Source organism: Magallana gigas, chromosome 10 (genome assembly GCF_963853765.1).
Source record: "Magallana gigas chromosome 10, xbMagGiga1.1, whole genome shotgun sequence".
NCBI lineage: Eukaryota > Metazoa > Mollusca > Bivalvia > Ostreida > Ostreidae > Magallana > Magallana gigas.
The window spans coordinates 27,731,736-27,803,824 of NC_088862.1; the positions used below are offsets into that span (position 1 = coordinate 27,731,736).

General features: G+C 32.1%; 2 protein-coding genes and 1 long non-coding RNA gene across 8 annotated transcripts; all 3 read left to right on the plus strand.

Moving 5' to 3' along the window:
* The first annotated feature begins 22,487 nt into the window (after positions 1–22,487).
* Positions 22,488–23,169, plus strand: LOC117683580 (uncharacterized). Its single transcript, XR_010709930.1, has 3 exons — positions 22,488–22,612; positions 22,703–22,764; positions 22,861–23,169. It is a non-coding gene; the product is annotated as an uncharacterized lncRNA (long non-coding RNA).
* Positions 23,170–28,339: 5,170 nt separating this feature from the next.
* Positions 28,340–34,139, plus strand: LOC105325105 (uncharacterized). 6 transcript variants are annotated; one of them, XR_004599899.2, is made up of 3 exons: positions 28,340–29,075; positions 31,742–31,767; positions 32,419–34,139. XR_004599899.2 is itself a non-coding variant. In XM_034462650.2 (3 exons), exons 1-3 carry the CDS (start codon positions 28,727–28,729, stop codon positions 32,450–32,452), a joined length of 843 nt encoding a protein of 280 aa, XP_034318541.2. In that variant the 5' UTR covers positions 28,341–28,726; the 3' UTR covers positions 32,453–34,139. The 6 variants fall into 6 exon arrangements, 5 of the variants coding, with proteins under 5 accessions (XP_034318541.2, XP_034318540.2, XP_065929457.1 ...); XM_034462650.2 differs by having other exon boundaries at positions 28,341–29,075; positions 31,308–31,767; XM_066073385.1 differs by lacking the exon at positions 32,419–34,139 and having other exon boundaries at positions 28,343–28,533; positions 28,724–29,075; positions 31,308–32,389.
* A 5,165-nt stretch (positions 34,140–39,304) lies between these two features.
* Positions 39,305–42,305, plus strand: LOC105345672 (multiple epidermal growth factor-like domains protein 10). Its single transcript, XM_034453105.2, has 7 exons — positions 39,305–39,476; positions 39,567–39,628; positions 39,727–39,889; positions 39,981–40,042; positions 40,272–40,409; positions 40,757–40,834; positions 41,965–42,305. Exons 1-7 carry the CDS (start codon positions 39,394–39,396, stop codon positions 42,174–42,176), a joined length of 798 nt encoding a protein of 265 aa, XP_034308996.1. The 5' UTR covers positions 39,305–39,393; the 3' UTR covers positions 42,177–42,305.
* The last annotated feature ends 29,784 nt before the right edge of the window (positions 42,306–72,089 follow it).

Sequence of the window (72,089 nt, forward strand, 5' to 3'; positions counted from 1 at the left end):
ATTAAAAAAATTAAATCACATTGATATTCATTAAAAATATTGTCACACTCAACAACTACATTTTGAAATACAATATGGAACGTACTAGTGAAAGGATATAAGCGCCACTCATTAATTGTTATACATTGTGCATAACCAATTCAGTTCAATGCAAGTTAGTCTGATAACATGTTGATGCATGCGATTTAACACACCATTACAGTTTCTCATGAGCATATGGAAAACCAGGAAGCATTTCTCTTGATCTTGACAGTGATAAAACAGACGATTGCGATAATTCAGCCGTAATCGAAGATAATAATCAAGAAGTGCTTATCTATATACCCAAAATGCATACAACATGATCTAATAAAACAAAAAACGTTATAATATTATCAGAAACAGCTGCAGGTTGATTTATGTGTATGAAAATAGAATTCATTAATTTTTGTGTTTTATGAAACATTTGGAGAAAAGACTGTTTTATAGTATATGGGGATTAGAATAGATGTTTGCAGCAGTTACTACACGTACTGCACGGTAAGCAATATGTAATCATGTTATTTTTCTTTCTTTCTTCGAAACAGAAACGAATATTTCATTTCCTTAGATTAATCAGAACCCAGATCATCTGATTTTTAACACAATTACTGTACCGAAAGAGCTCACATGCCATCCACTACTCTGCGCGTTTGGGGATGTCATATATCGTACTCCATAATTTCCGTTGCCTCTTCCTAATTAAAGCGTTGTTTACAGGATAAACGTTAAATTAAAATTAAAATTGTTCCGTACATTACTATTTTACCCAAGGATTTTTTTTCAAATTAATCAAAATTTTGCTCAAAATCTGAACACAAATATTATTTGAAAAGAAAAAATAGACTAGACAATGTTGTTGTTAATATAAATGGAAAATAAATAATTGTTCTACTTATACATAATATATCCCATTTTCCCTGTTTGGATCATTGATTTCGGTATATACTATTCAATTTAAAAGAGAGGGCGGAAATATTAATTTATCATTAAATAAAAACTTATTTTTTTCTAACAGCAAAGAGAGAGAGACTACAGCTTTTGAATAATGTAGAATAATTACATGTTCAGATGAATGTTACAGTTATTTTGATAACAGTATGTTTTATAAGTTTTCTGATAGTCCATATGAATGAGACGAACATGTGTGGAGGGTAAGTATTTTAACTTTATTTTTTTTAATAAACTCTTTTTAAAGATTTATCAATCTGACGAAAACAGTTGATAACGAAATAAAATTAAACTGTTGATATTCTAAAACACAAATTTAATATGTTTATACTTGGAATTGTTACAAGAAAAAATATCATTAATCATTAAATCTAACAAATAAAAACCAAAAAGATCTACTGTGTATCTAATGAAGAAAAAGAAACACTTTATCTTAAATTACTAAAAATTATTTACACAGATGAATTATTGAATTATAGTGATTTTATAACTACTGAATACCGATCTGGAATAAAGGTAAACAGAATAGACGATGCAACCATTTTAAATACCCCCACCCCTATTTTTGAAACATATCATACCTTCATTCATTTTTTTTTCACAGATAATAAACCTTTAGTTAGTACGTGTTGTACAATTGAAAAGGAAGAAGGAAACACTCGAGCATTGTGATTGTGTAACACCTCAAATAAAAGAATCTGTTTCAGTATGATATGTTAGAGTGACATGAGCAAATACAATAAACCTCGTAAAATGAATAAATCGTTAATTCTGTTAACGATTTTCTTCCTGAACGTTCAGATAGGCCAGGCTTCTGTCATAGGGATTTGTGGATGGTAAAATTTTACCTTGTCTTAATTATCATTGAGTACTAAAAGATATACAAAGATGACGTTTTTGATTATGTATCAATTAATTGATGCCATGGGTAAGTACTTGTAATCATGCATTTTAACAATTGATAAAAAAACCGATGGTAACTTATAATAATTGTATTAACACTTTAGAATTAACAGAACTTAATGTTGCCCAGGGCACAGATGGGATGTTTCTCAAAACAATTGTATACGTAAGTATAAGATATTTTAAGGGATAAAAGTAAAACAAATAATTAAAAAATCTTTAGTTTAGAGAATCTTTTTTAATTATAGAATATTGACTATTCAATTAAACATCGAAGTAAAGATTTTGTTGTTTTTGACCGTTTATTTCAAAATAAATAAAACATAACTAGCAAATACATCTATAGAATGATAGTGAAAGTTTCTTCCATCAGATATGTAATATAAGCGTCCTTTCTAATGTCAATTGTTACAGTAGGATTCTAAGACATTTGTTTGAAGCAAACCGTGTCAATTATGTTCATCATTTTAAAAAAAAATCTGTTGATATAATTTACACAGCGGATAGTTGGTTTTTTTTCAAATCGCAGATATGATAAGATTAAAGACAATTTATTTTTTTCTTATCTATATTAATTTCCTTCTTGATAACTCACTTGATTTGTTTTATCTTATTTTATTTATTTATTTATTTTTTTTTTTAATTGATATAAACCTTTTCTAGCTGTGAGCAAGGATACAACGGGACAAACTGTGATGTGAATTGTCCCTACCTTACATATGGTCAGAATTGTCAATCAAAATGCAACTGTATTTTCAAAGACTGTGATCATAGAAACGGTTGCTATCGTACAAAAGGAGGTGAATACTAATATAAATTGTTACGGTAAAATTATAAGACATTTGTTTGAAGCAAACCGCATCATTTATGTTCATCAATCTTAACAAATTCTTTTGATATAATTTTCACAGCAGATATGTAAGCCCTCTGTCTTACGGATCCAATTTAGGGTCAGCTCAAACTTAATGATGAAGTCCAGTATTTCTTTCTCAAGTGGTTTTATTAAGCGTGATCGTATAGTTACAATTACATCAGCTAATAGCAGCCCAAATCAAGAGTCTCAATAAGCGGAATCTCTCTCTATCTAAATCTCTTCAACATCATTTTACATGGGTATATATAACATTTTACTTATGATGGACAGTTCTGACTAGTTCGGCCCATTTACGACGATCATGAGTGAACATTTAGTGTTCAAAATTAAGAATAATATTTTATTTCTAAATAAAGTAACAAAACCGTCAAAACTGCCAATCAAAGAGTCTGGATGCAGGATTTGAGTCTCCGAGTCCTGGGTCTCGGAGTCCCCCACCTAGTATGAGGCATCACTTACTCATAGTACGTTCATTCATACATAGCATAAAAGGTTACAAAGGTTAATATATAGAATACACAATACAGGAGTCAATATAGAGTACTAGAGCTATCGTTGCAGACACAGAATCGCCAAATATGACACTTGTTTTTAAACTCTCAATTTGGATATTATTATGCCCGTATTATTCGCCTGGTTTTATAACATCATTTAGGAATACTACGCAGTGCTACAAGATTCACAGAGTTCATTCTATTAATTATCCTTAGCACCATTCAGTGCACAGCACATAGGTACACTCAAATATCATAGTGACCGTTATTTAATACTAGCAAATTAAGGTCATAGCATGGCTATCTGTTTACATACGTCCCCCAAACAAAAGAAATATCCCGAAGGGAGATTTCTCATGCCTGGCGCCCGGAATAGGAAAGCGTCCTTGATCTACCCTTGATCAGACGAGCTTCCTAGTGACATACCAGTCAGAACATCTATGTTAAGAGATAGTATCAAATGACATGTTTCCACCTCCGGCTTGGAACATCATACATCTCCAAAAACAAATCTATAACCAGGATGTATACACGTATATAAACTCATATGGCTTGATTATATCGCATTACAATCATGAAAACAATAATGAATAAAGTATGATAATAATGACCAAGATGAAATAACCATAGTTGAATATAATCGTAATTCATCATCAAAGTAAATAAATACTAAGTATGGTTAAGCTTGATGTCACATATATATACAAAGTCAGTGCATGCTTATAAGTTCACAAAAATATCTCTTCCTTCCTAGGGGCGAGGTTAGCGTCATAAGTTCGGAGTCCATCGGTTTCTTCCTGAAGTTCTCCAGAGTGAATCACCAAATACAAGATTTATATTAGCACAAGATAACGCACATTTCTACTTTAACACATTTCACATTTTTTTAATTTTCGCTAAATTTCACAATCCTTTCATAAGGAATACACAACTTCTTTGCGGCTGTAGCTTAATTATTCATCCATCATCGGCACCCGTGGATAGAGGGTCGGCGCGGATGGCGAGGCGACTTCTCGCGGAGCGTCTCCTGCGTTCCTCTGTTGCGTAGACATCGCGGCCTTCTCTTCCAGGTATTTACGTGCCAGGTCTGGGTCCGGTCGAAAGTATTTGGTCCATGGATAGTCTTCATGTTCCTCCTCTCCAAGAACTTTTTGTGCTAGTTCAGTCGAAATTGTCCCCGTGTTACTGGTCAATTTGCGAGTTGCGATTCTTCCGCTTCGTCGGGGTTTCTCTTGGATCCTAGTGACTTTCGGAATTGGTTCAAGTTCAATAATGTCGCTAGAGGTCCTTTTCTCTGGATTCTCACAACAAAATACAGTGTCTTTGGAAGTACCTTTCTTATCTCCGTCACTACCCCTTTTTCGACAACCTGTCCAGCAACCACCACAGCATACACCACCCCACTTTTTAATAGTTTTGCGTTTCTTAATACAAAGTACTATCGTTATTGTTACTGCTAAAGTTAAACACACATAAAACCAGGGGCTTCCCACCCAAGACGAGGATTTCATGGGTTGCAAATTAATTACTGGCAATTCCGCCATTAGTACATTCATAGGGAACATTTTAATATCTTTAGTCTTAAGACTTTAAACCCTGAAAACCTGATCAACCTTGTCCCATTATCAAGATGATGATCGCAAAATTTGATTGTTTTTACCAATATTCTTAAATCACTTACAAAAATCAGTCGTATAGTTTCCTTATTTACTCGCTGTTTTATGTATTTCGAGTATATGTTAAGTCTCTTTAACCTTCATATACCTTCAAATAACCGAGGTGCTGAGTTCGCGTTTACCAGTCGGCGTATCTCAATACATGTTTTAATGTCACAGCGGGTCATCTTGCCATACCTTTTTAAAAGCGTGCAATATATACAAAGCTAAGCTCATTCAAGATTATTTACATCTACACTATACGATAATATAACCTTTTTAAGGTCTTCCGTCTTATAGTGATTGTAATGTTTCTTATTATTATTTTTTTTTCCTTTTTTTGTCCACAAGATTTCTCAGAGATGGCTGGATGAATTTTCTTGCAATTTTCAGGACTGATGGGAAATGATAATATCTCTAAGCGTTTTTTTCATTTTTTCAAAATTCACTTCCTGTCGTCCGTTTCCTGTCCCGCGACAAAAAGCTATGGACAATGAGATATCAGAAACGATAAAGACTTGAACCTCCGAACTTTTAGGGATGATAGACCTATAGTTGTAGATGTGTTCACACTATTTTGTTTTGTTCGTCGTTATTTCCGGTCGCCACCGGAAGCACTTTAAAAATAGCTACTTTTTCGCATAAAATTCCTTTTCCATAAAATAAAGATATAAGTATAAATCGATGCATAGGTTGTCTATGCGATGTTAACTAAACAAAAAAATTCTACTTCCGGTGAGATATCTCAAATATCTCAGGTAGCTTTTTTGAAACACATTTTGTTCAAACGAGATCTCAGAAACTATAAGCGATCAAAGCACAAAACTTTCATGAATGATAGACATTTGATTGAAGATGTGTTTACCTGGTTTCGTTTTGTCTTTCGTCACTTCCGGTCCACACAGGAAGAGTTCAAACAAATAGAACTGTTTATCAGTTTAACTGTTTACCTTTGATATTTGTAGTGAAGTCGATGAAAAATTAAGTAGAAAGGGCAAGTACAAAAAAATTTTTAATTACAATTTACATTGAGCACTTCCGTTTGTCCGTTTCCTGTCCCGAGACAAAAAACCTTGATTCCTGGCGTAACTTCCGGTCGTCACCGGAAGCACTTCAAATATTTGTTTTATTCATTTTACATAAAATGAAAATATCAGTATACAATCTTACATATGTCATCTTTAAATTTTAAATTGGCAAATAAATTTTACTTCCGGTGAGATATCTCAAATATCTCTATGTAGCTTTCCTTTTTACAAATTTGATGTCCACGAGATTTTCGTCATTGTAAATGTTGAGACACGAATCTTTCATGATTGATAGAATTTTTATTGGAGATGTGTTTAACGGGTTTAATTTTGTCAACTGTCACTTCCGGTTCTTACCGGAAGGGTTCAAACAAATCCTAATTTTAACAAGATTAACTGACCTGACTTTCTTGGAATTTCATCTAGCCTGATAAACAGTGATGTACATTAAGCAAATGTACGAGAAATACCAGCTTTCGTTTTTATTAATCACTTTCGTTCGTCCGTTTCGGTCCCGAGACAAAAACATTGTTTCAAAGAGATCTTAGATTTGGCAGAGACGTGAACAACAAAACTTTGAGGAAAGATTGACATATGATTGTACAAATGGTTAACATTTTTGTTTAGTTCGGCGTTACTTCCGGTCGTCACAGAAAGTACTTGAAAAATTGATTTATTTTTCATTCTCGTTGTTTTACATGTAAGTAACGTCTGGATATATCATTCACAATGATTATCATATCCACTTTTTTTTCTTTGTGAGAGAAGCAATATCTTACAGTTAAATTGATACATGTATATCAAAACGGAAGACCTTTTTGTTGCTTTTGCAACAAGAGTCCAGTTAATTTATTATTTTGGCTAATTCCTTCATGATAGCCAACGCATACTCTTGTTTGTTATTTTCTCTATAGGGCTTAGGGATTGATTTACGCGGTTTAGGGATTGGTTTGAAGCCTAGACCTACTTTAGGAACTATTTCATCTATTTCCATATTTTCATCCAAGGGTACATGTTGGTTATCTAAGGGTATTTCATAGTCTTGACCACTATTTTCATCACATTGAATTGACTCGTGGGTCTCATCCGATTCTGAATCTACGGTCTGATCGTTCTCGTGTTTATACTGCTGATCATCCATGATCGTCTTAGCTCTTATACGTCTTTGAAGTTCTGCTAGGGGAATATCCTCTTCGTCTGAAGATCCTTCTCTTTCCCATTGGTTGGACTGTATAGCTCTTTCAAGTGGTTCTGGTTGCATGTCTTCATTTTCTGACGACGATTCATCTTCCAGTGGCACCACATAGTTTGTTTTTCTTAGAGTTCTTCCACCATCTTCAGTAGTTTGTGAAAGGGGCCAGTGCGAAATATCTGCCAGTCTTAATTGTCGTGCATGGCATTTGGTGGTTAATCCAGTCAATTGGTCTCTCACCACGAAACTAACTGGTCCTTTCTGCTCGATGATTCGATAATATGGTAGCCACTTTTTATCTAATTTATTTTGTCTCCTGTTGTTCTTAAGGTAGACATGATCACCTACCTGAAAATTTTCATCTTTGCTTCTCTTATCGGCCTGAGCTTTCTGTTTCTTCTTGGCTTCCTTCATATTACGATGTACTAGCAGGAAAGCTTTATGTTGTTCTTGAAGGGCGATCTTGTGTTGATCTTCTCCCGCGTATCTCCTTCGAGGTTTCATAAACGTATCAAGAGGTAATATGACATCTCTGCTGTACATAAGGTACTATGGAGAAAACTTTGACGAATCGTTAGGATGGAAACGAATGGCTGCCAACGTCTGATTAAGATGAATATCCCATATTTGAGCGTTGTCTGTTGTTTTCTTAGCCATCACGGCATGTAGAGTTCTATTAAATCGTTCTACTTTACCATTACCTTGAGGGCTGTAATAAGATGTTTTGATATGGTTGATATTCAATTCTTTTAAAGTTTCTTCCACTTTCTTATTCACATTTTCTGTTCCGTTGTCTGTGAGGATTTGAAGAGGACAGCCATATCTTGGATATATTTCTTCTAAGATAAGATGTACTATGTTGTCAGCTGACTTATCAGGAACGGGAAAAGCTTCTGGCCAATCAGAGTAAATGTCAATAAAAGAAACTATGTACTTGTTTCCCGACAAGGATGTTGGATATGGTCCTGATAGATCAAGTCCTACTTTAGCCATTGGACAAGGTGGTATATCTGTCTCTTGAAGTGGATGTTGATTTTTCTTATTGCTCCTCGTTTGGCATACTATACATCATTCTATATAAGAGTATAACCTTTTGTATACAAATTAGGTATGTAGTACTTTTGTCTGATTACGTCATATGTGTTGTCCACTCCCATATGTCCAAGTCCGTCATGATACTGCTGCACTACTAAAAGTTCTAACTCACATGGTACATATAGGCGAAGTCTTGGGCCTTCTGAGTCTCCATCTGAAAGATAGTACATTAAACCATCAATTTCCAAAAACTTCTTTTCTTCGGTTGCCGTTGCTGTTCCTTTACTTAACCGATTCTTCAGTTTCTTGATCTGCTCGTCGTGTTGTTGACTTTCTTTGATGTTGATATCCTCTGGTAGATCAATAAAGGGTTTGACCAATTCGTCGTGTTGATTAACTTCACATCTGGCCAATCTCTTAGGCGAAAAGGCATTGGAGTTAAGTACGTTCACTTCAAAGAAATTGTCCTTAACATCTGGTTCATCATGCTCTGATTGTTCTTCCTCTTCACACTCCAGGTTGACTGTCGGTAATCTGGATAAGAGATCTGCACAGCATTTAATTCTTCCTTCTATGTACTCTACCTTACAGTTATATCCTGCAATACTTAATGCCCATAGTTGAATTTTCTTATTTTGCATTGGAGATTCTAAGATATACTTGAGCGGCTTATGGTCTGTTCTAATAGTAAACTGAGCACCTCCTAAATAATGGTCTAACTTCTGAAGGGCGTAATGGATTGCACATGCCTCCTTTTCTATGGTTGACCACTTTTCTTGAGTTTTACTCAGCTTGTGTGATAAGTAATATATTGGCTTATCTTCTCCCTCATCTGTCTTTTGAGTAAGGCACGCTCCAATACAATTGTCGCTGGCATCGATGTACAGGATGTACGGTTTATTAGTATCTGGATATGCTAGTAAAGGCACTACCGTTAAACTTTCTTTAATAAAGTCAAACGCTTTTTGGCAACATGGTGTCCATTTGAACCTTGCATATTTTCTGGTTAAGTCAATCAATGGTTCTGCAATCTTAGAGAAGTTCGGTGTAAATCTCCTGTAATAACTACACATACCTATAAAGCCACGAACTTCTCGGACTGTAGTGGGCGCTGGTAACTTTCTTATAGCTTCGACTTTTTTTGGATCAGGTGTAACGCCATGTTCATCAATGATGAAACCAAGATATTCTGTCTGTTCCTTGAAGAAACAACATTTCTTTAGCTTCATTTTTTGTCCATGCTTTCTTAGGCGATTGAAAACGTCTTTAATATGACGAAGATGATCTTCCGGTGTCTCTGCGAATATAAGAATGTCATCCAGGTATGCGATAGCAAACTCCTCTTGTCATTGAAGAACTATGTTCATCAGCTTCTGAAAAACTGCTGGTACATTACTCAACCCAAATGGCATACGGTTGAATTGAAATAGTCCTTTGTGACATGCAAAGGCCGTTTTTTCTTTACTTGAATCTTCTTATTTCACTTGCCAATATCCACTCTTTAAGTCTAGTGCAGTGAAATATTTTGCCTTACCTAGTAAACATAGGATGTCATCAATCAACGGTAGCGGGAATGATACTGGTTTCACTATCTTATTCAAGCTTCTAAAGTCAACGCACATCCGGTCTGATCCGTCCTTTTTCTTCACCACTATTAAAGGAAATGACCAAGGCGATTGTGATCTCTCAATAATCTTTACGTCCATCATTTCCAGTATGGCCTTGTCAATCATCTGCCTTTTATTTTTAAGGGTACACGGTAGGGTCTGTTCTTTATTGGGTGGTGATCTCCAGTTTCTATCTTCATTTTAACAGTATCACTCACTCCAAGATCACTGTCTTTCTTTGCAAATAAATCATTGTTTTTGCTCACAAGTCTTTTGATTGAGTGTTCAAATCTTTTAGGTACATCAATTGCTTCTTTTGTGTCCTGAGTAGTCTGTATTTCTGAGATTTCCTTCTGTTTTAATGCGGTAATTCGTCCTACTATGTAGCCTCTTGGAATTTTATAATTTTTGTTAGTTTGGTTAACGAAGATCATTGGAACTTTCTTATCTTTCCGAACTATACAAACGGCGTCTTTTAAATATAGTCCTGGGTCTTCCATAATGCAGTTATTGTCTATGCTGTTCACTTCAACCAAGTCATTTTTTTCCAGAGGAAAATTGTTATTTATTTTTCCATAGTATACAGTCACCGTGTTTGGTCTCATAATAAGTTTCTTAGGAGTTCTTACAATAGTTGAGATGTGTAGATCTTCTTTAAGTTCCGCGTATACTTTGCCATCAATACGCATGAGTCCAAGATCAAAGTATAAACGAACATTGTTTTTCTTGAGCCAATCACGACCGAGAATCATGTTTCGGTTGAGTCCCTTTGTCACATAAAGTTTGTGGTCTAAAGTTAACCCTGAAATCTTAAAGGAAATATTTACATACCCTATCGCAATTAAAGAATTGCCATTTGCTGCTTGTAAAGATGGGATATCATTATTAAACAACTTGGGGCGAGGAAATAGATTTTCATACATTTTCTTACTAATTAGAGATACATGTCCGGCTGCACCTGTATCTACCAAAGCTCTAAATTTATTTTTACCTACTTTTAATAAACAGCTACTGGGGTTGTTAGTAAAATTAATTTCATATGTAGGTCTTTGTCTAAAGTTCTTTCTTCGGGCTTCAACGAAGGAAGAACGTCTTAGTTTTCCTGCTTTTGTTTGTCAAAATAAGAGCGCGATTTGAAATTTTGAGACGATCCCCTATTTACTTGGTCGCTAGATTCATATGTTCGGCCTTTACGATTTGATGGTCTGCCCCGATTTTGCTGCGCTCTTTGATACATATGCGAGCTCAAACAATCTGCACGCACATGACCTACTTTACCACAATTCCAACATTCCACAGGTGAACGGGGTTTCTGCTCTATATTATGGATGGGTTTGTTTTGACTGGGTCGTTTATTTATTTGAGGACGGGACCTGACTTGGGGTTTATTTTGAGTACAAAATCGAGCCCTATGACCCGCCTGTTTGCATTTAAAACACCTACTATTACGCGCATGGTCAATTTCCATTGGTTCAACATGCCTTGTTTCTACTGAGGTAAGATTATCTGCTCTATCCTTTAATAAGGGAAGAGAAGTATCAAAATTTGAAAGAGTTCGTCTGTTGGCATTACTCTGTACAATTTCTGTCATATTTGACCCTCTTATTGCTAGCCTCTGTCTTAGATTTTGTTCTCGCATTGCTATTTGAATTGCGGATTCTAAATCTGTGGGGTTTTCTCGCAAAATTTTCATTCTGAGGTAGTCGAATGTCAACCCATCACAAAAGATATCTACTAACTGTTGTTGTATCAAAGGATCTTTTAGTCTGTCATTACTGTAGGCGTTTTCCGCGATTTGCAATAGTCTCTCGGCGAACAACTGAACACTTTTATTTGAATTTTGTCGAGTCTTACGCATTACTGCTAACGCGTGTTGGGGATCTGTTATTTCTGCAAATCTATTTTTAAGGGATTCCTTAAGATCGTTCCAAGATGGGATTTCTTCAGACGCATTTGTTTCATCTAAATACCTTTTAATATAATCCCCAACTGAACCCTTACTCGTTATGTATGCAAGCATGGGGATCTCATGACCTTGTTTCCCAGACATAACACTGTACTTTTCAACTTCTTTTATCCACTGTTTAAATTTTTGAGCATCTCCCTCAAAAGGAGTTATCACAGAAGATAGGGGCACTGAGAGTGCAGCTGTTATAGCTTTAACTTGACCAATGAAAAAATCTTTATCCTCATCCTGATCTGGGACTCGGTGTCGAGGTTCACGAGTTTCATACGGCCTAGCATCATGATATGTTTCAAAAGTATTTTGTTTAATCTGCTCTTTTTCTGGGGACTTTTGACCTGTTTCTTGTCCTTTATTTTTCTCGTTCTGACCCAACCCCGCGAATTGTTTTTCTAATTGCTCCATTTGATTTTTAAATTCTTTTTTATCAAATCCATCACCTGTCGTCATATTGGTTGCTTAGACGAAGTTGTTTACTTCGAGATAGCTATAAGAGACATGTAGAAATGGTTCTTACCTTACTCTGTATTGAACTTCGCTCAGTCCTGGTCACTGGCACCAAGAAAGTTCATGTAAGCCCTCTGTTTTACGGATCCAATTTAGGGTCAGCTCAAACTTAGTGATGAAGAGTCCAGTGTTTCTTTCTCAAGCGGTTTTATTCAGCGTGATCGTATAGTTACAATTACATCAGCTAATAGCAGCCCAAATCAAGAGTCTCAATAAGCGGAATCTCTCTCTATCTAAATCTCTTCAACATCATTTTACATGGGTATATATATCATTTTACTTATGATGGACAGTTCTGACTAGTTCGGCCCATTTACGACGATCATGAGTGAACATTTAGTGTTCAAAATTAAGATTAATATTTTATTTCTAAATAAAGTAACAAAACCGTCAAAACTGCCAATCAAAGAGTCTGGATGCAGGATTTGAGTCTCCGAGTCCTGGGTCTCGGAGTCCCCCACCTAGTATGAGGCATCACTTACTCATAGTACGTTCATTCATACATAGCATAAAAGGTTACGAAGGTTAATATATAGAATACACAATACAGGAGTCAATATAGAGTACTAGAGCTATCGTTGCAGACACAGAATCGCCAAATATGACACTTGTTTTTAAATTCTCAATTTGGATATTATTATGCCCGTATTATTCGCCTGGTTTTATAACATCATTTAGGAATACTACGCAGTGCTACAAGATTCACAGAGTTCATTCTATTAATTATCCTTAGCACCATTCAGTGCACAGCACCTAGGTACACTCAAATATCATAGTGACCATTATTTAATACTAGCAATTTAAGGTCATAGCATGGCTATCTGTTTACAGATAGTTTTTTTTTTCAAATAGTAGATATGATGAGATTAAAGACAATTTTTTTTTTCTTATCGATATTAATTTCCTTCTTGATAACTCACTTGATTTGTTTTATTTTATTTTTATTAATTGAAATATACCTTTTTCTAGCCTGTGAGCATGGATACTACGGGACAAACTGTGATGTGAAATGTCCCTACCCTACCTATGGTCAGAATTGTCAATCAATATGCAACTGTATTGACAAAGACTGTGATCATAGTGTTGCAATCGTACAAAAGGAGGTAAATAGATCGCATTTGATGAGAGCAGTTCTACGCTAAAACCATTAGCCTTATATTGCATATATTTTTTTTTAAAGTGTATGGAGTATAGTAAAATAATCATCAGAGATTTACTAGGAAATTTGATGATAAATGGTTTAACATTTTTAAAGCAAACTTTTGCAAACATTAATTACAAAATATTAAGGAAAAAAAAAGATAAAAAAGAAAGAAAATCTTACATATCATTTTTCTCTTTTTTTTCAGAGCGTGATAGTCCTTCCTCTCTAGGTCTTATCTACACGACCCTGACATCAGAATATGTCACATCTATAGTCAGCATTCGTAAAGGTAGATATCAAATCGGAGAGAGTAAAATTTTGGTTAAATGAAAATCGAACTGTTTTTTTTACCAGACGAGTACTAAATGAAAGCTTTATAAAAGAAGATAAGTAAAATGTTTAAACATATTTTTTTCATAATATTTAGTTTGTTCTGAATGGTTATAGAAAAACTAAAATATCGATTATATCATATTTTATTTTTGATATTATAAAAATGATATTATAAGATAGATATTTACCTGATAGATGAATGATTCAAAATGAAACATTAGGCATTCAATTGCAAATGTCTTCCCGTAGTTACATAACTTCCACTATGATTTCAACGATGTTCGTCTCTAGTGTGGGTTTTAGAGATCTCAAATGCAAAAAAAGGTTTTAACCTGTTTTATAGACACAACATGTTTATCTTAACATATTTATTTCAAAATAAATATTGAACTAATTCAGTAACAAGAGTTGTCGAGATCAGGACTTAGTTTTGAAATATAAATCAACACAGTTTCATTTGTAATAAAACATAAGAAAATGTCAATCTTTAAACAAAATCTTAAATATGTTTTTATCCTCAGGAACAAATAAACAAATAATAGAAACTATAATAAAGACGAGAATTGAATTGATATATAATACAGATGATTGGAAAACTTCTTCTCTGTTTTCGACCTTCGTTAAATTTAATAGTCAATAGGACTTTCAATATGAATGTTTTTAATCTACATAATCTTTTTGCAGACGTTCTTAATTAACTATACATTATATAGCAGCATTACAACTACCTACTCCAAAAAGAAAAGAAAAACACTAAATGCAATTGCTTTCTACATGTAGTATTTGCAACCATTGGACTAGTTATCGTTCCTCTTATTGAAGTTTTGCTTTCTATTTTTAATACGTGGCTTTTGGAGAAGCGCTACTTGGTCTCTAGGGTCATATAGATAACGAAACGTGAACTATATTTTTGACATTGCTGTTTAACTTTGAAGTTATATATGTATATTCAGCACTTTGTGTTGGGTAAGTGATTAAATTAAGCGTATTTCACAGTTTCCTCAAATTTTAGATTTTGATTACAATATAACTACAGTATTGTTGCAGCAGAACTTGAACAGTTGTTGCGTCGGATAACAGTGGGACAGAGTAAACACATTTTAAAGACATTTTACAAATGCAGGATATCACGTTCTGTATATGTGTATTCAATAAGCATTATTTTTTAAATGAAAAACGGCAATAACAACTGTCAGTCATCTTCAATAAATTCATAAAGCGAAATACAAACTCAAAGCAGATGCAACACGGACCTCTAAAAGATAAATGTGGGATCAGATGCATAGAAGGAGAAGGCATTCTCTGCCGAGCAGTCACAACTTCCTGGTGCTTATCGTCAAGATCATGAAAAATGGTAGAATCTGTAGTCATTCCGGTGTATAAATAATAGTCTAACAAGTATGAAAAACGTCACCCAGCATGCATCTTAATGAAACATTGTACTTGCTGACAAGGCCATTGAATCGACCGTAGAACTTGTGCTTAATTGATTTTGATCGAGGTTGATTTATAAGTTTGAACATCAATTGATTGATCATCTTAAGATTCATAAACAACAGAATATTCAAAATATAATAAGGTTCTCTAATAATCCAATTTCTAAATCAAAATTTTAATTGTCGTTCCTTTCAATAACGGTAATCTGAATCCGTTATGTATAAGGAACAAAAAATTATGTGTTCCTTATAGATATTTATTACATACACAATATTCACTATTGATCTAATAATAAGTCTGAGCAAGACAATAAATTTAATATACAATGGAACACAAAATTGAATGTTGCCGTGTTTATGCAATACTTATTTTGATATTTGAAAATGTTTACAAATTAAGTTGTGGAAGGTAAGTAGAACTGTTTTTATTAAGAAAGATGATTTTCTATTTGTGTCCTCTTTTTTCAATGCAAAATGAACACAATGAAATAACAGAAATGAACATGAATTTTATTCATTTTGGTAGTTAAACATAACATTCATTGGTGAACCCACCTTCTTTATCACACAAAAGCACATGTATTTTTTTTTTCTTTTTAATTTTGGTCCGATTGATCATAAAATACGTGATGAATATTTACATTATTGCAGTAACATAAGGACATGCTGTCATACATGTATGTACCAACGGGACAGCGAACAAGAGAAATATCTACGTAAGTATTTAAAAACAATATAGGGGACTTTATGTTTTAAATACCAAATGTTATCTAATACGAGTAAACACGTTTTAGATATATAGTTTACCTGTTTAAGCCTGTGAGCGTACGCATTTTGGACAAAACTGTGATGTCATATCTTTGATTCCCAATTATGAATATATGTGTAAAAATGCAACCGTAGTGACAACGACTGTGATCATATCAACGGATGTAGATAATTGTCGAAATGTATAATATATATAAAAACCAGAATTGAATTATTTGATTAACTCTTCATCAATTTACACGTTGATATTTCTAAAACGAGGCAGTATCAAAATTATGTCGAGGACACTTTTAAGACCAATTATATGTAAGAATCAAAATTCGGTGGCCACGCATAGTCACAGATTTTCTTCATGCTTTACAATTTGATAGACTTTGGTTAGTAAAAAAGCCTAACACCATTGGTTTGTTGCTATGTGGCCCTGTTGCCATGGCAACCGAGGGTAAAGATCTAAAATTGGCATTTTAATGCTTATTTAAGAACATATTGTGAGTAATGTGCAGAACTTGGGGTTTCAAGGGTAAAATATATTATCAAAAATAGTTGTCATTTTTCAAATGAAAGTAAAAAAATATAAGGAGAAACGCATATTTTAGAGCGTTTCCATGGTTACTAAACAGAAATTTTAAAATTTGTTTTCTTCATTTTATTTAAATAAAAAGTGCAAATCTTGGATATTTGGTTAACACTATTATGATTGTGCAATTAATAATTTGAATATGAAAATTGAGAACCGTTGCTATGGTAACAAGCTTAAAAATAAGGAAAATTATAATATTATTTGGCATCTTTTAATTGATATTATTCACTTACAATTAATAAACATATATAATTAAAAGGTGAGAAAAAATAAAGTATGTCCTTAAATTTAGTGACACCTGAAAAAAATCTGACATTTTCTAAAAATAATTGCCGTTGTTACGGACTTTTCAAAAAGTAAGAATATCAATGTGATTTTTTACGCAACTCAATTTTCCGTAGCAACAACATTTCTCTGTTGCATAGCAAAGCTTTTTGTGGTATATGATGAAAAATGAGGTGTATTTTTACAAGTTCCAACTGAAAAAATTGCAAAAAAAATTCTAAAATCGGGAATTAAAGCATATTAAAATCATCTTAAATTTCTCAGTTTTTCCTATTTTTTGGCCTTGTTGCCATAGCAACGGATGTAAATTTTCATAATACAATATCAATAGCATGGATATTGATATGGATGTTAAAATTTAACAGTTTCGCATTTCGGCTTATTAAAAAACTGCAAAAAACTGATTTTCAAAATTTGTAACGGTTTCCATGGTAACATTTATATTTAATAAGCATTGGTTTCTCCATCAATTTTCTGAAATAAATAAATAATTGAAAATAGTACAAAGGCGGTTTTATGTCTTTGATAGTTTACATTAGTAAGCAAAACCTTCTAATATGGCTACAAAGTATGTAAGTTTTGCTATTTTTCCATCTTTAGCCACAATTACAGTGCTGCTATCCTGAAAGTTGACAAGGATGGGATAGGATGCACGATGCACGATACATGATAGAACTATAAAAGTTAAGTTCTATCCTATCATATCCTATCCTGCATCCTGTAGCCAATCAGAATCGAGTATAAATTTCAGAGTTATTTTGCGAAACGAAAATTGGCTAAACAATGTCAATTTAATACGTTTTACAAGTTAAACCATTTAAGAATAATTATTTTATCAAGAATGCGGTGCATAACATTAATGCGTGCTAAAATGTCGGCGCTACATCTTTGTCAATTCGTACGCAAGTACGGAGTTACTGCGAGAATTCGTTGCAACATTTGACAACGTCAGAAATAGATTTCTGTATTTACTTCATTTTAAGGTCTGCAAATTAATAAAAGCTTGAATTTATAAACGACTAATTTGGCATTTTAAAAGATAAACATGTATACAAGAAACAGACATTGCTTCACGTTTCATATAATTTCTTCGATGCCCAATAACAGGGACGCATATTTCTGTCCGATATTAACCTGAACATATCGAATTAATAAATGTCAGATAGCTACATGTATAAAGGCTTAAGAATTTATACTTTAAAAATAACTCCGAGTGGTTTAACTATAAACGATATAAACTTCCTAAAGGAATCATTTATTTTCAGATCGTGTTTACATTTATCGCCGAACGAACCGCTCAAATAATGATAATTACGCTCAGTTATATGTGATAAGAAAATAATTTGATAAAAATACGTGACTAAACAGTTCCTCAATAAGTGCATCGAAGTTATTTATCTGTTTTCTATGCATAAATATAATTAAATCAAAAATCTAATCGCTTACTTTGTTTGTTTACGTTATTGTTTCCATCCCGCGTACGATTTAATTTTACCGTAGCACAGGTTATTAAGTTATCCCGCTCGATGAATATTCGGTTTTAAGATTTAATTATTCATTTTAAGTACTACATTAATTGATAAACTCATTTTATTTTTAAAATTCGTTTCATTTAACTTGCATTCCTATATTTTGAAAGTATGGGATAGGATAGGATAGGATAGGATATAGCTTATTTGCAGGATAGGATGCAGGATACAGGATATAGGATAGGATAGGATAGTTTTGTCAACTTTCACGATAGCAGCACTGTACTATGGCAACGGTTACTCCTAGCAACCGACTTTTAGTGTTATTTGCGTTTTACACCTAGGTGTGTCCATTTATGAAATATAAGGAAAATTGGTGACTATGCGTCGCCAGACCTTTTTTTTAATCTGTGATTCTTACATAGAATTGATCTTTAAGTACGACATAAATCGATGTGTTCATTAATCTACATGAAAACTCAATGTCTGTTTCAAATCTTGATTTTTTTTTTTTGACTCAAGTAATTTACCATATTTGACAATTGTCGCAGCAATCCAACATGTTTGGACGAAGCCATTAATGAAAAACTCTTGACAATGCATTCTTTAATGTCCTTGTTCTGACAAAAATAAAACATAAATGTTGGAAAATGCGTATTTTAATAACTTAAAGAATCCAAACTCCATGAATCAAATTTTTAGATAGACACATATATGACCGTCATAGACCATGATTTGCCATATTGATTTAAACAACTTTTACTATTTGTAGGATAGGTTTTGATACTATTTCAAATATACCATTACAAGTCCAAATCTCATGAAACATTCAAAAGCTGCTATGAATTACTCTATTTTGCCGTCAAAATGAAACATCATTCTGCATGGGGTACAAGTGGGATAGCATCTTTGAGAAATGTACACGTAAGACATTAAAATTTGCTTTATAGACCAAATGTACTTACCTATATCAACTTACATATATATGTATTTATTGTAAAACTTAGATCGACGAGAAAACACCTGTCAGGCAAACCACAAATAACTTACACGAACAACTCCCTAATTTGGAATAAAAACTGAAATTTTCTGTTTAATATTTCGTGTTCTTAATGATAAAAAATTCAAAAAAAAAAAAAGTTTAATCTTGTAATACACATACATGTACCTAATTAACAATTATTTCCAATTGCAAAGATCGAGGATGAGAAGAAAAGCCCCAAAATAAACCAGCCTTATTTTGAAATCAGGATAACATTAAAAAGTTATTGGTTTGTCTTTACATTGTATGTTTATCTTGATTAGATGCGTACACATGAGCGATAAACAAAATTTATACAAATCTTATATTTTTTTTTCATTTTATTTTCTGAAAAAGTTTTAAACGAGCCAACAGCAATCATTTTTAAGGAAACAACATTTTTCGAGCAATTAACAAAAGAAATACAGCCAGATATAAGTTGAAGGTAATATCTTTAGCGCAAAAAAATAAATAAATAAAAATACATGAATTTATGATCTATAGTCTTTGTTTGAATTGACTTGATCATCATCTAAACAGAAACAGTATCTAGGGTTTTATGATCAGTGTTTTTATGAAGCTGACAACACACTACGCATTATAGATCAATGTACTGAAGTATTGACGGAGTTGATTTTATCGATTATTATTTATCTTAAAATCAACGATATGTTATTTTGCTTGGCAAGTAGTTTATAATCTCTATTTGAATTACGCACATTTTTTGTAATATGGATCCTCGGACTTTTCCGACAAGAATTTCGAGAAAACCTCTTATGAATCATGCTGTGTAATATTTAAAAAGAAAATTGGTTTCATCAAACTATGTATCGGTATTCAAAATATTTCAAAAAGTGTATGGATCCAACCAATAAGGAACTCTAGTCTCGTTCAACAAGATGCTCGGCTGTCTCCGTTAATCTCCGACAAGTAAGAGATACCAGGTCACGTGATAGTTTGATGATGCGACCTCTAAATATAGACTGACTCTCTGCTTGTCGGAGATGTACGGAGACAGCCGATGGTTGAACGAGACTATATTGAACTCTGGCGTAGGAATACATACGAATGCAAAACAACTCCTAAATTGTTCGTACTATTTAAAATCTGACTATTTCTTAGGTATTTATAAATAAGTTTCCTTTAAAAAATGCTTCAGCGTACGTTACATCAAACTTATCGATTATTTTAAGAACTAGATTTTTGTCAGCGGTGATTATTTGTGCTTAGGTCCAAACACTTTCACTTTCGGTTTGCCAGAGTAACTGCATAGGAGAGTTGATTAAAATCAACTCCCAAAAATACCATTGCTTTGTCTTGATCGTATGTATCCTTTTCACATTATATTTCTGATTGTATTTAGCACGATGACATCAAGGGGTAACATATAAAAATAAGAAAAATAGTTAAAACGGGTTCCATATGATCGACATAATGGGTGTTTTACAAAACGCAATGTGGATAATAAAAGAAAGTCACAAATAGACAATGTATGTATAAAATAAAGTTAACATACTAATTTGATACCTTATGTTTTTGGTTTGGAGACGTTGATAATGCGGTGAAGCTTCAATACATGAATTGAACACATTAGTGTCAACTGCATTCACTATAAATTGAATGTTTTTTGAATTGTGGTTTTTTAATGTGTAAACAGATTTGTATTGTAGTTCGAAACAGTTCGAAAGCTTTAAGTACCAACATTTGATGTTTAACGACAGTAGTTTTATCACAAAAACTAATCAGACATTTGAATAAATATTCATTATTATGCATAAGGGACCTAGTATAAGCCAACATGAGATTGCAGATTCAGTCACAGACAGCATATATTAGTTGGCCTTTTGAATGGAACTAACAATTATTGATCATATCGAACGATGTTAAATGCTGAGGCGTATTCTAGACGATTATATAAATCAAAAAAATCGGAAACCTGTGTAACCCATGCAGGTAGAACACCAATAAGGGGTCAAATGAAATAACATAATACATACCAGATGAAACCTGAATCACATATCATAAACATACGATGAGTATGGTTTCTCTACTTTCAAAAATCGAGAAGTGTCAAAATAGACATCGACTGCAAAGAGTTTTCCTAAACGCAAAAATTGATATAGTAATGCTGTTGATCTCTTTCAAGATATCATTTGATCAGTAAACAACGTTGAACTTTTATTTAACGATGTTCATGTATGAACGAATTTTCCTAGATATCATAGACAAACATAAATAAGGAATCTAAACGCATATGACCGGTGTTAATCTCTAGTGTTGAATTTTTGCTATACTGGTGAGAGTCATTGACACCATGGCCACCAGGTAAGACATTAGTCTATCGCAGATGAATCCAAAGCGTAAGCAGGTACCCATTACAACTGAGTGGACTAAGACAATGCAGGTGAAGTGTCTTGTCAAAGGACACAACACAGGGCGTCGTGACCAAATGGGGAGGGGCTCAAACTACAACATTGAGGTTACATGTACTGGCTCAACACTTATGACCACTGAGCCATCGAAATAAAAACAAACAAGTTTGGAACAATATTACTACATTTATGAGCGAATTTCAAAACCGCCTTGAAAGAAAGCAAAAAGCCTAAAACAAATCGTAATCATTTACGTACTGACTGGTATTAATAACAGAGTGTTGATATGATCTGATGTAAATGCACGGAAAAGCCACTTACATTGCAAACGATGGACAAGATTAAATCTGTTTTTAATCGGAATAATTTTTTTTTGGTTTGGGAAATTAAAGGATATTAAAAGTTAAACGGTTTTTTTGTTTAGCGGGTTCCGTTTATCTCTTAAATGAAACTATATATCTTAGATCAATGAGATATTTTAAACCGATTTCTTTTGACTGATTTTGAGCAAATGCTTGAATTGATATTCAAATAGGTGTAACAATTGCTGAGAGGTCGAACTTTATAAATGTATACCTAATAACTGCAATTATCGAATAGCCATGATAAAAGTTATATTCATCTAAATGGTATGAAATTGCAAAGAGCTGACTTAAAGACATGATACATTTCCAGGGTTTTTACTTTTCAATTACAGGTATACAGACTGTGTTCATTTTTACAGGAAATGAATTCAACAAAATTTAAATCATAGACACAAAATTACATTCGAGGCTTAATTAATCAATTCCTGATTAACTTCATTCAATTTTCACAGAACAAGGAAATAGCAATATTAGATAACAAATTTCTCTCCTAAATAATCCAAACTAAAATATTTAGTTTCAACGTGATAAAATGAATACAGATATTTTATGTTATATATTTGTGACCGCTCTATGGAATGTTGAAGTCATATATGCAACCTTTTGTAGAGGGTAAGTAAACAATCTCATAAAATTTGTCCGTGGAAGTGTTTATGGTAGATTTTACATGTTCTACACGATTTATCTATATCATTGTTGCAGTATAAATGGAAAGTATTGCTGTTCCGGGTACCGCTGGGACGAAATACAAAAGGCATGTGTGCGTAAGTGTTACAGCTACAATACTGCTAATATAATTTCAAATTGTAAGTTTAAAAACAGTTGACTTTGACCAAACATACACTTATCCATTTTTTTAGTCTGTACATCAGGTTACACTGGAATTAACTGTAGCACCAAGTGTATCTACCCTCAATTCGACCAAGACTGCCAGTCAATTTGTAACTGCACAAAGGAACACTGTGATCATATGGATGGTTGTAGAAATTCATCAGGGAAAACTAGTGAGAACATTTGTAAAGGGTATGTAGTTCGAAATTTCATAGGAATTAATTTTATATCAATCACTTGTAAGCATTTGCTTTCAATAATGACGATTTATATTGTAACTTAAGAAAAAATGGAACTTTCTGTTGCCATGGATACAGGTGGAATAGAGAGAGGACGAAATGCATAGGTAGGTAAGCTTATCATAAATCTGTTGTTTAGTTTTTATAATGTACATTTCTAATATATATTTTTTTTAAATGTTTGTCCTTTATCTTTATCACCTTAACCTGTGTTAAGGATATTATCGTGAAAACTGTTTATAAAGGAATATTTACGTAGGTCACGTGAACTGTTGCAAAGATATTTTCTCATATTACCGATTTCCAGTTATATAGTTTATATACTATTTCACAACTTAGCCTGTGAAATTGGATATTTTGGAATGGACTGTGACGTCACGTGTCCATTTCCTTCATATGGACATGAATGTCAGTTGAGATGCACCTGTGAAGAACCTGATTGTGATTTTGTTAACGGCTGCAGAAGATCACTAAACGGTAATTTTCTGCGAAAAAAAATCATAAAGTATAATTTAATCAGTTTTTTTTCTTTATTTCAATCGTTAGCAATACTTAATTTTATATGCGAATTTTTATTAAAAAGAACCGTTTATAATGTCAAAAAGATTATACATAGAACGATTTTCTGATAATTTATTAAAGTTACCGGAACCTGTATATTGAAAGTTTCTTAACCAAATTCTTGTTTTATAAAGGAAATAAAATAAGCATAATTACAAACGTTTTTAATATCTATGCTGTGTAACATGTCAGTTATAGGTGTAGACACTAAACATATATATCAATATTAATTTTAAATTTCTAAACATGTAGTCTCCTCAGTAGTCTATAGTAGCACGAGTGTCGACGTCACAGCCACAAGTTGCAACGGAAATATCACAAACATTAAAGGTAACTGTAATATTTTAGTTTTCTTAGGTGTTTAGCGTTACTGTAATTTCAAATTGCATTCCTTTTTTAACTTTCAGGCGCTTATATATCATTTGGTAAAATGATGTTTAAACGGTTATGCTTTTATCTTACAAACAGATTGTACTGAGAAATATTATTGAACATATATGTAGCTATTTCGAATGGCATGCAAAAGTGAATATGATTATAAGGATTGTATTATCAAATTTTAGTCATCATATTGATAATTTAATATAATTGAACATATTAGAACACTTTTTCACGTTTAACATCACCATTATAATTAGATTTTCAATGACGTCTGTATAAATTTGGAAGTTAACTATTTGTTTTAGTATTTCCGGAAAATGATGTACAATGGTAAAAATTGATATATTATAAACCTATTTCCTTGATGATAGCAAGTTCATTGTACCCCAAAACAGTATATATTTACATTTTCCAGTGTCTTTGTCTGTGATAACACTACGTATCGATTTTGTACTATATAACCCATAATACAAATGACGCCAAATTGAGGCGCCAGCGGGGTTTGCTTATTTATATTTAAATACTTAATCATGCGATGGCTTAGAATTATATAAATATAAGTAATAAGGAATTATTCTTTGAATATTATGAGGTGATAATTTTGGTCAGGGCGTGATCAAATCTACCATAAAGCCCTTCGGGGTTATTGGATTTGATCACGCCCCGACCGAAATTATCACCTCATAATACTCAAAGAAGAGTCCTTTTATATATATCATGCTTAAGCATTCAATTAAAGGCTTACATGAAGCTGTCGTTGTATAGTAAATACATGTAACGTAATGCAAGGCTCAATGCGTGCGCAGATCATAGTATTTGCCGGATGTATCATATGGACACAACTGTGATCTGCCGAAGCCGATCACAAAAGCTGCTGATAATTAATCTCATTGAGTATTCACCATAAAAAAGTATCAAAGTTGTTTAACGGCTCACGTTATCTATAGAAGAAATAGTAAAGTTATAAGAAGTAACTTTACATAGAATTTTGCAATTGCAACAAGCTTTAAACTCCTGCTGCATTTCAAGAAGTTAAGGATTATCCCATTTTTTTTATTGAAAAACTCACTACAAATGAATAATTATGAATGAATCAAGTTTGTCATGGTAATGTATGTACATTTTATATTATAAAAGACTTAAAATGCAAATCTTAAAGGACATATCGCATGTTTTTCAATTTTCGGAATTTTTAAAATAAAATCATTCTATACTCATTAAAAATCAAGTTTATTAACGTTTTCATAAAATATTCTGCCTAATTCGTGAGTTTGAAAGCGATGAAATTCAAATGTCGCGATATGCATATTTTCTCTCTCGATCTAACCGCCATGATGTGTGACGTCATATGCGACCTCGAGCGAGAAGGTGCTGTTAGCCATCTTTGTAATTGGATTAGATTTAAACGACAATTAAACTAATTATCACCTATTAAATTGCCGATAACGGGACATGATGGTGTTCCGTGCCTCCTGCGGGTGATTTAGCCACCGAAAATGGAGATTTGGACTGTTGTTTTTTTAAGTTTCCCTTACGAAAGTATGCGGAAATCTTGTGACAAATAGGGGTCTATCTGTCGACGAGAGGATTTATAAATAAACATTCAATTCATATATTATTAATTATATGGTACATTTTTGTAATTATAGTTTCATAAATAAATCGTATTCATTTCTCAAAAAGAAAAAAATTGAAGTTTATGCACAGGGACCTGTGTACAAAACGCAAGTTCATCGGAGAAAATTAACGAGATGGGACGCCATTTTGGATACCGCCTCGCTTCATTAGCTGTTTTCTTTTTCTTATTGTTAAACTATACGTTCATGTATGCATCGGTTTTGTATACATGATTTCTTCATTCATACATGTAGCTCACCTCTGCAGAAATCATAATTTTAGTACGGTATGTGAGATTTCTGTAAGTTTTATTTTTTGTGGGAGAAGTCATGGATCAAGTTGTCGATATTGATTGTTTACGCGAGAAATAGACAAAGTTTGTTGATATACATTTATACGTAAATGGATAAAAAAAATACGGAGATGGGATCTTACAGAAATAAACAATTATTAAGGAAAACGTTCTTGCCTGCTTTTATAATCCAGTGTAATATAGAGTAAACAACCTTAGAAAGTTGTGATCAGTTACTGCCGAAGAAACAAACTTCTTGTGCACCACAGTTTTACAATAATGAACATTCTGAGTCGTTAGGAACGCCAAAAACAAAGACTGTTGTAGATTTTAATAAATAAACACCTTTAACAGATTTATTTGATCTACAATCCTTACTAAGTTGTGTTTACAATGTTTACACGTCGATCAATTTGATCGTCATTGCCGACTTCATCGTCGCTTTTCCGGCAATATCATCGTTTTTTATCCGTACTAGTGGCTCAAACATGTACGACTGAATAATAAGATTCTTTTAATTTAGTCAGCATGTAAAAAAAACAACTTACATGGTGAATAAATGTCAAAATTTAAAGAAGATAATGCTGATCCTACAATTTGTTTACAATCAGCTGTTCGAAGAAGGTCGCATGTGACGTCACTGTACCACGTGACACGCTATCTAATTAACGAGTTTTAAACGATCGGGGCTACAATTTCAATTGATATTATGGCTATTTACCGCTTTTATACCGTTAACAAACTGTTAGGAGTAATTATTAGATACACAAGGAAGCCAAAAAATGTAAAATGTCGTATACTTTAGAAACATGCGATATGTCCTTTAATGTTTTTGTTTGTTCACTCGCAACGAAAAATAATTTAAACAAGATATAATACCACTGTTTCTTTCATTATTGAATGTTAATGATAATATCGGTATTTTTAATCAATAATAGAATAATTTTTTTTTTTTTTTAAATGTTTATCATGGAAGGGGTCTTTGATTTTTTAACTTAAAAACAAGAGTTATCGTTTGGAATTTACTTTATAGATTCTTTTCGCACAGCTCTCGATGTGGATGATAATAATGCAACTAATAAGGTGTGTAATTCAGCGCTCACAAAACGTAACGATTCTGGTGGTTTTCGGAATGCACTTTTTGGACTTGCAATAGTGGCTTCTTTGATAACATTTATATATCTATACAAATATCTATTAGAAAAACCCCGAACACGCCCTTTAACAGTTTATGTTTCCGTATGATTCGTTAAAGTGGCATAAAATATTAACAAAATTTATATGTTTCGCAAATGTGTTAACACTTGTTGTACTGATATTAAATTATATCAACTTACTTGTATACAATATTTTTCAAAATAAATGTTCTGTTACAGGGATTGCTGATCTGGTGTCTTTTAAAAATAACAAAAGGTTACATGCGACATAATTTAATTTCAAGAGATTTTAAAATTCCATTTTGCATCATTTGTTTTTCTCGTGCGAACTTCCTTTTGAAGTAAGTCAGATTCATTGTAATTTTTTATTATTACATGATCGAAATGCATCCAATAAAGAAATGTGTATAAATTGAAAACAATTTAAAATTGCTTTTCAGCTGATACATATATGTCAGCACTCATTTTGTAGTTTACACAAAACAGGCAAAGCGATTTCAAATTAAAAAAAAAAACGAGGTTTTTTTTTTTGGATAGAAAACATTCGATACCCTTTTCAAAGGACAGCACTTTCTGACAATATCAATTTCCTTTCTAGATTTGTTTTCAAATAGCTCTGTGAAAAAAATACCAAAACAGTAACATTTAAATTTTGAGACATATTCATGGAAAACCTAACTGCGACGACAAATCTTGAGCCAGCAAGACCAAAGCTGAATTATATATATAATTCCTGTGTTGTTGATATTTACATAACAAAGCTATAAGCCTACAATAGTGCTATTAATTTCACTACACTCTCCTTGTTGCACTGTTCAAGTTGCATTGAAAAAAAAATCCAGTCAGATGGATCAAATATTTTTTTGCCATCAAAAGTAAGTACTTTCTTGCTATGCAATAGCATAATAAAAATACACATTCTATCTTTTGTGGGTTTTTTTTTTTTTTTTGGTTTTTGTGTGTTTGTTTTTTTCTTTGTTTTTGCTTCTTTTATCGATAAAAACAGTTTATATTCTACAAATGATACCTTAATTACTGAACTTTCAAATTAAGTGTATAGTATATCGGCACTTTGCTTGTTTATTTTCATTGTGTTTCCTAGAAATTATTGAGTTCAAAAACACAGAGAGGAACACTAGTACTAGTCCATCTTGTAACCACATTTACAAAAGTGATCCATCAAGTACGAAACCATTAATGGTTGGAATCATCGTTCTCGCATTAATGGCATTTGGGATAATCAAATTTATCCCTTACAGATAAATACAGTTATTGAGAATAATTAGGTAATTTAAATCTAACAAAATATCAAATTTTTCCGGAATTTTTTGTTCTATACATCATGACTGATACTTTATTTATTCCTGAGCATGCGCTCTTGGCCTTTTCATTTTAATCCTCGGCCGAGTGAACACAGAAATTGAGTAGCGGAAAAAATCAAATACCATCATTGAGGTAAAGTACCCATCCGATTTAATTTAAGCGTCGAAATTGAAAAAAGGACACATCAATTACATTTCTTCAATGTATTTTCATTTTATTGGCTAAAAAATCGTGGACGTGCACGCATATTAATTTTCAGTTATAGATTAACAAATCGAGATTTGTATGTTAAGTCTTGACAGTTTTCTTGTTTATTTGCAAGAGAATGAGCACTGGAATGTTGAGAGCGGGATCGTCTCGCCGATCGAAAACAAAGTCCCCTTACGCGAGACCTGCTCGATCAACACGATCCATGCCGGCCACGGACCAAGCACGTGGCCCCGCACTGGCCACAGACCAAGCACGTGCTACAGACCCCACCCTGCCCACAGATCAAGCTACGACGACAAGTGTCCAAAACATCCCCCAAGTTCCAAGCAGTGTCCCTAATGCCTGTGGAATGTATAGCTCACCGCCTGCGCAGATGTCAACTATGCCTGCGTTAGAGCCTCAACACAGTCAACTGCAAGGAACCAGTATGTCTACTGTAACATCACCTCTGGTGGCTCAACACGGTACGCATATTAATCCGCTAGTTAGCATTACATCTGATCTTGGTGCTAATGTTTTACTGTCAACACATGAAAAAATCTGGAATAATGAATACATTGATCTAGCAAAGTTATTGCATTCAGACCCTGCAGCTGAAAATCAACAGCTTCTTGTATTAGAAGATGGGCAAATTAAGATTACAAACAAATCAAAAGATAAGAAAATAGCTTCCATTTCCGAATGGACAGATGCAATTTTAATTTATGCTGCTATATATCTGAAAAGGTTTCCCCAGCATGTCCAGGGTATAATCAAGTATATAAGTTCAATAAGACTAGGGGCATCACGCTCCACAACAATGGGGTGGAGGGACTATGACATACAGTTTCGGTTGAGAAGGGCAAAGAACCATTTGATTAATTGGGAAAACATTGATGCAGAATTGTGGTTATTATATATGGGTCAGGGATCTGTGCCTGAACGGAAGCCTGCTTATAGCTTGCACCAGCACAAGCGCTGTTATGATTTCAATTTGAAGGGTTCCTGTCTCAAAAGAGATTGTAGATTTTCACATAATTGTCTTAAATGTGGTCAAAACCACCCCTCCATTACCTGTTCCAATATTCAAACCACCCATAATACTAGTATGTCCAAAAAGGTTTCCCACAGTGTAGGTCAACAAGGCAATGCCAATTTTCATGCGACTAGATTTCCGAGGCCATTTCGTCAATAAGCATTCAAGTCTTTGGGATTTAGGTTACACCCCAGTCAATGTTTCTGCATTAACCACTTTGTTACAAAACTATCCAAACAAAACTGTAGTAGATCAGCTGTTACATGGGTTTACATTTGGTTTTTCATTGCATTATACGGGTCCAAGGGGTCCTGTATCTTGTAAAAATATGGTGTCTGCTTCAGAAAATAAAGACCAATTGTTAGGTAAATTGAACAAAGAAATACAATTAGGTCGCATTGTTGGCCCATTTGATGTCCCGCCATTTAAAAACTTTCATTGCAGCCCAATAGGAGTTTTACCAAAGAAACAAGGTGGCTTTAGGTTAATTACCAATTTATCTGCTCCTCGCGGAAATAGTATTAATGAATTCATTGATCCTGAAATCTGCAGTGTCAACTATTCGTCATTTGATCAAGCTGTTAACATGGTACAAAACCTTGGTGCAAATGCACAGTTAGGAAAAATGGATATTTCTAATGCTTTTAGATTGTTACCAATAAGACCAGAGGATTTTAGTCTTCTCGGTTTTAAGTTTCTTGACAAATACTATGTAGATAAGTGCTTACCAATGGGTTGTGCCATATCATGTGCATTGTTTGAGAAATTTTCTACTTTGTTACATTGGTCAGTAGAACAGCATAGTAACTTAAATTCCATTGTTCATTATTTAGATGACTTTTTGTTTGCTGGAGCTCAAGGGACAGGCAATTGTTCAATATTAATGGATAGTTTTCAGCAAATTTGTTACAGGTTAGGTGTTCCTTTATCAGATGAAAAGACTGAGGGTCCAACAACTTATATTGTATTTTTAGGTTTAGGTTTAGATTCAGTTAGTACATCAATTTTCATTCCAAAAGAGAAAGTTGAAGCATTAAAGAAAGATATACTTCAAATTCAAGGAAAATCCAAAGTTACTTTGAAACAGCTTCAATCATTAGCAGGTTCATTAGCTTTTGTAACAAGGGCCTTACCGGCCGGTAGGACATTTACATGTCGCATTTATGGGCTTATGTCTGGTGTTTCTAAACCATATCATTTTGTACGCCTGACAAGAGAAATACATAGTGATCTTCAGATGTGGTTGAAATTTCTTAATGAATTCAATGGAACTACAAAATTTCCAGATTTACATTGGGAATCTGATAAAAACTTGCATTTTTATTCAGATAGTTCAGGGTCAGTAGGATGTGGGGTGATTTTTGGAAGTTCTTGGTCTTATTTATGTTGGCCAGAGGACTGGAACACGGTTATGAGAAATGATATAACTTTCTTAGAGTTTGTCCCTATAGTTTTAGGATTTTATTTGTGGTCTGACAAGTTGCAAAATAAGAAATTAATACTCCATGTTGACAATCTAGCCTTGGTAGAAATTTTGAATCAAAAAACTTCCAAAAATAAGAGGATAATGACATTCATGAGAGAATTAGTCTTATTGTCTTTGAAGTTCAACATTCAGATTAAGGCAGTTCACATAAGTGGTTATAGAAATGAGATTGCAGATTCAATTTCTCGATTGCAGTGGCGCAGATTCAGGCAGTTGGCACCATGGGCAGACTGCCATCCTTATCCAGTACCTACTCAATTTTGGAGCCTTTTGAAGGGCATGTCAATCGTTTAATTGACGCGAGTCTCTCAAGCAACACAAAGATTGCTTATGACAAAGCCATTAATGTTTTTCATGACTTCCGGTTACAGTATTGTTTACCACCACTTTGGCCACCCCCAGTAGATCACATAGTCAATTTTTTAGCATTTTTAGCTTCAAAAGACCTTGCATATTCGACAGCTAAAGTTTATTTGTCAGCTTTGAGCCACAATTTGCAAATGCTTGGCCTAGACAATCCACTCAAAACTTTTATTGTCCAAAAAATGTTGGCTGGTTTAAGAAAAACTAAGCCTGTGAAAGACATTAGAAGCCCCATTACTTATCAACTTTTGCTCAAAATATTGCAGGTTTTACCAACAGTGACAAAATCTAGGTATGAGCATTTATTATTTGGATCTGCTTTTTCAGTTGCATTTTTCGGTCTTCTCCGCATTAGTGAGTTAACATCTGCATCAAACAACAATAACAAAAATGTTATACATCTCTCAGATCTACAATTAACCAAAGATACTATCATACTAAACCTCCGATTTTCTAAAACAGATCAATGTGGCAATGGTTTTATTATTAATATAAACAAATCATCAGAGTCATTAGTATGTTTTGAAATCTTGGAGACTTTTCTGCAATGCAGATCTAAGGATGATGGCCCTTTATTTTGCCATTTAAGTGGCAGTCCCCTGTCTTCATACCAGTTTTCAAGCATATTGCACAAAACACTGACATTTTTAGGTATTGAAACAAAAACATTTAAAACACACTCTTTTAGAATAGGAGCTGCTACACACATGTACATGTTGGGCATAGCTGAACAAGAAATTCAAAGAAGGGGGAGATGGTCTTCAGATGCATATAAGCATTACCTGAGACCTGAGTTGGTTACATATTAACCGTCAATTTAATCTGAATGTTTTACAACTTTAATTAACAACACCACCATTTCTGCAGTTTGTTTACTTATCAATTCAGCTTGCAACTACTGCTACATGGATACATGCATTGTTTATTATTTATGATATTGTAGATTCAATATGGATTGTTGGATCATCTCTTATTAAAAGAGCTGAGCAGTATGCATCAATGTCAACAGAGTTTGGTACAGACCTTTCATTACCTAATGTATCAGTGTTATGGAAAGGAGTATCAGGGTTAAGTTTTGACAGTGTTGCCGATATTATTTGTGACTTGCGATCAAAATATCCACATCCAAGGTTTCTGGTCATCCATGCAGGTGGAAATGACATTGGTAAAGATGATAACCCATTATCTAGACAACAAAAGTTTATAAAAAAAGTTATGGTCAATTTGAGTACGGATATGCCTTCAACATGCATTGTTTGGTCACATATATTACCTAGATTATATTGGCGACATGCCATTTCAAACATGGCAGCAGAGACATCTAGGCTTAGGATAAATAGTTCTGTGGCCACTCTTGTTTTGAAGATAGGTGGTGCTTCAATTAAATATGTTGACATTAAACCCAATCAAAGTAATCTCTTTCTGAATGACGGGGTTCATTTGTCGCCTTCGGGCAATCATGAATTTGTGTCAACCATGCAGTCAGCTCTAAGGCAATTTATTGAGGGTAAAAGTTTATGTTATCCAAAGATATGATCAAGAGTTAGTCTGGAACTGTTGTGGCTTTTATTATGAATGTGTTGAAAAATGATTTTAATATGTACATGTATATACACATTGTTAGGTCGATATATGTGAATGTTGCTATGGAAGCTTTAAATGGTCAAAATTAAACCGCTGTGATGGCGGTTGGATTTCATTCTGCATGAAATCCAATTGGCGCAATTTTGACATATAACCATTTGCTGAGGGATACTGTTGTCTCCAGGTCCCCCAGCTCTGATATGGTTTGTTGAATGAATAATTTGTGAATGCTATGCTGCCAAAAGCTTACAAGTGGTAAGATCGGCGCATAGAGTATGAACATGCAAGTGGCATGTTAACTGTGAATGTTGATATGAATAAAAAGCCATGACAGTTCCGCCATATATGTGTTTGAGTAATTTTTACTTATGTCAGAGGTGATGTTGGATTAAATACAAATTCAATTGAAGATCAATAAATGCACAATATATATATATATATATATATGTATAATTGTGCAAGAGTGGTTCAATATTTATGCATTTCGAAATAATCAAATTTATCCCTTACAGATAAATACAGTTATTGAGAATAAATTAGGTAATTTAAATCTAACAAAATATCAAATTTTTCCGGAATTTTTTGTTCTATACATCATGACTGATACTTTATTTATTCCTGAGCATGCGCTCTTGGCCTTTTCATTTTAATCCTCGGCCGAGTGAACACAGAAATTCCCTCCCACCACTCCCCTAGATATTATGGTTGGTTTGAACATCTATATACCTTGTTTTGTACGTTTTGCATAGCTATTCAGATACTTTTTGCTGCTGTGTATTTTTTTCAATTCCAGATATCGTCATGGCGTTTAAAAAGTTTGAAAAGAAATCCATGGTTGTGGTGATGAGGACAGATACATTGATGAGAGTGTTGGCGCAATTTTGACATATAACCATTTGCTGAGGGATACTGTTGTCTCCAGGTCCCCCAGCTCTGATATGGTTTGTTGAATGAATAATTTGTGAATGCTATGCTGCCAAAAGCTTACAAGTGGTAAGATCGGCGCATAGAGTATGAACATGCAAGTGGCATGTTAACTGTGAATGTTGATATGAATAAAAAGCCATGACAGTTCCGCCATATATGTGTTTGAGTAATTTTTACTTATGTCAGAGGTGATGTTGGATTAAATACAAATTCAATTGAAGATCAATAAATGCACAATATATATATATATATATATGTATAATTGTGCAAGAGTGGTTCAATATTTATGCATTTCGAAATAATGCTGATTATGTTATATACACATCGACTTGAACTTCATCAGCAATCAAAAACTGGACAAGGGAATGAGGTTTAAAGTCAGATTAGGATTATCTCATTTTCTGAATAATAAAATCAGTTTCACTGCTTAAAGGGAATTTGCTTTTTTCAACGGTAGATATTAGAATCTACAAAAATTATAGAAATGATATATTTCGTCACGTTGATCATGTAATTTATGTAATTGCCATTAATGCAATGGTTATCGTAAAGGGGTAGACATGTTGTATATCTTTATTTTATTGATCTTGAGCAGGTGGTAAATGATTGATACAATCTTAGACATTGTATATTTATAATGCAACGAAATGAAAATAACCACACGAAATGACTTAAAATAAATTTGAAATATCTCAATTTAGGTGCAATGTTCAAGAGCGATGAAACAAAGAGGTACTAATATAAAAACGAGATACCTTTGACAAAAATAAAATAATGTATTAAAAGCTATTTTCAATTTATCAAGCTCTCATGAAAGCCCAGAAGGTTCATTCGAGATTCAGAATTTGAACAACGAGATTCGAAATATCAGATTCGAGGTAAGAAATCGGAATTCAAATTCCAAATTTATCAAAAAGATTTCGGATCTGAGAACCTATGTCCTAGCGACATCAAACGAATCTAAATATGCTTTAATCTACTTTACCTCCAGTTAAATTATTATTTGTATGATTTATTTTACAATAATGAGATAAGTAAGAAATCAATGCACTGCACTTTGCGTTTTTAGTTCACATCGTTCCATCCTTATGCTTTATTACCTGGTATATTTCACTCTTTATCCGTTTTAACCCAGAGTTCGTTCACCCTTGTTGTGTACAAATGAGTTTATTGGAGAGATACAATGCGTCAGGGAAGGGAGTGGGGTGCAAGGGGAACTATTTTATTTTTTTTGAGGGGGGGGGAGGGGTCAAGAGTCGATTTGTAACTAAGTAACTTTGTTTATTTAACAAGTATCATAATGATTTTTTTCTGAGACGGGGGTTCCGTGCATAAATATAATTTTTTTAGAAAATGTATTGATATAGATAAAAATCATAAAGTTTGAAGAATGAATACATGTGTATAAACATCATTTTTCGTTTGTTTAATATACAGTGTAATTTTAAACTGGTCATTGATATATAATTATTACATAATAACTTGTAATAATTATACAAAAATCAACGTTTTAAGACTTCTTTTACTAAGCAAACACTTAATCATGATTCCAATTTTCTACATTGCATTCAACTATAGAAGAACTATCAAAGGTTTGGATGAAAGGGTGTCGATCACATTTTAACATTACTTATCAAATCATTGTTTCATTCGTATGTTACCTTTTGTTTATGTACATGTATACTACTAATTTTCTCGAATACTTATCAGGGACTCGGGCAACATTGTTGATCTCTACTCCCACCCCAACAAAACAATTCTCAAACAATTACATTTTAACTTTATCTATAACCAATCCACATTATGTTTGTTTATATGTCATCATCATCATCATCATCATCATCATCATCATCATCATCATCATCATCTCTCTCTCTTTTCTCTCTCTCTCTCTTTGTCTCTTTCTGACTGTCTGTCTCTCTGTCTTTCTATTGTTCACTTTCTCTCTCTCTTTTCTCTCTTAACTCTACTTTTTTTAGGCATAGCTGTATACAATGTAAGTACATATACGCTGAAAATGAGAGGGGGCTGTTTGTGTGGTAAACTCGTACGAGGAAAATTCCAAAAATATCATTCAATTTACTGCGCATCAAAATCGTGTAAATATCTTACTGAAACAATATTGACACATTTAATATCAGTGAACCGTAGAAGATTAAAACAAAATCACATCAACGATTTCATCGACTTAAATTATGCTCAAAATGACCAGGAAAACACTTGAATGTCGTTGATGACTACAAACCACAATGCATAGTCCTCTGGATCTTGTCGTATAAGTTGTAATTTTTTATGCTATAAGAATACGTAATACATGCATAGATTATTGTGTCTGAACTTTCTTATAACACCAATTTTGAGATGTTTATAACGTCATTGAATTTTATAGCTAACGTTTTATTGATAATTTCATTATATAGATCTAGATTAATAAAGAATTTAAATTTCCTTCGCCATCCGATTTTTACACAATCGAGACCAAAACACTCTACGTTAGAATATATCGGGAGATGATATAAAAAAGCAAACAAAATCACTTATGCTAATGAAACACATAATATTATCACTACTCTAATTATTTATACATTGTTGAAAAATTCATTAAAGTTAATTTCATTTTTATTTAACAATCGGATGAGGAGAATTCCAGAAACAATATCATTCAATCTACTTTAGCTATAAATCGTTTAGATATCTTTTTAAAACCACACTGACACGTTAAATTTCTGTGAACCATAGTTGAAGTCAGCTATTTCAGTGAATTAGTTTGACCTAGATACACTTGAATTAGGACCTTAGGTTATAAAGATAGGTCCTTACTGGGCATTAAATACATATTCATCTTGTGGCGTTTAATACATTTCTTTGGTAGTCTTTTTTATATGGAATGCTTTTAAAACAGATTAAAACACCTAAACAATGCTGCTTTCCAAGGTTGTCTTACAAAAGTTACCATTGATCCTAATAAATCGTTAAAATCAACAAAATCTTAAAGAAAAACGATATTCCCTGAAACAATGGGCTCATATCACAACTTTTTCTTTAAGCTTTCGTTTATAGTATTTTGAACGTTAAAAAAATGTCTAAAGAATTGTCCGAATTACCTCTGTTTTGTTACAAGTGTTCTTTTTTAGGTCTAAATTTATAAACGTATAAAGATAACTTACATTATTTGTAAGTAATTGATGATTTAATTTGTAAAATCTTTACTCATGACATTGTACTTAATATATATTCGAATTTGGCAACTCAAAACTTGCATGCATGGAAAATTATGAAAACAACTTTCCTAATTTTAATAATGTTAAAATATAAAATTATCTTTCAAAGAAACAATTATAAACAAAATGCAATAATCCTCGACTGAACTGTTAGTCATCATGTTATTGTACTTGATACAGATTTCACTGAAATCATATAAATAATATGTGACGATCATTTAAAAAAAATAAAATAAAAAAAAAATAATTCCATTAGAATAAACGATACGGAATATTGAAGCAATAAATTCCATTCATGTCACAACAATCCTACATTTTGGGCTTAGCCATCAATTAAAAAAAAAACACTTTTTAAAACGCATGCTTCGATGTCCTTGTTCTGATAAAGATAAACTGAAATGTTGGAATATACACATTTCGATAGCTAAACGAATACAAACTTCAAAGTTCAATTTTGAGATAAATTATATATGTTATTCTTATGTACATGTAAGAGTACGGAAAATATTTATGTACGTTAAATTTCCTTAAATTATTGAAGTGAAATATGCGCATGTATATATGCCCGTTCTAAAAACATTAGCTATCTATATAAAAGATTATTTAAAAAAAACCTGGATAATTATGTACAAAAAGGTGATCAATAAATTATTTAGAAATTAAGGATTCAAAGTACATGTACATTAAAATGCATCATTGATTTTGTGGTTGCCAATGATACGTGTTTATGCTTCGTAAAACAGAACCTAATGTTTATGAACTTTAACCGTCGTATTTATTAATAGTGAAAAACACATATTACATGTATAATGAATGTCAATGATATTTCAATGTATGATAAAAATGGTACCATTCCATCTAGTTAATCAATCGATTAAAGTCACATCCATTCACATACTAACGCAAACGATAAATTGTTATTTCCGTCATTGACCATGATATTCGATTTTGACTTTGTTCAGGAAGAAGGAAACACAATTCATTTACATGTTGGACTTAAATATTCTTTTTTATACAAGTTTTAAAATTAAAAAAGAATAGATCAAAATATGCAAATAAATTGTGTTTGCTTCTTCCTGAACATATTGTTATTCAATGATTAATTTGTTTTACAACTTTAAAAGTATAAAAATAAATCAGTTTGTACTTAAAATTATGTTATTTTTTGGTTTGGAGATGTCGATTATGCAATGAAGCTTCAATGAATAAATTAAACATATTAGTGTTAACTGCACTCGATATAAATAAATGTTCCTGAATTGTGTGTGTAGGGAGGAGGGGGGTATGTGTAGAGTTTGGGACATTGTAGTTCGAAACAGCTCAGTAAGCTATTGTAAATACCGATATACGTATATTTAACGACATGAGTTATATCACAGAAAATCTTTAGAAATTCAAATAAGCATTGATTACCATACGCTGAGCGACCTAGTATTAGTCAAAATCATATTGCAGATTCGGCCGTTGGCAGCAGACACTAGATTGCCTTCTGAATGGAACTACTGTCCGATACACACGATATTAAAGGATGTAGCTTATTGAAGGCGATAATATCAATCAAAAAGGTCATAATAGTATAACCCATGGAGTAGGAACACCAGTCAGGGGTTTCTTAAATTTTGTTTATACACCAAGATAAAACATTAGCCATATAGCAGTTACGCATACAATGAATGTGTCTAATTACAAAAATTACAAAAAACTGTAAATAAAAAAAAATGTAAATCAGATTCGTCTTTTCGTGATATATCTTAAAACCAATTCCATGAAACTTCTTTGGAGGGCAAAATTGAATAAATCATCAATTAAATTTAACAGTTGCCGAAAAGTAGTCAAATTTCATAAAATAATGACTTCATTTACCGAAAAGTCATGAAAGAAATTCTATTCATCAGAATGGTTACTGAATTGCATGGCGCTGTCCTTCAGTTCCTTTATAACTGTTCCTTTCCAGAACTTTTACAATTCAGTTACATGTATCTGACAGTTTTGCTCATTTTTTAAGGAAATAAATTGAAGCAAATTTTAAATCATAAGTAGAAATTTACATTCGATGCTTATTTCATTAATTCCTGATTAACGTCCTTCAATCATCACGGAACAAGGAAAGTGTAATTTTAAATTTCAAATTCTATACCAAATAATTCGTAAACCTGGAATTTAATGTTTAGTTTTAGCATGTTAAAATGAGTTATACAGGGGTTATATGCTATTTATTTGCTTTCTTTCTATGGAATATTGAAGTCATATATTCAACCCTTTGTAGGGGGTAAGTATACACACAAATGAAAACTATGCGTGAAAGGATGCTTGGTAAATTTTTGATGTGTTACACGATTTATCTATATCATTGTTGCAGTATAAATGGAACTTATTGCTGTTCCGGGTACCGTTGGAGCAAAATACAAAACAATTGTATACGTAAGTGCGACAGCTATAATAATGATATTGATATAGTTTTAAATTGTAAGTTTAAAAAAGCTCATTTTGACCAAACATACACTGTTCCATTTTTATAGCCTGTACATCAGGTTACACTGGAATAAACTGTGACACCAAGTGTATCTACCCTCTATTCGGCCAAGACTGCCAGTCAGTTTGTAACTGCACAGAGGAACACTGTGATCATATATATGGTTGTAGAAATTCATCAGGGAAAACTATTGAGAACATTTGTAAAGGGTATGTAGTGAAATTTCATATTAGAAACCTTATTAATCAATCATATGTAAAATCCCGCTTACAATAACGATTTTTAACATTGCTATGGAAGGAAAAATGGAATTAATTGTTGTCAAGGATACATGTGGAATAGAGAGAAGACGAAATGCATAGGTAGGTAAGCTTATCATAAATCTGTTGTTTAGTTTTTATAATGTACATTTCTAATATATTTTTTTAAATGTTTGCCCTTTATCTATATCACAATAACCTGTGTTAAAGATATTATCGTGAAAACTGTATATAAAGAAATATTTACGTAGGTCACGTGAACTGTTGAAAGATATTTTCTCAATATTACCGATTTCCATTAATAAAGTTTATATACTATTTCATAACTTAGCCTGTGAAATTGGATATTTTGGAATGGACTGTGACGTCACGTGTCCGTTTCCTTCATATGGACATGAATGTCAGTTGAGATGCACCTGTGAAGAAACTGATTGTGATTTTGTTAACGGCTGCAGAAGATCACTAAACGGTAATTTTCTGCGACAAAAAAAAATCATAAAGTATAATTTAATCAGTTTTTTTTCTTTTTTTCAATCGTTAGCAATACTTAATTTTATAAGCGAATTTTTATTAAAAAGAACCGTTTATAATGTCAAAAAGATTATACATAGAACGATTTTCTGATAATTTATTAAAGTTACCGGAACCTGTATATTGAAAGTTTCTTAACCAAATTCTGGTTTTATAAAGGAAATAAAATCAGTATAATTACAAACGTTTTTATCATCTATGTTGTGTAACATACCAGTTGTAGGGATAGACACTAAACATTTATATCAATATTAATTTTAAATTTCTGAACATTTTTACATATAGTCTCCTCATTAGCATATAACAGCACGAGTGTCGACGTCACAGCCACAAGTTTCAACGGAAATATCACAAACATTAAAGGTAACTGTAATATTTTAGTTTTCCTAGGTGTTTAGGGTTACTGTAGTTTCAAATTGCATTCCTTTTTTAACTTTCAGGCGCTTATATATCATTTGGAGAAAATGATGTTCAAACAGTTAATATGCTTTTATCTTACAAACACATTATACTGAGAAATATTATTGAACATATATGTAGCTATTTCGAATGCATGCACAATTGAATATGACTATAAGGATTGTATTATCGAATTTTAGTCATCATCTTGATAATTTAACATAACTGAACATATTAGAACACTTTTTCACGTTTAACATCACCATTAAAATTAGATTTTCAATGAGGTCTGTATAAATTTGGAAGTTCACTATTTGTTTTAGTATTTCCGGAAAATGATGTACAATGGTAAAAATTGATATATTATAAACCTTTTTCCTTGCTGATACAAATGTACCAAGTTTATTGTACTCCAAAACAGTAGATATATATCATGATTCAGCATGTCATTAAAGGCTTACATGAAGCTGTCGTTGTATAGAAAATAACGTAATGCAAGGCGCAATGCGTGCGCAGATCATAGTACTTGCCGGATGTATCATATGGACACAACTGTGATCTGCCGAAGCCGATCACAAAAGCTGCTGGTAAATAATCTCATTGAGTATTCACCATAAAAAAGTATCAAAGTTGTTTAACGGCGAAAGTTATCTTAAGAAGAAATGGTAAAGTTATAAGAAGTAATTTTACATAGAATTTTATAATTGCAACAACTTGAACCTCCTGCTACTTTTCAAGAAGTTAAGGATTATCTCATTTTTTAAAATTGTGATCAAACGCAAAACAAGAAAAACTCGCTACTAATGAATAATTATGAACGAAACAAGTTTGTCATGGTAATGTATGTACATTTTATGTTATAAAAGAAATGAAATGCAAATCTAAATGTTTTTGTTTGTGCACTTGCAATGAAAATTAATTTAAACAAGATATAATACCACTATTTCTTTCATTATTGAATGTTAATGATATTATCTGTATTTTTAATCAATAATAGCATAACTATTTTTATTGGATTTCAATGTTTATAATGGAAGGGGTCTTTGATTTTGTAAAGTAAAAACAAGAGTTATCGTTTTGAATTTACTTTATAGATTCTTTTCGCACAGCTCTCGATGTGGACGATAATAATGCAACTAATAAGATGTGTGATTCAGCGCTCACAAAAGGTAACGATTCTGATGGTTTTCGGAATGCACTTATTGGACTTGCAATAGTGGCTTCTTTGATAACATTTATATATCTGTACACATATCTATTAGAAAAACACCGAACACGCCCTTTAACAGTTAATGTTTCCGTATGATTTGTTAAAGTGGCTTCAAATATTAACAAAATGTATATGTTTCGCAAATGTGTTAACACTTATTGTTCTGATATTAAGGTGTATCAACTTACTTGTATACAATGTTTTTCAAAATAAATGTACTGTTATATGGATTGCTGATCTGGTGTCATTTCTCTAATGAAAAAGAAAGATAGTTACTTTATACATGCAAAAAAAAAATATATATGAATTTGCGTCATACAGCCTATTTACTGTTAACTTAAAGGTCTTGAAAAGAGACTGCGAGGCAACTCTTTTGCATTATGTCACTTATTTCGTCTTTCAGTCGCCTTTCAGTTAAAAGGGCATAGTCACAATTTCGTTCAATTTTTTTTGCCGTTTTGAATGATTACAGTGCTTTAATTAAAGGGGAGGGAAAGTCAAAAACATTTTTCATTTGAAAAATAAAAGTGATTTTAATTATCACATGTGGTCATGCTGTTTTGGTAATAAACTACATAATTAAACTTTAAGCTTTGAAGTTTGAGAAATTGGTGTACAGCCCTTTTGTATTAAAAACAAAAAAAAAATAATTGTTTTGACGTCACATCATCTTTTTCAGTTTTTCTTGCATAAACGATGCACAAAGTGCTCTGAAAAATAACCCGCCGATTTTTGCCTTTGTTACTCAAGTAATCGACTGAATACAATTATATTTAGGTTTGCATGCGAATCTAAAGAATAAATGCATGTACTGTAAATTCCTAATTAAATGCGAGGAATTAATACCCGCGTAAAATCGCGAGAAGCATCCTTCGCGGATTTTAAAATCTCGCCATTATTTTCTGAGAGTTGAAAACTACAAGAAATAAGGAGAAAAGTTCAACGTTCGCGATTTCATATTTTCGCGATTTGACAAACCAGCGGGATCGCGGAATAAAGTACTCGCGTAATATAAGGAATTTACAGTATGCTTAATAATATGCATTTTTATTAAGTAAATGACAGTTGGTATAATTCAATTTTCATCTCAAGTCAAGTTCTTTGCAAACTAAAAAAAGTATAATTTCAATGAACATGCTCCGTTTGACGTTGGTTTGTATTTTAGTAGAAATTCAAAGGTAAAAGAACTGTCTCAAATCGATAGTGTTTCAATTTTTCCAGAACTTGTCATTTAGAGCAAATACCATGATCTGATACCCATGCGATCATTTTTTGTTGATAAAAAAAAACCCGGAATAGATGGTGTAAAGTCATGGATGACAGCTCCCATTGTAGCGGGAAATTCAAACTAAGCGATTAATTTTTTGATGTCTATTGTCCCGGATTTTTTTAATAAAAAAAACATACGATTAATAATAGCATACGATAATAAATTGATTTATTTTAAAACATATTTCTAGTTTTCTTCCCTTTTGATAGTCAACAACATATTGAATTTCAGTCTTCGAGTTATAAGAGAGGTGTACTTTAATCTTGCTCTTACTTAATGTGTTGTACATAGTTTGACATATGATATTATTCCGTCAGTGTGAAGGATCAGCATATGGAAAAGTAACTTTTGTATTGTTAGAATAGCTTAGAATCTAAACTCCTATCATGTTAATGATGTCTGTAACTGACAAGTTATTGTAAAGTCATTCCCGTTTCATTATTGTTATTAAAAATGACAATTAATTTGGCACACCCATCTTCAACCAAACTTTACCTACATGTACCTTACTTACAAATACATAATTATGTGGTTTGTATTTACATGAATGATATTTGCAGCTGTCAGGTTTTTATTTTTTGAGGCTCCATCTTTTTGCTGTTACTTAATGTGTTTTATATATTCGTAGTTTGACATAGTAATAGCTGTACACCAATGACATTTAATATTCCATTTAACTTCCAATGCAAATAATTGAGATGCAATCCACAGCCTTTGTTTTAAGTTGGTCCTGCTTTTAAATGAGTTTCTTTTTTAGATCCATTTCCAGTTTCTAGAAAAAAAGAACAAACCTCTTTATCAATAATGTGTGTTAAACTTAACGTGTGTATTACTTACTTAATACCCATACACAAATATTAATTTATAAGAAAATTAGAAATATGTTTCATATGCGATATACGCTTATCGATTCGTATTTACAAAATAATTACAATATGGGCAAAAAATTAAACCCCAAAAAGGCAGGCACATCAATTTGAAAATACCTTGACTTTTGATTCTATGACATCATGAATCAAATCCATCCAAATAAATCTCAACTCCATATTTTTTTCTGTTTTCAGATCCTTTATTTGATCAATCAAAGCCTGAAATGTTGGGTCGTTAGTTAAGCACGTCTCTCTGAAAAATAAACTCACGCCTTTTATGCTTTAAAATGTTACAATGTTCTATTAGTATTTTAAAAAGAAGGATTTTTTTATAATTTTTTTAAAATGTTCTATTAGTATTCTTAAAAGAAGGATCTTTTTATAAAACAATGTGCTTTTAAAAAATGTATTATCTACATTCACGAATCATACCGGTAAATTAGAGGTTGTTGTTTATAGTGTTGCGCTGCTTCTAAAATCTTGATTTCTTTTTAGTGATCACTTTAAAAAACAACGACTTTGTAACAAGCAAAAACTATCGCATCCTTATGTATATACAACAAGAAGCATGCAGGCCTTTTCAGCCACCTGCGTTTCAAACATTCGCCTGCAAGGGCGTCGCTCATTTGCATTTTAAGTTTTTGTTTGGGGTCGAAACCCTAATATGACATTCGTTCGACTGTGGCTTCTGATATTTTTTATTTGATGTTTGCAAAAAATCATTCAATAAAAGGGGAAATAAGCTTCGCTCAAAAGTGAATGTTCACATATTGTAAACGTTTGGTTGAAAGATACCTGGGGTGTCTTTAACAGTCACTTTTGAATAAGTAAATAAACGTTTTTACCCGAGAATGTTTGGAAGTTAAAAGCAAACAATTTTATCATTGTGATTGAAATCGCACTTTTTACTTCTCTATCAGAGTATTATAAAGGAAAAAGAAATTATAGCATTTACCAATGCTTATTGTAAACAGTATTTTACAAGATCTTGTTTACGAAGAGAATAGTACAGACAATCAAAGTACTGAAGAACTGACGGGAGTTGATTTTGTCGATGTTTATTTATTATTACTATGATATGTTATTTTGCATGACAAGTACACGTAGTTTCTAAATTGAATTACGCCCATTTTTATAGTATAAACTTTTGGACTTTTTCGACAAGAATGACTAGAAACCCCCATATGAATCATGTTAAATAATATTTAAAGATAAAAATAATTCAGTCAAACTATGTATCAGTTATAGAAATATTACTCGAAAATTGTATGGATCCAAGCATTATTGAACTCTAGTCTCGTTCAACCAAACGCTCGGCTGACACCGTAAATCTTCGACAAGGATTTACGGAGACAGCCGAGCGTCGAGTTGAACGAGACCATATTGAACTCTGGCGTAGGAATACATACGAATACATACATAAAAATATTTAAATTGTTCGTACCATTTAGAATTTGACTATTTTCAAGACATTTATAAATAAGTTTCCTTGAAAAACAATGCTTTAGCATACATTACATCGAATTTATCGATTATTTTGAAGAACTAAGTGTTGTCAGCGGTATTGATTTGTGCTTAGGTCCAAACACTGTTTCACTTTCGGTTTGTCTGAGTACCTGCATAGGAGAGTTGATTAAAATCAACTCCCAAAAAGAACAATTCATTTAGTTTATCCTTTGTGACTGAGAATGTACATAGAAGAATATATGATAAAAGTTCATACACTTTTACTTTATTCATATTTTATCCAAATTTATTATAATACCATTTTGACACTAACTTAAATTTGAATCCCTGATCCAGAAACTCAGGATTAAGAATTTTGCATTTAGTTTTCTCAACGCTTATGTTGTGAAGAATATTTTCGAAGATCTAATACAAATGCCAATTAAAATGTTAATTAAATGTAAATGGATTGGTTTAACTTTAAAGTATGAACACCTGGCATAAGAGACATGGGAATTCTCTGCATAATTGGCCCTGCCCATAAGATTGTAAGGTAATATATTTTAAAATCTAGATTCATCTTACATGCATCGTTAAGTAGCTTTAAACGGCATCGTTCGTATTGGTAACGACTGTACTTTCAGTTAAAATGAAGATATTTATAGAAGTTAGAATTAAGGCTATTGAAAATATAAATAGAAGACCCAGGTTGCAGGACGTAAAACGGCAGCTAATGTCTAATGAATGACCCAGATGACCTATGATTTTAATAGACATTTCTTTACAAAGACTGATTTTCTTCATTTTCTTATCTTTTGTAAAAAAAAAAAGATGTAGTTTTTTTTAAGTCTATCCCATAAAAATGTTCCGATTACAGAAATCGTTAATAATTTAAAGGTCGTATTTAAAATTATAACAATTTGAGATGATGATATGGTTTCTAGTTCTCTTAGGACAAATACGAGGGTTGATCCAAAAGTAATGTCACAGATGCGATAAAATTCGAGAAAAATCCGCCTTAAACGACAAAAACGTGTGTTTTGAGATATCTATCTATTTCAATTTAGATCTGAAAATGTTAATGCATTATGATAAATATATTTGAGGATAATATATTTTTAGAGCGTGAAGCAAGGATAGTCGCTGTATCCTAGCGACGTCTTTCTAGATCTTTGGCGTTCTGGTAGAATTTTGTAATTTAGTATTCTATAAAAATTGGCCAAAATGTTCTATTTTACATTTTTTTATTTATAAAGTTGCTAATCACTCTTTTTGTAATCGATGGGGTAGTATATTAGATGTTAATCTTTTTATTCCTTGGTTTAGAGACAAAAGACATTGCGTTGATATCCGAGGTAACGTCCCCTAATTTTTATTTTAAAAAAAACGGTTAGAAAGAGTCTGTGGTAAAAAATTTAAAAAAAATTGTATTGTTTGTTTTGGGTTTTCTTCAAATTTCGAAATTATAGTATTTATACATAAATACAAACCATAAACAAGACGTAAATTCATGATACAGGGATGTCATCATCTATTTATCAGGCTATAAACTTCAATATCTTGTAAGTGTTCAATGAAATTTAATCAAAATTTTGCTTCAAATTATAATTTTGATAAGGGAATTTTTTATGTATCAATTAATAATTTACAGCGCCAGTGTTATGGCGCTGGATTGTGTGACATTACATTTGGATCAACCAGTATATGATGTGGAATGTCATTATCATAATATTTCATAATATTTTTATTCAAACTTCCTTAAGGTGACATTTTGATGACCATATAACGATAATTATTAATTTATTTGCATTATTTTACTATTTAGGTCACCGTGTAAGTTGTAAGATCTTATACTGACAATGTCAGAGATTAACCAGACAAATTCCTACTCCCTTTTCAGTGGTTGATACGAAAAGTGTATATACTTAATAAGTCGTGATATCCGGTTTAAAAAAAAGGAAGACATTTGAGTAAAAAGATCTTTAAATCTGCCTAGTTTCTAAATATAGATATAATGTCTAAGTTTAAACGATAATTTTATTTTTAGGGAAACAAACCCAAAACACTGTATCATTTTCTGTGCACTGTAACAAAAATAGTGATGCTTGTATAAATAAAAAATATTTATTTAGCTTTGTAACAAATACATTTCTGAAGAAAAACTTGTCGATTGACATGTTAGGACATCATTAAGATCACTCAAACATTTGAGTTTAAAGAATACAATGTTTTTATACGGTCAAAAATGACATATTATTCAAAGAATATCAAATCATTCTTCTAGTATGATGAGGTAATCCTATAAAGGGATTCATGACAGATTTTTACATGTATTACGCTACGATCGTAAATATCCTATCAGTATAATCAAAAAAGGATTCTTAATTATAAATTTTTCATAGATACAATTATGCGTATATACATTTTCGCACTTGTTTCATTTAATATCAAATTTGAAAATTATACAGTCATCCACTTTTTTGGCAAGTGATCAACTCTACCCTTACTATAAGCAATGTTAGAACAAAAGTAAAATAAAATTAATATTTGCACTTACAAAGAGGTAACAGGTGAGAGACATCTCTGTATTTCTTTCACACTGCGATTGAGCGTTTCGTGTATCTGCTCTGACAAACACAAAGATAAGCATCATGAAAAATGTTCCCTTTCTTCAAAATAATTAAAGGTTAAATGTCACTACGATAATTTTATATTTATTCTACATACTGATGCATAATGATTTCTTTTTAAGGATGATTTTACAAAGAGAAAACGAATATCTTTCGGTATATTTTTAAAAACAAATATAATTTTTTTTTTAAATTGGTCGCTGCCATTGCACAGCACGAGTATCTTTAATGTTCTTTATTTTGACACCCCCCCCCCCCCAAAAAAAAAAATTGAATAAATAAATAAAATAATAAACACAAAACAAAACAAAAATAATGAAAAAATAAATAAATGTGTACATGTATATTGATAATCGCTTTAAGTGTTAAGATCGATACATTTAATATTTATGACTACAATTTGATTTATAATCAACCATTCAACAACAATATTTGCACACAAACCTTTCTAAAGAAAAAAAATGGAATTAAACCCTACCTTCGACTGTTCTTTCCATACTTCTTGTCACAACATTTATCATTCAAATCAATGCATAACGACAGGCAAAAGTCAGGTGTTAAAAAATAGGTGGTTATTATGTATGCATGTCCTACAAAATGAACTTGCAACAAAAATAAAATAAAAAATTGTATATTAAACCACCTCATACCTCGAACAAATGATTTTTACTGATACCAAATGACTTGATACACACAAAAACCAAGCTTCAGCGCAGCAATGTTAAGGCGTCCCGATGCTAAAATACGGCTGGAAAACGATATTTTTTTAATCATCGTAAAAATACTTTGACCGGGAGTATTTCTTAAAATATATGATAGATTTATTGACACCGATGTATGTACTTTGTATTCACGTGACGGGCGAATCCTAATAATGCGTATGATCTATATAAATCGCATCGGCGCAGGTGATTAATGACATTAAATCATACATATTTTTAATAAAAATCCTTTGTTAAGTCATATGCTTTGAAGTTCTTGCCTGGGAAAGTAATAGATATTTCGTTAATGAAATATTTTGTTGAAACATTCCACAAAATCATCAAAATAATGCACATTTTTACTAATCAAAAGCGATTTACAAAATATTGGGGTAAATCCGTAGGTTTCCCAAGTACGATTCACATTAGTTTTTATATTCTCTACCAATATTACGTAAAATATTCTAAAATTGTGTTGATCTTTCACCTGCGCCAAGCTGGTTTTACATGCATGGACATTTCTTCATTCAGTTGTTTACACGTAGCAGGGAGAGTCTCCAAACCACTAGTTTATGAATAGTCTTTTACTTAAAACGAAGCTTTTACATGTAAACTGCCGATTATTTAATAGCGAGCGCTGCTCGCCGGCGCTGCGCGCCGGCGAGCGAAGCAAGCTCTAAGAACCATTGTGCGCGGGAAAAAGAACGAGCTAAACCTACAGTTCATCAAATAAATTTTTTTGTCTACGTCCAATAATGCTCTCTAATGTTTTCACCCGTGGTGCTATGCCAAAAATGGCCGACTTTTAACTCGTAATTTACGGTGTCTTAAGGTTTGAAGACACGTTTCGAGTACCGCATATGCTTTGGCGAGACTCAGAGATTTGTTAGTTGCTTCCATACCTTCGTATTGAGTCGATATACGTAAACAAAGACGAACAAAATTATGGATGACGTCACAGTGCTCTCGCACTATATTTCCCGCGATAAATTTAGAAGTGGATCAAACATCTGTAATGCGTGTACTAGCTATTTCAGTATAGACTGCGATACCTTCTCATTGACATATGATTTTTTTTTAATATAGAGATTATCTAAATATATACTAACAAGAGCCATACTTTACTCTCATATCGATTCATGTTTAAGCTAATTGCGCATGCATGTACAGTAGGCAGGTAAGTATATATGAGTATATGAGTAGGGAGGAAATAAACAATAGGATATTTAAAACTAAATAAAAAGGAATAAGGAGAAAAAATAAACAGTTAAAAAATTTATGTAAATATTGCATATAGTCAAACCATTAAATTTAAAAGTGGGAAATTACACACCTACAAACAGGGACTGGGCACTCTCTCTCTCTCTCTCTCTCTCTCTCTCTCTCTCTCTCTCTCTTTCTCTCTCTCTCTCTCTGGAGAAGGGTAGGGGGTTGCGTTGTATGTATCATGACCATTAAAATTAGTACCTTTGCCCCGGTATACTTATTGTAGAGAAATAATCTTTAAAAATTCTTTGACATTCGTTGATACGTAAATAACACTATATGTTGACAATGATGCAAGGTACGTGTACATCTATGTGTCATTCTTGCTGCGCTCGCCAGAACGGTAGCACCGTAAAACATATTACTGGTTTTTAATATGAATGAATTCTGTACATCTCGCATGAACGGCAGCATCTATGTGAAGGAAACATGCGGTAATATACTGGTTTGATATAATTCACTTTTAACGTTAAGAAACATTCCCTGAAAACTATCGACAGGAATGCAAATCGTGACGTCAAAGTTAATTATGACGTCATATTGTTTGAAGTACAGACAAGTGACTTTCTACATATCGCTGTAAAATCCATCGGGAAGCCTTAACATGCCCGCGAAGACACAGTGGTCATGCGATTGGTAAAACAAATGGCAAACAGGTTTTTAAAAAGTTGTGTTCTCTTATCTATTATTTTATAACTCAGTTTGATATTATGCCTCTCCAACAGTTTTGAGATAAAAAAAAAGTTTGGTATTAAGTAAACACAAAAAAACCCCAAAACACCAAATAACCCATGCTTCAATTTTCCTTGGACTGCTGATTCTGCTATAAAACGTATTTTAACATACATATATCTATAAACATACGTGTAGAAATAACTTCTTCACCGATGTATGAAATTCTACAATGAATGTGTAGGTGTTGTTTAGTGGCAATGGCATTTGGTACAAAGCTACATTGAATAAAGAAAAAAAATCCGACCCATTCTGATTTCCGTACCATTTTTTTTTCAACCTGACTCCGGTTGTTGTAATACAACATATCTTACGTTAGATAAATCATAATTCAATACCATCAGCCAATACGTTTATGAAAAGTCATAACATATTCAATTCAAAAAATAAGACTGAAATACAACTAAGGTTTATCATTGCAAAAATGTCAACACAAGTTATGCAGAATTGCATACAAGCATACTTGTCTGAATATTGACATGTAACCGACAATGCAATCATGGTAATAAATGAAACTTGCAAATATTAGCTAACTTACACCGTGAACAACGAGCATTCATAAAAAAGTATTGACATTAATGGAGGCACAAAACAGTGATGCTTAAAAGCAATCATATTCAATTTTAGTCCAATTGACTTAAAATAAAAATACACAATTTCTCAACATTAAGACATAAAAAAGCAGACAAAATGCAGCTTTTAAAAGTTTTCTAATTAATAAATTATATTTTGTTTTCAATAAACAAATTTGAAATTTGAAATTGAAAAAGTATGCTCAGAATTTTAGTTTCAACATTTACAACAGGAAAAAAGAAACCTTTTGAAAGTTTGTTATATAAAAGCTGTTGGTGTCTTTTTTTAAACTGTCTTTTCTAACTAAAGTTAGCTTTATTTATTTTTTTTCGAATATGATAAAATTAAAAGAAGTTCCCTAAAAGCCTTAAGACTTACAAAATCAAAATACTTCGAAAACCAAATTCCTCATATGAACGGTTAGTTATCGGCTGCAAATTGTTTATCTTTACAATCACTTTTGTAAACAATTTTTATGTAACTGACTATTTTAGACTGCACTCTTCATCTAGCTGGCTGGTCTGCTATTCTGCTTAGTGTAGTTAGGGAGTAGTAACTGTGTCATACAACATCGTAAAGATATAATATTTCTTTTATTCAAACCCTAAACTTGGTATTCATTTTTATTTGATTACAATGAAATTTATTTTTTCTATTCCACAAAATTACATGATACATGTACAATTTAAATTCCGAATGCTTTCTTCATGTATCCGGTCTCTTAATATTCACCATACGATTGATTTCTTACTAGCTCAACTATTGTGTAAAATCCCAAATTCTCGTAAAAATAATAACAGTTTAATCTAGCCCTACAGGACAGACGAGATGATTATAATGTTTGATGTTGTGTACAATAAACTAAAAATAGATCGGGAATTTCGAATATGATCAATTGTGAAGTTGACATAACATCTTACCAATGGTTGCAGTACCATTCAATAATGTGGTTACTAAAAGTAAAAGATGTTGCAAATTATTACATTCCTATAGGTTAATATGCAGTAACTTAATTCACTATATGTTTCTATCAACAAAAATTACAATAAAGTGAACAGTCTGGTTGTACAATAAAATTGGGTCAAAAAAGAGGATTATGAGAAAAGTGCTGTTTCCGATGGATATACGGTAATCATTAAACAAACGTTGTCATTCATAGTAAATTTCATTTTGTAGTTCACACTAGTCCTATTAATTAACCTTTGATTAATTCAATATGCATCTGCCGACAATTATTAAAACACTTTTATGAAAAGTTTATTTTTAAAAAACGTTTCAAACGTTTAATCTTTAAAGGACACTCTTTTTAATTTTTGTTTTCGCTCTTTAATTTAATGTGAGTTTTTCTAAATATGGCAAAACTAAACGATTCAAATAAGGAAAAAAAACCACATGCTCTGTTGATTCCTAAACGTTTTGAACATTAAATCTGAAAAGTAATATGAAACACGTCATTGTATATTTTTTTTAGGGAACCAGGATATTCAAACTTAAAAAAAAAACATCTTAACTGAGCTGGCTTTCAGGAAACAGTCTCATTGCAAGTGTTACGATTCATTGAATATGAACATGAATGTGGTAGTGTTTATTGTTTATGCCACAATGATCTATACGTTTAGTAATGAATCAATGTATCCATGCCCTGGGTAAGTACTTGTAATATTGTTTATACACTTTCTTATTGTTTTTTGTGTTTGTGTGTGGTGTGTTTTTCTTTTGAAAGACAAGCATCACTTAAAAATAAGTGTACAAATGCTTTAGAATTAACGAAACGTCATGTTGCCCAGGACACAGATGGGATATTCCACAGCATAAATGTATACGTAAGTACGTTTATGAAAAAATAAATTAAAATGGAGAAAGATTTCAGTCATTTCCAACGACTTTAGTTTATTTACAGATTGTTTTTTTATTGTAGAATATTGACTGTTTTTCAAACAAACGTAACGGAAATGTTTTGTTTATTGCTTATATATATATATATATATATATATATATATATATATATATATATATATATATATATATATATATATATATATATATATATATATATATCTATCTATCTATCTATCTATCTATCTATCTATCTATCTATCTATCTATGAATCAAGTGTATTCAGATGAAATGCAGTCATACTATAGGTTCTCTATGAGACAATTGTGACGGTAAAATCAAAAGACATTTGTTTGAAGCAAACCACGGCATTGATATTATCAGTTTCTTTGACATGAATTTTACAGCAGATCATTTTTTTAGATGACAAATATGATGATATTAAAGACACAGCATTGATTTGCTTGTTAAAGACGCTTTTGATTTGTTTCATGTTTAATATAATGCGTATTTGACCAGACTGTGAAAAGGGATACAACGGAACAAACTGTAGCATGATATGTCCTTACCCTTCCTTTGGTCAAAACTGCAAATCAAACTGCAATTGTATATTGAAAGATTGTTATCATAGATATGGATGCAATCGTACAAAAGGAGGTAATTAGACCACACATAACAAAAACTTGTATACTAGTTAATAATTCTAAAATTGAAAAGAAAGGTGTTTTTTTTTATATGTGTATCAAGTAGAACAGAAAAAAAATCTTCATTGATTTAAATTAAAATATTCCATAACTTTTTTAAACATTGTATTCTAAAAATTATTTTCTAAATGTTAATATTTAAATGGAAAAAAAAGATATGAAGAAAAAGAGACTATAAAAAAAATTCAGAAAAAAAATTATTTTGTTAATTAATGCTTCCTCTTTTTTCAGAGAGTGATATTCCTCCATCATTAGGCTTTATCTACACGAGCCTTACTTCAGAATATGTCACATCTAAAGTCAGCATTCCAAAAAGTTGGTATTGTTCAGAAATTGATTGGAACTGGTTTCTAACTTATTATTAAATGCTTCATAAATGCTTAATTAAAGTGGAAAAGTTAAATTGTTAAACTTAACATTTTTATCATAAGTTTAAGTTGTTCCAAATATTTATGGGAAAGTCAAAATATCGATTGTCTAATCCATCTGGGTTTTTTAATATTATCAAAGAGTGATTGTCAATGAGAAAATGATAAAGATCAAACTCTACTGGTACTGTACCAGTTATCGACTATGACCAGTTATCGGATAAACTGAGACTTCGGGTTTATAGCACGCGACAATCCAAGATTTTTTTAATTCTGTCGTCTTTTTCGAATAAAGAAAAGTAAGTTTGATTGAAAACTTTCTTGAATATGTTTTATACATGAGCTTAAACGATCATTGTTTACGGCTGATTTTATATCTTTGCACTTTCAGCAGTGGGGGAAGTGACGTAACAAGTTAAAAATAGAATATTCCCACTTTGTGATAGTTATTATTTCCCTTCTTTGATTTGACATATAATGTCAATACATATAACGTGTATAAACAAAAGGAATTCACTAATTTCCGAAAGATTCGTAGCGCAGTTGAACTCCTGATTGCACAATTATGTATTGAATAGTATACGATTTGGTGTATTACTGTATGATAATAAACGAGTAATTTTATGAGTTTTGTTTATAATGTATCATAACCCCGACTACTTTGGTCTGACCCCACAAGGGGCATAATTCAAATTACATTTATCAGAGTATAAAATCAACATGTATAGGGATGTTGCTATGTTATTATCACGAAGCCAGTAACTGGTACAGTAAATCGTAAAAACTCAGCCAATTCGGGGCTTGCTAAAAAGCACAAAATAAGATGTTTTGGGTTCTAAATAATGATATAAACTAAGAGATTGATAAATAGGGAGTTCACTATTTAAAGTATCTCAGGTTTTATCCAAAAATATCAAGAAATAAGGAAATACAAAAAGAAAACATTAAATGTTAGCTGATAACTGGTACACTGCCAGTATGCATTTCATTTCAAATGTTTCCCGAATAAACATATTTGACAACGAATTCTACAATGGTTCTATCTAGTATTAGTATGTACAATTTTAGAGATCTTGAATTTAATATAAAACTTAACAGCTGCTTTATAGAAACAATAACTTATATTTTAACAATTTTAAAAAAAAAGATATTTTATATTTATAAATATTATGTCACTATACATTTCGAGAGTTCAACTTACGTTTAAAATATAAGAATCGATACATCTTCTGATTTGAACATAATAGACTGCAGTAAATCTGTCAAAACAAACTCTAAGATGTGATGTTAGCTTTCGAAATAAATATCAGAGAAATGAAAAATCGTTGTAGATTAATATTGACAAAATAGAATAGATATATAGTGCTTATGATCCTTCGATTAAAACGATCGTTGCACTTATTTACATTGATCACACAGTTGAAAATCATTTATATACCCTACAAAACAAAAATATGCGGGAAATCCATTATCAATAAAATATTATCAATTATATTTTATTATGCATGTATAAACAGGTTAGTTGAACGCCAAGTGTTTAATTTAGTTAATTACATATTAATTAGGACTTTTATTAAATCTACATTATCTTTTTTTAGATTTACCAAGCGTGTCAATAAACTTTAGCAGTACAACTAATTATATCACGATGAAAGAGGAAATTGAATGTAAAAACTTCGTGATGTTTGCAACTATTGGACTCATTGTCGTGGCACTCATTGTTGTTATGCTCTATTTTTACACGTGGATGTTGGAAAAGCGATTACTTGTCTCTCGGGTCATATAGATGACATATAAACAATAAAATGCTTTCTTAGGTGATTCATTCGGGATATGAACGTAGCGACAATGCAGGAAAAATACATAACCTGCGTAAGCGGGTTATGTAAATTTTACCTGCAATGATCGCTACCTCCATAACCCGCATGAATCATTCAAGAAAGCATTTAATTGTTTATATCTACATCTTTCTTTAACTAATAAATAAACTGATTATGAAAAGTTAGTAAAATTCACTAAATTACTGTTAATGTACAAAAGTACGTCAGCTAAACGAAACAGCCAAATCGTCTCCTGTGAGACTTTGAGTCTGGCATCGTCATGATTAATTCGTGCCATCCGGAATTTTACTAAGGTCGCTGTATGTTCAGACCAATCGATAAACAGGGCGTGTCAATTTCAGTCCTGTCACTTTCAGCCGCTGTAGATTTCGACCAATCGATTAACAAGGTGTATAGATTTCAGTCTTGCTGTTTCTATAGAGCTATTAATTAACTATAAGTTTGCGTAAGAAACAAAGGAAATTATGATTGGTATATGTAAATATAAATAAATACATTTTTACAAATACATGTGGGTTTTTTTTGTTGTTGGTTATTTTGCCTTTATTGTAACAATATAACTGCTGGTGGGTTTTTGTTTTCTTAAATATATGAGATATTATAAACTTTTCAAATCAACCCAGTAGTTAAGGGGATGAACATATCAAAATAAAAAATTATGCTCGACAAATTTATTCAATGTGTATTGTATTTCCTCAAATGTTCATGGAACAAGGAAACACTCTTTGAAAGTAAACAAAATACCTCTCAGATGCTTTTTTAATCCTTGGTTGCCAATTTAAATGGAATTCAATGAACATAACAATTGATTTATATTCATTATTTTTGACATTGTTTTTTAATCTAATACACTGCATGTAGATATGCAGCATTATGTGAGAGGCATGTGTTTAAATCTAGTGTATTTGACGGTTTCCTAGAATTCTAGATTTTGATTAAGATCTATACTTATAAGTTAAGGCATTTTGCAAATAAACTACAAAATGCCTGCACCAGAGTACTTGCTTACACCTTTGGCTTTTCAACACATGTGTGATAATGTCCGTAAGGTATAATTGAATTTTAACTGATAACTTATTTCTAATTAATCAAAATCTATTCTCTTTTTCGATAAACACGCCCGAAATAGCAAACATGAGAGTAAGGTGGTGGACAGGCTTTGGATCCTAGTCATGGATAGTCTCGATCAAAATATAAACTGGCAATGATATGAAATTAAATGATAACCTAAAGAGTAAATATATTTACTGTGATCCTATTTAGAGAATACATAGAAAGTAAGATTTGTCAAATGTTGAATAAATAAAATGAGTCAATTCGCTTCTTTAGTGGGCGATTTTAGCTTTGATACTCATTCGCTTGTGAAGCACGACCTCTGGTGCGAGAAAGGGAAAGAATTTTCCAGAACAGGGTAACCAAGAACGCGGATTGACTAATTAACGAAAAGTGTAGAACGAGTTCATCATGCATCGTTGGTAGATACCTTGGATCGGACTTCAATTAATGCAAAAAAAAATTATAAATAAAATGGAACAATTAATACGATATCAGTATTAATGAAGAGAACTTTCCAGAACGGGGTACCCAGAAACGGGTTGACTAATGGACTTCATGGCAGGAAGTGTAGGACGCGTTAACCATCGGGCAGGTACTTTTATTCTGACAACTTTGATTTAAAATATGCATGCAAATAGATAATAACGCATAACCTAGCGTGCTATAATTTCATACTTTTTTTATACCTCGACAAATTGGTTGAAAACCTTAGACATTAATTTGTAAACATTAATGAATAATGATCAGATTATTGTTTTCCACATCTATATGGATGAATGATGTATGCATAAAATGGGAAAGTTTAATGGAAACGCCCCTTTACCCCCAGATTGTTTTTCAAAACTTATTTGGAACAGTTATAGAAATTATATTGGAAATTGAACCAAAGAACCAAATTTAGAGAGAGAGCCACTAACTACCCATTCACTTGATTGAAATAAATACAATAAAAAGTGGGTTTTTTTTCAGTCAACAAACAGGATTAAGGCCACGTACATGAATATATTATTCATTTCAGTTTAGATTTTTCACCCTTGTCTGCTCCTCTAGATATCAACAATGCAGTTTATTTTTTATTTCAATTTTAAAGAACAAGATAAGGAAAAGTCGGACAAATTATATACAAAATGAACAAAACAAATGATTCAACATATAAATGTGGAATAACACATCACAAATGGCTGACAACTGATTGAAACGACATTTCGTTTAACATAATTTTATGGACTAAAACATGTAACTTACTCTATGGACGAGTGGATAAGGTGTCTGACTTGTGATCTGTACATCCCGAGTCCGAATCCTGCAGGGGCTTTTATTATTACTTACTGGAATAATTATTTTAGATATTCATTTTTTTATCCCCTAAATGCAATTTTTTCGCTAATTTGACATTTGTACAGTTTATTAAGGTCTTCCGTTTCCAACGGAAGACCTTATAGTGATTGTAATGTTTCTTTTTAGGGTCTTCCGTTTTCAACGGAAGACCCTCTTGTTATTCTTCGGTTTCTTTTTATTATTAGGGTCTTCCGTTTTCAACGGAAGACCCTCTTGTTATTCTATTGTTTTTTTTAAGGTCTTCCGTTTCCAACGGAAGACCTTATTGTTATTGCTTTGTTTCTTTTTCCCTTTTATTTTTTTTTTTTTTCTTACGCTTTTTTGTACAAGCGATTTTTTGAAAACGACTTGACCGATTTTCATGAAAATTTCAGATCTTGTAGATATTGATAAAAACCTTATATATAATTTTTTATTTTAATGACGTCATTTCCGTTCGGGAGATATTGACGTTTTAGTGATTTTTAGAGGGTCATTTTGTCCTGCTATCTCCTCCTAAACGAAAAAAGATATTGAATTTAAATTTTCAGGGATTGTAGACAAAAGATTGTAGATGTGTTTAAAGGCATTTGTGGTTGTCTGGCTTCAAAGGCGTCGAAGCTCGCCTGGACCCGAAAATCGAGTTTAAAAAAACGACGTAATTTTTAATGGTTTTCGTTCTTTATCTCCTTTCCTGAAAATATTTTACCATAACATATAGAGCAAATAAAATTTATATTTACATGATCTTCCGTTTGATAACAAGAAAAAGGGGCTGGTCCCTTAAATAAGGGGCCAAAAGGGCTCTAAAGTCTTTCTCCCATAGCACTTTACTGAGAAATATTTTGTAATATGTTTAAGAAGCAAAAATGTTCATCTTTTACTAATTAAACTATACATTATAAATTTTTTATTATGCGTTACGTAATTAGGGGTTTTAAGGGGCCAAAGATCCAAAACTTCGATCTAATATATCTCAAAAAGGAGAAATATTTTGAAAAGCAATATAGAATAAAAGATGCTTAGAATGATGTTTTAAACAATATTCAATCATAAAATTTTCGTTATCTGGCCCCAAAAAGGAGATTAGGGGTTGGCCCCATAAATGTCCTTTCCCAGATAGCTCTTAAACGGCAAAGAATTTCTAAACACTTGTTGAACAAAATATGTTTAATATCAAAAGAACTTTCGTATGATGCCAAGAAAAAGGGGCTGGCCCTTCAATTTAGGGGCCAAAAGGGCTCTAAAGTCTGTCTTTCATAGCACTTTACTGAGAAATATTTTGTCATATGTTTCAGAAGCAAAAATGTTCATCTTTTACTAATTAAACTATACATTATAAATTTTTTATTATGCGTTACGTAATTAGGGGTTTTAAGGGGCCAAAAGTCCAAAACTTCGATCGAATATATCTCAAAAAGGACAAATATTTTGAAAAGCAATATAGAATAAAAGATGTTTAAAATGATGTTTTAAACAATATTCAATCATAAAATTTTCGTTATCTGGCCCCAATAAGGAGATTAGGGGTCGGCCCCTAAAACGTCATATCCCAGATAGCTCAAAACCGGCAAAGAATTTCTAAACACTTGTTGAACAAAATATGTTTAATATCAAAAGAACTTTCGTATGATGCCAAGAAAAAGGGGCTGGCCCTTCAATTTAGGGACCAAAAGGGCTCTAAAGTCTTTCTTCCGTAGCACTTTACTGAAAAATGTTTTGTTATATGTTTAGGAAGCAAAAATGTTCATCTCACATTTATTTAACAACATATTATAATTATTTTATTATGTGTTCCGTATTAAGGGGTTTTAATGGGTTTTAAGGGGCCAGAAGTACCAAACTTTGATAACATACCTCAAACAGAACAAATATTTTAAAAAACATTATTTTGAAAATCAATATAGAATAAAATGCTGAGAATGATGTTCCTAATAAAATTCAACCATCAATTTTTTTTTGTTGCCCCAATAAGGAGATAAAGGGTCAAATATCAAAGTCAAGGTCATATAACCTTCAAAAAATCGCACGGAAGACCTCCTCGTTGCTCGCAACGAGATCGTATCTAGTTAGGGTCTTCCGTTTTCAACGGAAGACCCTCTTGTTATTCTATTGTTTTTTTTTATTATTATTATTCTTCTTGTTTTTCCTTCTGACTTCTTTTTTGCTTTATATCTCAAAAACTATTCAACCAATTTGCAAGAAATTTTCAGGGATTATTTTAATTTCTTGTCCCTTGAAGCCTTCAAACTTTTAGTCATTAAGTCACTTCCGGTTTCTAGTTACATCATTTTAAAAATTTTCAAAAAGTGATTTTGTCCAGCACTTTTCTCGTAAACAGTTGTTTATAAAGACTTGAAATTTTCTGTGATTGTAAATCTGCGGATTGACTTATGGCAAATGTACAGAAAAAATTATTTTGTTACTTCCGGTCGAAACCGGAAGTGAAACAAATTTTTCGAAAAAATGAATTTTCTGATCAAATCAAAAACGAATATGTGTTTTGTAGAGCTTATTAAGCTGAATCTAACACTGAAAGCCGTTTTAAAATCGGACGATGCATAACAGAGATATCGGGGTTTAAAAATTGATTTTTCCGGAAATTTTGATTCCGCTTCCTTGGTTTAAAAAATAGCGTAATATTCAAAGTAAAATTAACTCGTACCAAAAATAATTGTTAAGTCGTACTTGAACACATTCGGATTTTTTTGGTTAAGTCGTTCTTGAAATCGGAAATGTTTTTGTTAAGTCGTATTTAAAATCGTATTTTGTTAAGTCGTACCAGGAATAATTCGATTTTTTCATCTTTTTATTTTCGTGTCTCTTGTTGTTGGTTTAAGAGCTCTGCTTCTGACAGGAACTTCCAGCTTTACTTCTGACATTAACGGAAGACCCACTCGTTGCTTTGCAACGAGCTTTGCTCTAGTTTATTATTATTATTCTTCTTGTTTTTCCTTCTGACTTCTTTTTTGCTTTATATCTCAAAAACTATTAAACCGATTTGCAAGAAATTTTCAGGGATTATGTTAAATGCTTGTCCCTTGAAGCTTTTAAAGTTTCAATCATAAAATCACTTCCGTTTTCTAGTTACGTAATTTTAAAAATTTTCAAAAAATGATTTTGTCCATGACTTTTCTCGTAAACGGTTGTTTATAAAGACTTGAAACTTTCTGTGATTGTAAATCTGCGGATTTACTTATGGCATTTGACCGAAAAAATGTATTTTGTCACTTCCGGTCGAAACCGGAAGTGAAACAAATTTTTCGAAAAAATGAATTTATTGATCGAATCAAAAATGAAAATGTGTTTTGTAGAGCTTGTTAAGCTGAATCTAACACTGAAAGCCGTTTGAAAATCGGATGATGGATTACAGAGATATCGGGGTTTAAAAATTGATTTTTCCGGAAATTTTGATTCCGCTTTTTTGGTTAAGAAAGTAGTATCAAGTTCTTGGTTAAATTAACTTGTACCTAAAAATTAATTGTTAAGTCGTACTGTAACACATTCGGATTTTTTTGTCAAGTAGTTCTTGAAATCGGAAAGGTTTTTGTTAAGTCGTACTTAAAATCATTCGGATTTTGTTAAGTCGTACCAGGAATAATTCGATTTTTTCATCTTTTTATTTTAGTTTCTCTTGTTATTGGTTTAAGAGCTCTGCTTCTTACAGGACTTCCAGCTTTACTTCCGACATGAACGGAAGACCCACTCGTTGCTTTGCAACGAGCTTTGCTCTAGTTTTTCTTCTTTCTTTTTTTTGTTTCCTAGACGCGAACTTTGAGGCTTCATATCTTCCTCATTTCTGCACGGTTTTTGCTCAAATTTTCAGGGCTAATGTACTTTACAAAACAATATCTTAAGCAATTCATAAAATTTATAATTCCCTTTCCGTTAAAGAGTTATTCCCCTTTTAATTTTTTTTAGGGCCTTTTGTTTCCAGACAAAGGCTCCGAGACTATGATAGCAGGGAATGGGAATCCAACGAATTTGAATAACAGACACATTGTAGTTGTGCACATCTGTTTTTGTTTTTAGATTACGTTTTTTTATTTAGGAGAGGGTAGGGGGTCAAAAAACAGGATTCAAAAAAGTGCAAAAATTTAGACATGTTTTCCTTTATATCTTTTAAACGAAAAATATTTTGTTAAGACATGTAGAATAAAAGTTGTGCAAAATATCAAGGGCTTTCATTTGACACCAATAAAAAAGGGCTGGCCCCTTAAATTAAGGGCCAATGGCTCCTAAAAGTGTTTGCTTAATAACTCAAAAACGGTTAGGATTTCGATATGGCTGTCGCTGGAAAAGTTGTTTGTTGGGATCTCATAAAGGTCGTTACAATGTTATTTTGTATGAGATTTGTGTAGTATGAGTCTAAAAAGCTTTACATGTTAACATGTACATGTTTTCATTTGACAAGTTAACGAAAGTCTTTGCGCGTACAACTGGCATAAAGTTACCGCCGAAAGTATGCTGGTTTATACAAACGGCATTAATTCATAAGAATTCTTTTTTTTAGAATACGTGCTTTATTTTAGGAGTTTAAGTCATTGTTGTTCTTAAGTTCTTATAATGCACAATCCTTAAAAACGGTATTTGGAAAACAAATCATTGTTTTTCTTTTCTAGTAAACCACAAAATATGGAATTAAAGAAAATCTATGCATTACATTTTAGTTATTAACTCCATGCATTTATAAAATCTACCTTGAATCAGAGCTGTGTGTGTGTACCTCTCCTTCGCCCGCGGCCGAGAATATCGGTCAGCATTGTCGCGGCTGGACTACCTAGCGGTCAGCGGTTATCTAATACACGAGAGTTGCGTCTCTCATAAAAGAGTTTATTTATCCGCAAACTCAAGAATTGTTTTCGTTTTGATTACACATATTTTTTTAAGGATTAAACGATTGGGTGTCAATTAAAAAATCGTTCAGTTAATTAATAAAGGAATGTCATTTTCAATCTAAAGCAATAATAAACATAGATCAATTGTGGGTTTTAAGTTTAAAATAAAGAACTTCTATTTGATAGAGTAAGGTCATTATACTGCAATCTTTTCAAAGCTTCCTGGGTTCTGAGCTGTGCGAGTCTGTGCGTTGTACCTTTACGTAATCTATCGTTCGCCCACGGCCGAGGATCTCAGCCACGGCTGCACTACATAGCGGTTATTTAATACACAAGATTCGCACACCGAGACGCACACTTCCATGCACATGAACGTGTTTGAGTTTATATAGCCGTAAATACAAAAACTGTTTTAATTTTATGTTACCAAATTTTGTCCATTTTGTATTTATTTAATTAAATTTGAGTGTAAATGAATATTAATGAACGATATTACTCCAAATCGGAAACATCGTCAGACACAAATTAATGGTTGGTTTGTTAATGTAAAATATTTTATAAACTGTACTAATAATGCTTTAAATCAACAACAACAACAACAACAACACCTAAATATTAAACATTTAAATGATGATCACCCATCGCACATGGCTGAGGAGATCCGGCGCGAGTGGACAAGTGATCCGCGGTCGGTTCGTGATCTTCTGCATGTACCTTATCACGCGTTCATGTTTCATATTTTGCACGGACACAACTATATTTCATTATGTTTTCATTTATTTTACTTGTACAGTTGATTAAGCATTGATGTATACGATAGCGTACAAGGTAGTTTAAAAATCAAATCAAATTATAATCAAAGTTCCATGTTACATGTTTGCGGTAGGCGCTAGCACGATAAAAGAATGTCCTGAGTTGAGGCTTTCGATGATTATTTAAAAAGAATATTCACATGAGTTTTAAACAACTTTAGATTAGATTCTATCTGTCACATATTAACCACTTCTGTAGTTTTTCTACATGTTCGTTTCATTGTGGAAGCAAACTCATTGCTGCCCCCCCCCCCCCCCCCCTCCCGCCCCGCTGACAGGAGCTCGCGCTGTATTTTTGTTTTTTTGATTGGCGAAACGACATCAAGATCTGTCGAAAATCATTTTTGGTGGCTTCTTCCTATGTGTAACATTTTGTTTCACTTTCCCACCCGTTTGTTTATTCGGTCAGTCTGTGTTAATTCAATCGCCACGTGCGACCGAGAATCTTGTGTCGCTTCAGCGCACACAGTTCAGAACATATATAGCCCTGGGTCATCAATTGTTATGTTAATTGAGTAACAATTGGAATGGTGCTTTTACTACATAAAATAATAAATAAAAAAAAATCATCCAGAAAAAATGTTACCGTAACTCAATAGTCAATACCAAAAATAAAATCCGTATGAATACAAACTGAAATCGGGTTTTCAGTATTCGGCGGGATTTGATATTTGTTCTAACATTAGTATTTTAATTGGTTTCAGAGAATACGATGTAAAAATACAAACAGTAAATAAATCTGATGTTATTTACATTGAAACTGTGGAAAAATATTTAAAATTAAATTAGTCACATTCGTTAGAAAACAATGTTATACAAACATCCGATAATTTTTTCCTATGTCGTATCATTCGCGTAAAAAAATATGTTCTGTACATATTCATGTACCTCAGAAAAAATTCAAATGATTAAAACAAAAAAGAAAGTTGTAATTACTATTTCGGATTTTTTTTCCAAAGTAATATAACATTGTATTGAAAAGAACAAGAAATAAAAATGATTTAAATTTTTGACTCAATCTTCGTATATATTACCGGCGCTCCTTACATGTACATGTATTACGGCGTATAGTGTATAGATTATCATGATCTATTTGAATTAAGTACCATACGTAAAGATTCCAATAATAATTAATTGCATAACTGTGTACATTGTAGGCCAATCCCTGTGCGTTAATTACTTCTAAGACCTCTTGTTTTCCGTTAACAGTGGTTTAAATAATTAAAATAATTACTTGTAAAAATATCTATAATCGGGATTCCAAAGAACTTACTTCCCGCAATTCCTAGAAATGATCAGTATGTTTTCTTTCTATGTTTACATTTAATTTTGTTCAAATAATTAATAAATTTTCTATCATTTGAATTGTGTGCTTCAACAAATACTGATTCCGATAACCTTGAAGTCATTAATTTTTCCATTGGCTATTGACAAAAAAAGAGACGCTTGACCATCCAATGAAAACAAATACACAGAGTTTGATTGACAGGTTCAGCCAGGTGCAGGTCTCACCCGATATCCAAGGTTATGTGTGCCGCTTATACAAAGCCGAATGGTCTTAGTAAGAGTTATCGATGTAAATAAATATAAAAAAAATACAAGCTTATCAAAACATGCTCGTGTAAGTTAAAGTTGATTAACTAAAGGCTTGTTCCAACAGAAATCATGTTTTGCTAATTGTATTTAATATTTTTTATGTATAGCGAATTTTAATATTGTACAGTCATTTTACCGGTAACGAATCAGTATGCGGTTTCGTCGTGCATGCAACTATTATTATCGGAATTCCAAATGGTTTTATTTTATGTTTAAATCGCGTTTCTTTGTCCTTCTAAACTGTAGTATCAAACTTCCGAAAATATAAAGGAAGTAATTTCAACACCCCCTCCATTTTCCTAGTTTCGAATTCGTTTCCCAGTATCGAATTAAGCGCCCTTTATCACTTCTGACCGAATATTTTGAGGCGAATTAATTTCAAAAATTACTAGAGGTACATGTTAATGGACTTATATATGAAGAATGAAAAACTATTGTGGGAATATGTCTTTTAAACAAATAATATGATCGTTATTTTTATCATACCGTTTTCCCGTCAAATTAAAACTGGACTTGAACAGTTTTCATTTGCGTTACTTTGTAATATTGAATTTTCATAAAAACACTTTATAATAGTAATTGATGATAAGTAGTTGCCATTTTCCTTTGTTTTTCCCGTATATCTATCAATATATGCAGCCAAATAATACTTCTGTCGCAATGAACCGAAACTAGGAAAACTACACGTGGTTCTATTTGAAGTCGTAATTTCATTCAAAGCTCCATTATTATTTGATATTATGCATTAACTTTTTAAATGAATTATATTTACTAATTATCCACTAAATAGGGATCAATAACAAACTTATTTTCATAGTTAGGTGTAATTGTTTTCACACTTTCGTTTTTTCTGCTTTGATCTTCCGGCAGCTCATATCTGGGTCACATTTTTAATTTGTAAACAATTCGGTAAATAATCGTGCAAATGGCAAACAACTTAATTTAAACATATTTTATTGAGTAATCAAATGGATTAGGCAACAGGCAAAGCCTATATAAATCCTCTCCAAAATACAAAGTGGCAAACAACTTTGCACTGATAGAATATTTATTTTTGTTTTATAATTACCTAGCTAGGATTTTTTAAAACCTCAACTTCGTCTTCCACTAGTAATTTTTAGGGTCTTCCGTTTCCAACGGAAGACCCTCTTGTTATTCTATTGTTTCTTTTTATTATTATTTTTTTTCTTTTTCTTTATTTTTCTGACTTTTTCAAAGCTTAATATCTCAAAAAGTTTTCAACAGATTTACATGAAACTTTCAGGGATTATGTAGCATTATTGTGCCTCAAAGATCTTAAATTTTTAAGTACAACGTCACTTTCGTTTTTACGTCACGTCAATTTTTAAATTTTAAAAAAGCGATTTTGTCCAGGGCTTTTTTCAAAAACGCTTCAAGATAGAAACTTGGAATTTTCTGTGTTGAAGCATTGATCGTTTTTATTTGCACATAAGGCTGGAATTTAGTTTCCGTCACTTCCGGTCCAAACCGGAAGTGTTTTAAAATTTTCGATTTTTCGAATTTTTCGTTTCAATTTCAAATAATTATGCGGTTTGTAGAGTTGGTTATGCTGAACACGAAACTGAAATCCGTTTGAAAATCGGACGATGCATTACAGAGATATCATGGTTTAAAAATTGATTTTTCCGGAAATTTTGTTTCCGCGTCCTTGGTTTAAAAAAAAAGCGTAATGTTCAAAGTAAAATTACCTCGTACCAAAAATAATTGCTAAGTCGTACTTGAACACATTCGGATTTTTTTTGTTCAGTCGTTCATGAAATCGGAAAGGTTTTTGTTAATTCGTACTTAAAATCATTCGTATTTCATTAAGTCGTACCAGGAATAATTCGACTTTTTTCATCTTTTTATTTTAGTTACTATTGTTATTGGTTTAAGACCTCTGCTTCTTACAGGAACTTCCAGCTTTGCTTCCGACATTAACGGAAGACCCACTCGTTGCTTTGCAACGAGCTTTGCTCTAGTTCTAAATATTATTCGATACTGGCAAATATTCGTTACCGGTAAAACGACTGGACCAGTACTGAAACATCGTATAAAAACGTTATATTTACATTCTACTGTGTTTTTCCATTAAATTCCGTGATGTTTAAATGCCTCTAAATGCAACAAGTAGTCAAAGGTCAAATTGACGAGTTTTATTATGACGTCACAAACGTTGAACGCTGTAAACTGCAACGTCACAAGCGAAAATCAAAGTTCACGCTTGTGGCTGTTACTGTGGCTCTTCCATTAATGTTAACTTACCCTTAGGATAAGATCGGAATTTTAAGGTATAATTCACATTTGCAGACAAGGCAAGAAGTTAAAAAATGTAAATATAAGCATTAAATCATGATTTTTTTGAAGTATACACTCTCATAACTGCCGCGGTGTGTGCATACAAATTTTCATAACGCGCTAACGCGCGTTACTCAATTTGTATGCACACACCGCGGCAGTTATGAGAGTGTATACTTCAAAAAATCATGATTCAATGCTATAATATATACATGTACTCTGTAACTAGTCGTCTTTTAATACATATATACCTTTCTTTTGTTTGTTAAAAATAAATTCAATTTTGTAAAACGATAAGTATATCATTTCCTCTAGATTTTTTTTCATGTAAATACCTACAAAAGAGTTTTGCCAATTACAAACAGTTTAAAGTACATGTAATGTAAAACACGGGCGCCATTTTGAAACAAATTGTCAGAGAGTTCCGAATGAAATCTGATGAACGTTTCACATAGTTCTCGCACGCTTTGTCCGAAACTCTGCACACTTTGCCCGAAACGCTAAACGGTTTACACGAAACGCTTCACGATTCACACGAAACGCTAAACGGTTAACACGAAACGTTTCTTGCACGTAAGTCGCACGCTTTTTTGGTATAGTAGTACGTTTCAGGGTCTGTAAATTTGTCAGCACGCAACAATTCTAAATTGTACATTGTTTTTAAAAATTAAGAAATATTTAAATAAAGAAATTATCTTAGAGAAAAGGTTACGTGTTTTGTAAACGGGTTCGGTTTTTAAAAAAACCCCACAATTCCTGACATGACCGATGAGTACATACTGTTTACAACAATGCTTGCTACCCTCTGAAAATTTAACTCGCCATTAAATATCTCATTTTTTAAATAATGTTTGTTACGATTACATAAACTGTGTGCGACAAATAGTTTTCCTAAAACATTTTCTTAATTTCTTTTCCAATACACGATTTATATACAGGCTTTCAATCACAAAACGTTTTTATAACAAAAGCAGAACTGAAAGTTTAGTAATTATAATCGTTTGACACTACATCACATATATTTTCAACTCGCAGCAACAACGGAAGACCTACTCGTGGCTTTGCCACGAGCTCTGCTCTAGTTATTATACTTTTTCTTTTTTTTTTCTGACTCCTTCTCGGCTTTATAACTCCAAAAGTTTCCAACCGATTTTAATGAAACTTTCAGAGATAATGTGAAACTATTATAGCTCAAAGATGTTAAAGTTTCATTGACAATGTCACTTCCGTTTTGACATAACGTCATTTTTAAAATTTTCAAAAAGTGATTTTGTCCGCGGCGTTTCTCAAAAACGTTTTAAGATAGAGGCCTGAAATTTTCAATGGTTATGATTTGGTCGATTTACCTCTGTAATAAGGCTGGAAATGAAAATCTGTTACTTCCGGTCGAAACCGGAAGTGAAACAAATTTTTCGAAAAAATGAATTTTCTGATTAAATCAAAAATGAATATGTGTTTTGTAGAGCTTATTAAACTGAATCTAACACTGAAAGCCTTTTAAAAATCGGACGATGCATTACAGAGATATTGGGGTTTAAAAATTGATTTTTCCGGAAATTTTGATTCCGCGTCCTTGGTTTAAAAAATAGCGTAATGTTCAAAGTAAAATTAACTCGTACCAAAAATAATTGTTAAGTCGTACTTGAACACATTCGGATTTTTTTTGTTAAGTCGTTCTTGAGATCAGAAAAGGTTTTGTTAAGTCGTACTTAAAATCATTCATATGTTGTTAAGTTGTACCAGGAATAATTCGATTTTTTTCATCTTTTTATTTTAGTTATTATTGTTGTTGGTTTAAGAGCTCTGCTTCTTACAGGAACTTCCAGCTTTACTTCCGACATTAACGGAAGACCCACTCGTTGCTTTGCAACGAGCTTTGCTCTAGTTATTATTATTATTTTTTTTTCCCCTTTTTGTCTTGTGAATTTCTCAGAGATGTCTTAATGGATTTTTATAAAATTTTCAGGAATGACTGAAAATAAAAAGATCTAGAGGATTTTATTTAAACATTTTCTAAATTCACTTCCGTTTGTCCGTTTCCTGTACCGCGACAAAAAGCTTGTCACCTCGAGATCTAAAAAACGGTAAAGACTTGAACATTCAAACTTTGTGGGATTATAGACATATAGCCGTAGATGTGTTTAAACACTTTTGTTTTGTTCGTCATATCTTCCGGTTGTCACGGGAAGCACTCCAAAAATAATTATTTTTACGCATTAAATTTTTTGTCCATAGAATAAATATATAAGAATAAATCTATACATAGGAAATCTCTGCGATGTAATATTAAAAAAAAAATTCTACTTCCGGTGAGATATCTCAATTATCTCAGGTAGCTTTTTTAAAACACATTTTGTACCCGCGAGATCTCACGAACTATAAACGATCAAGACACGAAACTTTCATGGATGATAGACATTTGATTGAAGATGTGTTTAACCGGTTTCATTTTGTCAGCCGTCACTTCCGGTCCACACAGGAAGAGTTTTAAAAAATCGAGCTGTTTATCAGTTTAACTGTTTTTCTTTGACATTTTGAGTAAGTTAAATGAACACTAATGAACAAAAGGTAAGTATACAACAAATATTTAATATAATTTACATTGAACACTTCCGTTTGTCCGTTTCCTGTCCCGAGATAAAATACCTTATTTCGACGAAATCTCAAAAACGTTTACCATTTGAACAACAAAACTTTGTGGGATGATAGACCTATGTATGTACATGTGTAAAAACTTTTTTGTTTAATCCGGCATAACTTCCGGTCGTCACAGGAAGTGCGCCCAAATTTGATTTTATAAAAATGTTTTCTTATGTAGCATGGAAGTATCAATTTAGCAATAGAAATACAAAATGTCATCTATTCATGGTAAAAAAAAATGCAAAAAAATAATATACTTCCGGTTAGACATCTCAAATATCTCTGGTAATTTCTTCTTTAAATTGTCCCAAGACAAAAACCTTTTCTCAAAGAAATATTATAATAAACAAAAAACTGAACATCTGAACTTTGAGGAAAGACAAAAAAATGCATGAAGTTATGTTTACTATGCTCTGTATGTATAATACGGCTTAACTTCCGGTCGTCACAGAAAGAACTAAAAAATTGACATTTTGTCTTTTTGTTTTGTTTAACTTGGAAAAAATTTCTTGGGAATTTCTTTTTAGTATATATTATATTTCTTTTCTTTTCACAAGAGAAATGGATTTTTATGTGCAGATTTTTGCATGAGGAACGGAAGACCTTTTTGTTGCTATAGCAACAAGTGTCTAGTTTATCATTATATCTTTCATTATCAAAAACATTCTTGTTAATTTGAGTGACTTTTCTCAGGTGTGTTATTCCACCTTAATTTTTATATCTTAATACCCGCACTTGCGCGGGCTATCATCTAGTATATTTACATCATTAATGCATTAAAACTGGAACCGTCTGGTTTTTAGTTAGGGCCATCTCAAAATACTAAAATGCACCAAATTTTGGTCTATATTTGAATCATTACGAATGTAGATAAGTAAAATGGATTCATTGAAAAAATAAGGAAATTGTCATCGAGGATAGCATCATCATGTATTTAAAATTTCAACGGCGTACAATTTTACTTTTTCTTTTATGTTAATTCTTATAACATACTCCTATAAAGTTTCATTTTATCATAACGTCATAAAAGCGCAATTGCAACGCTCCCCTACCCCATAACGGAAAAATCGTTTTAAAAATAAAAATGTCCTTAAAAAATATAAATATTTGTATCTGTATTTTATCTATTGTGTTCAATTTTATAAATGATATCGAAAACATCTCATAAAAAGTATAAATCAACTGTATTACACTAGAATGCGCAACAAAAATGCG

Bases quoted from the DNA above. Each gene is read 5' to 3' on its own strand.
- LOC105325105 (XM_034462649.2), top strand. From the start codon at position 28,727: ATGAGCACTGGAATGTTGAGAGCGGGATCGTCTCGCCGATCGAAAACA. The intron at 29,076-31,307 runs GTACGCATATTA...TCTCGATTGCAG, and splicing joins ACCTCTGGTGGCTCAACACG to TGGCGCAGATTCAGGCAGTT.
- LOC105345672 (XM_034453105.2), top strand. From the start codon at position 39,394: ATGAGTTATACAGGGGTTATATGCTATTTATTTGCTTTCTTTCTATGG. The intron at 39,890-39,980 runs GTATGTAGTGAA...TTGCTATGGAAG, and splicing joins ATTGAGAACATTTGTAAAGG to GAAAAATGGAATTAATTGTT. The intron at 40,410-40,756 runs GTAATTTTCTGC...TTTTACATATAG, and splicing joins CTGCAGAAGATCACTAAACG to TCTCCTCATTAGCATATAAC.